The 69,263-nt window shown below is 41.1% G+C and overlaps 2 protein-coding genes and 1 long non-coding RNA gene across 4 annotated transcripts; all 3 read right to left on the reverse strand.

The window, feature by feature from the left end:
- Nucleotides 1-1,969: 1,969 nt before the first annotated feature.
- On the reverse strand, nt 1,970-4,719 carry LOC127916115 (uncharacterized). Its single transcript, XR_008093424.1, has 5 exons — nt 3,968-4,719; nt 3,245-3,862; nt 2,180-3,192; nt 2,079-2,127; nt 1,970-2,026 (listed from the first exon to the last, which is right to left on the reverse strand). It is a non-coding gene; the product is annotated as an uncharacterized LOC127916115 (long non-coding RNA).
- A 22-nt stretch (nt 4,720-4,741) lies between these two features.
- LOC118376125 (basement membrane-specific heparan sulfate proteoglycan core protein-like) lies at nt 4,742-33,087 on the reverse strand. The gene is made up of 27 exons (XM_052495684.1): nt 32,965-33,087; nt 27,251-27,295; nt 26,830-27,099; nt 26,430-26,711; nt 24,788-25,060; nt 23,321-23,578; nt 22,953-23,237; nt 21,337-21,597; nt 20,689-20,973; nt 19,523-19,801; nt 18,207-18,479; nt 17,763-18,035; nt 17,343-17,663; nt 16,969-17,247; nt 14,858-15,100; nt 12,964-13,089; nt 12,819-12,843; nt 12,657-12,730; nt 12,358-12,408; nt 12,165-12,248; nt 9,821-9,883; nt 9,622-9,696; nt 6,006-6,077; nt 5,551-5,613; nt 5,165-5,239; nt 4,938-4,994; nt 4,742-4,749 (listed from the first exon to the last, which is right to left on the reverse strand). Exons 1-27 carry the CDS (start codon nt 32,993-32,995, stop codon nt 4,742-4,744), a joined length of 4,431 nt encoding a protein of 1,476 aa, XP_052351644.1. The 5' UTR covers nt 32,996-33,087.
- A 17,920-nt stretch (nt 33,088-51,007) lies between these two features.
- Nucleotides 51,008-63,901, reverse strand: LOC118376130 (uncharacterized). 2 transcript variants are annotated; one of them, XM_052497431.1, is made up of 6 exons: nt 63,579-63,901; nt 62,364-62,524; nt 58,768-59,064; nt 58,385-58,630; nt 57,998-58,143; nt 51,010-52,401 (listed from the first exon to the last, which is right to left on the reverse strand). In XM_052497431.1, the coding sequence occupies exons 2-6, from the start codon at nt 62,428-62,430 to the stop codon at nt 52,039-52,041; spliced, it is 1,119 nt and encodes a 372-aa protein (XP_052353391.1). In that variant the 5' UTR covers nt 62,431-62,524; nt 63,579-63,901; the 3' UTR covers nt 51,010-52,038. The 2 variants fall into 2 exon arrangements, with proteins under 2 accessions (XP_052353392.1, XP_052353391.1); XM_052497432.1 differs by lacking the exon at nt 62,364-62,524 and having other exon boundaries at nt 51,008-52,401.
- Between the last annotated feature and the right edge of the window lie 5,362 nt (nt 63,902-69,263).

Below are 69,263 nucleotides of genomic sequence, written 5' to 3' on the forward strand. Positions count from 1 at the left end.
AAATCTTTCCACTAGATGTTGGAAAATTGCTGTGGGGAATTGCTTCCATTCAGCCACAAGAGCATTAGTGAGGTAGGACAATGATGTTGGGCGATTAGGTCTGGCTCGCAGTCGGCGTTCCAAATCATTCCAAAGGTGTTCAATGAGGTTGAGGTCAAGGCTCTGTGCAGGCCAGTTAAGTTCCTCCACAACAATCTCGACGAACCACTTCGGTACAGACCTCGCTTTGTGCACGGGCGCATTGTCATGCTGAAACAGGAAAGGGCCTTCCCCAAACTATTGCCACAAAGTTGAAGCACAGATTTGTATGGAGTGTCATTGTATCCTGTAGCGTTAATATTTCCTTTCACAGGAACTGAGGGGCCTAGCCCGAACCATGAAAAACAGCCCCACACCATTATTCCTTCCCCACCAAACTTTACAGTTTCACTATGATGCATTGGGACAGGTTGTGTTCTCCTGCATCCGCAAAACCCAGATTCATCCGTCTGACTCCCAGATGGTGAAGCGTGATTCATCACTCCAGAGAACACATTTCCAATGTTCCAAAGTCCAATTGTGGCAAGCTTTACACCACTGCAGCTGATGCTTGGCATTGCGCATGGTGATCTTAGGCTTGTGTGCAACTGCTCATCCATAGAAACCCATTTCATGAAGTTTCCCGACCAGCAGTTATTGTGCTGACATTGCTTTTGTGAGCTCGTGTGGCCTACCTGCTCCTAGACGTTTCCACTTCCCAATAACAGCACTTGCAGTTGACGAGGGCAGAAATTTTAAAGAACGGAGTTGTTGAAAAGGTGGCATCCAATAACGGTTCTACGGTGAAAGTGACAGTTCATCAGTACCGGCCATTCTACTGCCAATGTTTGGAGTCTTTGGAGATCGCATTACTGTGCTCGAATTTATACACCCGTCAGCAAGGGGTGTGGCTATAATAGCAGAATCCACTTATGTGTGTCCACATACTTTTGGCTGTGTAGTGTAGTATTCTATCATCTGAGTGACAGAAGTAATAAACCAAAGACAATACATGCCAATAGATTTACAACACAACAACTCAATACACAATACACTTGCTGTAGCTACAGATAATAATCGTAACACCATATCATTGTTTCAAAACCTGTTGCAGTAATACACAGTTAAACCAATATTAAATCAAATATATTTGTTGATATATATATATATAAATCCTTTGTGTGTGTGTGTGTGTATCTGTGGGTGTGCTTGTGTGTCTGTGCGCGCATGTGTGAATAATCTATATTCCCAGGTATTTCCTGCTCCTCCTCTGATGATGTGTCCCTCCATCTCCCTCAAGGACCTGTAACATATCACCACACAAAGTTATTTATCCCTCCATCAAGGACCTGTAACATATCACCACACAAAGTTATTTATCCCTCCATCTCCCTCAAGGACCTGTAACATATCACCACACAAAGTTATTTATCCCTCCATCTCCCTCAAGGACCTGTAACATATCACCACACAAAGTTATTTATCCCTCCATCAAGGACCTGTAACATATCACCACAAAGTTATTTAGCCCTCCATCTCCCTCAAGGACCTGTAACATATCACCACACAAAGTTATTTATCCCTCCATCTCCCTCAAGGACCTGTAACATATCACCACACAAAGTTATTCATCCCATCTCCCTCAAGGACCTGTAACATATCACCACACAAAGTTATTTATCCCTCCATCTCCCTCAAGGACCTGTAACATATCACCACACAAAGTTATTTATCCCTCCATCTCCCTCAAGGACCTGTAACATATCACCACACAAAGTTATTTATCCCTCCATCTCCCTCAAGGACCTGTAACATATCACCACACAAAGTTATTCATCCCATCTCCCTCAAGGACCTGTAACATATCACCACACAAAGTTATTTATCCCATCTCCCTCAAGGACCTGTAACATATCACCACACAAAGTTATTTATCCCTCCATCTCCCTCAAGGACCTGTAACATATCACCACACAAAGTTATTTATCCCTCCATCTCCCTCAAGGACCTGTAACATATCACCACACAAAGTTATTCATCCCTCCATCTCCCTCAAGGACCTGTAACATATCACCACACAAAGTTATTCATCCCATCTCCCTCAAGGACCTGTAACATATCACCACACAAAGTTATTTATCCCTCCATCTCCCTCAAGGACCTGTAACATATCACCACACAAAGTTATTCATCCCATCTCCCTCAAGGACCTGTAACATATCACCACACAAAGTTATTTATCCCTCCATCTCCCTCAAGGACCTGTAACATATCACCACACAAAGTTATTTATCCCTCCATCTCCCTCAAGGACCTGTAACATATCACCACACAAAGTTATTTATCCCTCCATCTCCCTCAATGACCTGTAACATATCACCACACAAAGTTATTTATCCCTCCATCTCCCTCAAGGACCTGTAACATATCACCACACAAAGTTATTTATCCCTCCATCTCCCTCAAGGACCTGTAACATATCACCACACAAAGTTATTTATCCCTCCATCTCCCTCAAGGACCTGTAACATATCACCACACAAAGTTATTTATCCCTCCATCTCCCTCAAGGACCTGTAACATATCACCACACAAAGTTATTTATCCCTCCATCTCCCTCAAGGACCTGTAACATATCACCACACAAAGTTATTTATCCCTCCATCTCCCTCAAGGACCTGTAACATATCACCACACAAAGTTATTTATCCCTCCATCAAGGACCTGTAACATATCACCACACAAAGTTATTTATCCCTCCATCTCCCTCAAGGACCTGTAACATATCACCACACAAAGTTATTTATCCCTCCATCAAGGACCTGTAACATATCACCACACAAAGTTATTTAGCCCTCCATCTCCCTCAAGGACCTGTAACATATCACCACACAAAGTTATTTATCCCTCCATCTCCCTCAAGGACCTGTAACATATCACCACACAAAGTTATTTATCCCTCCATCAAGGACCTGTAACATATCACCACACAAAGTTATTTATCCCTCCATCTCCCTCAAGGACCTGTAACATATCACCACACAAAGTTATTTATCCCTCCATCTCCCTCAAGGACCTGTAACATATCACCACACAAAGTTATTTATCCCTCCATCAAGGACCTGTAACATATCACCACACAAAGTTATTTATCCCTCCATCTCCCTCAAGGACCTGTAACATATCACCACACAAAGTTATTTATCCCTCCATATCCTTCATGGACCTGTAACATATCACCACACAAAGTTATTTATCCCTCCATCTCCCTCAAGGACCTGTAACATATCACCACACAAAGTTATGTATCCCTCCATCTCCCTCAAGGACCTGTAACATATCACCACACAAAGTTATTTATCCCTCCATCTCCCTCAAGGACCTGTAACATATCACCACACAAAGTTATTTATCCCTCCATCTCCCTCAAGGACCTGTAACATATCACCACACAAAGTTATTTATCCCTCCATCTCCCTCAAGGACCTGTAACATATCACCACACAAAGTTATTTATCCCTCCATCTCCCTCAAGGACCTGTAACATATCACCACACAAAGTTATTTATCCCTCCATCTCCTTCAAGGACCTGTAACATATCACCACACAAAGTTATTTATCCCTCCATCTCCCTCAAGGACCTGTAACATATCACCACACAAAGTTATTTATCCCTCCATCTCCCTCAAGGACCTGTAACATATCACCACACAAAGTTATGTATCCCTCCATCTCCCTCAAGGACCTGTAACATATCACCACACAAAGTTATTTATCCCTCCATCAAGGACCTGTAACATATCACCACACAAAGTTATTTATCCCTCCATCTCCCTCAAGGACCTGTAACATATCACCACACAAAGTTATTTATCCCTCCATCTCCCTCAAGGACCTGTAACATATCACCACACAAAGTTATGTATCCCCCCCATCTCCCTCAAGGACCTGTAACATATCACCACACAAAGTTATTTATCCCTCCATCTCCCTCAAGGACCTGTAACATATCACCACACAAAGTTATGTATCCCCCCCATCTCCTTCAAGGACCTGTAACATATCACCACACAAAGTTATTTATCCCTCCATCTCCCTCAAGGACCTGTAACATATCACCACACAAAGTTATGTATCCCCCCCATCTCCTTCAAGGACCTGTAACATATCACCACACAAAGTTATTTATCCCTCCATCTCCCTCAAGGACCTGTAACATATCACCACACAAAGTTATTTATCCCTCCATCTCCCTCAAGGACCTGTAACATATCACCACACAAAGTTATTTATCCCTCCATCTCCCTCAAGGACCTGTAACATATCACCACACAAAGTTATTTATCCCTCCATCTCCCTCAAGGACCTGTAACATATCACCACACAAAGTTATTTATCCCTCCATCTCCCTCAAGGACCTGTAACATATCACCACACAAAGTTATTTATCCCTCCATCTCCCTCAAGGACCTGTAACATATCACCACACAAAGTTATTTATCCCTCCATCTCCCTCAAGGACCTGTAACATATCACCACACAAAGTTATTTATCCCTCCATCTCCCTCAAGGACCTGTAACATATCACCACACAAAGTTATTTATCCCTCCATCTCCCTCAAGGACCTGTAACATATCACCACACAAAGTTATTTATCCCTCCATCTCCCTCAAGGACCTGTGACATATCACCACACAAAGTTATTTATCCCTCCATCTCCCTCAAGGACCTGTAACATATCACAACACAAAGTTATTTTATCCCTCCATCTCCCTAAAGGACCTGCATGATGTAAAAAAATCCCCTAAAAATAAAACTGAGATATACTTCAAATAGATTCATTAGAATATGATATCAGAACATTAGTTCCATATTTATATCATTTTAGTATCAATAACAAATGGCTATTATTCTTACCAGGGCATGACCGTGGCTTCAATTGAGAATAGACTGAATCTGCCTCGGGTGGGGTTGCTGTTTTTGTAGGAGGATAAACATCAGCATAATATAATAGTTATATCCAGAATCATGAACAAAATAATACCCAGAATAATATACAGAATAACATCAATTTATTCAATATGGGGTCAAAGAGATATGAGGTTCTGATAAGGGGAATATGAGGGCGGGATGTCCAGACTTACCTCTCTTCTTCTTGGCTTTGTTCTTCTTTTGGAGATCAACCTCAGCATAGGTCACATTAACAGGTCCTGCTGCTCCTGACAATGGACATTTACAGTCAACAATGGAATTAGGATGGAATTAACTTAATGCATATTCTGCTTCCCAATTGGCCAGCCTGTATCTTCAGACAATTTAGTTGCAAAATAATATTTGCTTTGAGAGTGCAAATCCAAACGTATGTTAACATCAACACTATAATCTAACATTCGTCACATGGATGATAAAAATGTAACATGCGATCAGAAACATTTCTCACCAGTTTGTCAGGACATACTTAGATATACTCTAATATGAGAGATATAGTGTAGTTTCATACACTATAATAGATTTGCTGATTTAGTCTTACCGGGGACTGTGTATGGCTTCACTAGAGAATAGACTGAATCTGTCTCTGGTGGGTTTGGTGTTTCTGTAGGAGGATAAACATCAGAATAGTACACAGTAATATACAGAATAATATAGAGTTATATACAGAAAATATCTAGAATAATGAACAGAATAATAAACAGTTATATACAGAATAACATCCAGAAAAATATCCAGGTGTATACAGAATAATATACAGCTATTCAACACAGGGTCAAAGAGGTGTGAGGATTTAACCTTGTATTACAGTGTAGAGAAACTTGCAAAACTTTCCGGATGGTTGTACGAGGTTAATGAGGATTATGATGGTTGGAATATGGAAGGAGAGATGTCCAGTCTTACCTATTTTCTTATATATACATTTATCCACTATGGGGTCAAATAGATGAGAGGTTCTGATAGGGGGAATATGGAGGGAGGGATGTTCAGTCTTACCTCTCTTCTTCTTGGCTTTGGCCTTTCTTTGGAGGTCAACCTCAGCATAGGTCACATCAACAGATCCAGCTCCTGCTGACAGTGGACATTTACAGTCAACAACCTAAGAAATTAGCTAATCGCATATTCTGTCTCTTTGTCCCAAACATCACAATACCATCAGATCTCAGAGAGAGGTAATGTAGGTGTAGAGCATAGTAGTGAATTTGAGAGATTCCAGTCCAGCCTTCATCTACAAATGAAATCGTATGTCACATGCGCCGAATACAAGTGTAGACCTTACCGTGAAATGCTTACTTACAAGCTCTTAATTAACCAACAATGCAGTTAAAGAAAGAGTTAAAACAATATTTACTAAATAAACTGAAGTAAAACATGTACTAAAAAGTAACGTAATGAAATAACAATAACGAGGCTATACACAGGGGGTACCGAGTCAATGTGCGGGGGTACAGGGTAGTTGAGATCATTTGTACATGTAGGTAAAGTGACTATGTATAGATAATAAACAGCGAGTAGCAGCAGTGTAAAAATAAAGGTCTGGGTGGACTTTTGATTAATTGTGCAGTAGTCTTATGGCTTGGGGTAGAAGCTGTTAAAGAGCCTTTAGGATGTAGACTTGGCTCTCCTGTACTGCTTACTGTGCGGTAGCAGAGAGAACAGTCAATGAATTTGGTGACTGGAGTCTTTGACAATTTTTTGGGCCTTCCTCTGACACCGTCTAGTAAATAGGTCCTGGATGGCAAGAAGCTCGGCCCCAGTGATGTACTGGGCTGTACGCACTACCCTCTGTAGCGCCTTACTGTCAGATGCCGAGCAGTTGCCATACCAGGCGGTGATGCAACCGGTCAGGATGCTCTCGATGGTCCAGCTGTGTAACTTTGAGGATCTGGGGACCCATGCCAAATCTTTTCAGTCTCCTGAGGGGGAAAATGTGTTGTCGTGCCCTCTTCACGACTGTCTTGGTGTGTTTGGACCACGATAGTTTGTTGGTGATGTGGACCAAGGAACTTGAACTCTCAACCTGCTCCACTCCAGCCCCGTCAATGTGAATGGGGATGTGTTCAGCCCTCCTTTTCCTGTAGTCCACGATCATCTCCTTCATCTTGCTCAAGTTGAGGGAGAGTTTGTTGTCCTGGCACCACCCTCTGCAACTGGATGTTGGACTTCCTGATGGACCACCCCCTCCTACACCATAATTAAGTTTGCTGATGACACAACAGTGATATGACTGACCACCGACAATGATGAGACAGCTTATAGGGAGTAATTCTATTCTCTCATTGAGGTCGGTGATCAGGCATACCACTTGTGTTGTCAGCAAACTTAATGATGGTGTAGGAGTTATGCTTGAGCACACACTCTTGGGTGAACAGGGAGTACAGGAGGGGACAAAGCACACAACCCTGAGGGGCCCTCGTTTTAAGGATCAGTGTGGCAGATGGGTTGTTGCCTCCCGTTACCACCCGAGGGCGGTCCATCAGGAAGTCCAGGATTCAGTTGCAGAGGGAGGTGTTTAGTCCCCGGGGTCCTTAGCATAGTGAGGAGCTTTGTTGGCACTATGGTGTTGAATGCTGAGCTGTAATCAATGAAAGCATTCTCACAAACGTGTTCCTTTTGTCCAGGTGGGAAAGGGCATCTGTGGATCTGGGAAACTTGCAGCTGGGTTTCCCATTGTAGTCCATAATAGTTTGCAAGCCCTGCCACAATCAATGAGCGTCAGAGCCGGTGTAGTAGGATTCAATCTCAGTCCTGTATTGATGCTTTGCCTGTTTGATGGTTAGTCTGAGAGCATAGCGAGATTTCTTTTAAGCGTCCGGATTTGTCTCCCACTCTTTGAAAGCGGCAGCTCTAGCTTTTAGCTCGGTGCAGATGTTGCCTGTAATCCATGGCTTCTGGATGGGATATGTACGTAGGGTGGCTGTGGAGGCGACGTCGATGCACTTATTGATGATGCCGGTGATTCAGGTGGTATACTCCTCAATGCCATTGGATGACTCCCGGAACATATTCCAGTCTGTGCTAGCAAAACAGTCCTGTAGAGTAGCATCCGCGTCATCTGACCAGTTAAGTAATTGAGCGAATCACTGGTACTTCTTGCATTAGTTTAATCTGGAGAATAGAATTATGGTCAGATTTGCCAAATGGAGGGCGAAGGAGAGCTTTGTATGTCTCTCTGTGTGTGGCGTAAAGGTGATCTAGACTTCATAGATATAGGACATCGCTCACCAGCTGTTATTCACAAAGACACACACTCCCCCACCCTTGTCTTTACAGAGGTAGCTGTTTTGTCCTGCCGATGCACGAAAACCCAGCCAACTGTAAATGATCCGTGTCGTCATTCAGCCACTACTCGGTGAAACATAAGATGATACAGTTTTTATTGTCCTGTAAGTAGGATAGTATGGAATGGAGTATGTCCTTCGCATCGGACTCATTAACGAAAAAAATCGTCATCCAGTTCAAGGTGAATAATCACTTTTCTGATATCCAGAAGTTATTTTCGGTCATAAGAGACGGTAGCAGCAACATTATGTTCACAATAAGTTACAAACAATGCGAAAAAACACAAAATAGCACAGTTGGTTAGGAGCCTGTTAAACTGCAACCATTCCCTTCATCCCCTTTTTCACTGAACTTCCGCAATAGGGATTGAATCGAGTCCTTAGTCTTACCGAGGGCTGTGCATGGCTTTACTTTAGAATAGACTGAATCTGCCTCAGGTGGCGTTGCTGTTTTTATAGGGGGTGATAATAAAATATCAGAAAACATTTACAGTTATAGAAAACATTATACCGTGGCATTGTTGAATACTCATTTCTGATTGGCTTGAAGGGCATTCTAGAGCATGCATGATTTTGATGTATAAACTGGGTGGTTCAACCCCCGAATGCTGATTGTCTGACAGCCGTAGTATATCAGACCGTATACCACGGTTATGAAAAAACATTGCTCTAATTACATTGGTAACCAGTTTATAATAGCAATAAGGCACCTCGGGGGTTTGTGATATATGGCCAATATACATCGGCTAAGGGCTGTGTCCAGGCACTCCACATTGCGCCATGCTTAAGAACAACAGCCCTTAGCCCTCGGTATATTGGCCATATACCACACCTCCTCGGACCTTATTGCTTAAATAATGCACTGCAATATTCAATGGCTATGAAGTTCATTCTTACATGTCCGATGTTTAAGCTACTGTTGAAAAGTCGAATTGATAACATCATTGGCATTGTTGAATTTGATTTTCATAAGCTAGGAGGATGGTTAATTAGCTAAGCTAGCAAGTCTCTGGTTAGCAAGGCAACTACTGTAGCTATCTAGTAACTTGCTAGCTAGCTACTTCATTGGATCTTGAATACATATCTACCGATAAATGAACACATTTTTACTGTGTTAAATTATAGCTGTGGGACAAGCGAGATAATCAACTCAGGGCTCTATGTGTTCTCTGGAAAAGAATGCAACTCTGTGGAAGGTTGGTGAATTTGTTTCCCCGCAACCTTATACAGAGATGCATTATTTATAAAGAACTACCATGCATCATCTTCGAAAGAATGCATAGCCCCTCGTTGGTTATCCCTTACAAATATAGCTATTCAACAATATTTACCTCTCTTCTTCTTGGCTTTGGCCTTGTTGTTGAGGTCCACCTCAGCATAGGTGACATCATCAGGTCCAGCTGCTGCTGACAATGGACATTTTCAGTCAACAAATGAAATTCGTTTATTGCATATTCTGCCGCTTCATCTGAAACTACAAAATTGCACATTTTGATTTGAATGACTGCCAACTTGCAGACTGGGTCTTACCTGTCGCTTTCCCTGTTTTCACCACAGAGTAGACTGGATCTTTAGCTGGATCAGCTAGTTTTTCTGAAGAGGAGGAACAACAGCAGAACGTTTGTCAATTAGTTAATTTTATATATATATATATATATATATATACACATAGTACATGTAATTTTTATACTACAGCTGGGGTGATAAACCAAATATGATCGACACCAACCACTTATCGTGGGAATTTTGCTGATATTGTTTATTACGATAAGTAGCTTATACTAGAGAAATGTGACGTTTAAAATGAAATAGCTTTGCTAATATGTGTGATTGACCTGTTATGGATCATGCGCATTTTCGCAGCTTTTTGTTAAAAATCGCGCAACATTTCAGCGCCCTAATACTCATGCCAGGAATATAGTATATGCATATGATTAGTATGTGTGGATAGAAAACACTCTGACGTTTCTAAAACTGGATAAATCACGACTGTGACTATAACAGAACGTGCGTTTCATCGAAAAGCACAGGAAAATCTGATCACTGAAAATGGGAAAATATATCCATGCGCCACTTCAACCCATTGTTAAACGTGAACCACATTAAATGGGGCCGAGGTTGCAATACCTACAGCTTCCACACGATGTCAACAGTCTTGTCATTTGTCTCGGATTTGTTTCTTGGTCAAACGGACACAAGGCAGCGCATTTTTTCCGGTCTCCGACCGGATGTTTTGGTTGAGAAATATTTGGACATGATATCAGAACGTGGAGTTATTGAATATACATCGCCCCGTGATCATTTTGATAGATTATTAACGTTTACTAATACCTAAAGTTGCATTACAAAAGTATTTTGAAGTGTTTTGTGAAAGTTTATCGTCAACTTTTTTAATTAAATAAAAATGACGTTGCGTTATCAAACTCAGTTTTTTCCTTGATTACACAGTCTTCATAGATCGATATCTAGGCTATATATGGACCGATTTAATCCAAAAAAAGACCCAATAGTGATGTTTATGGGACATCTAGGAGTGCCAAGAAAGAAGCTCGTCAAAGGTAATGAATGTTTTATATTTTATTTCTGCGTTTTGGGTAGCGCCGGCTACCGCAAAATCTGTCGTGTTAGGTGACGTTGCAGTATTTTGGGGGTGCATGATATCAGATAATAGCTTCTCATGCTTTCGCCGAAAAGCATTTTACAAATCTGAGTGTAGCTTTAATTCACTACCTTGAATGTGTGTTTTAATGAAAGTTTGAGTTTTATCAAAAACTATAGGTGGCGCTCTGAAATTCCGCTGAGTGATGTTCCTGCATGGGAACTAGATTCTGCGTCATCCTTAAGAAGGATGGACAATAGATGGCTACAACCATTCAACTAGTCATATTAGTTAACCTCTTGGGTAGGTGGCAGCATTTTGACGTCCGGATGAAAAGTGTTCCCAAAGTACACAGCCTGTTGCTCAGGCCCAGAAGCTAGGATATGCATATAATTGGTAAATTTGGATAAAAAAAAAACTCTAACGTTTCTGAAACTGTTCAAATTATGTCTATGAGTAGAACAGAACTGATATGGCATGCGAAACTCAGAGGACAAACCATCCCCCCCAAAATAATTTCAGCCTACAACTATTTTCAATGACGATCACTTTAATTATAAGGCCAAGTCCTCCCAGATTGCAGTTCCTATGGCTTCCACTAGATGTCAGTCTTTAGTTTCAGGCTGGTTTTTGGAAAAATTAACCAGGAATTGTAGTTTTTCTAGATGGCTGCCATTTTGGCTGTAGGTTTTCCAAGTGCGTGGAAGAGACCTCGTTCTTTGGTATTTTTCTCCGGTAAAGACAATACAATTTAAGAAGGAGAATCGTTATCGTTTATTTACGTATTAGGGTTCCTAAGGTTGGATATAAAAAAGACCATTATCTAAGAAAAGGACCATTTTTGATGCAACTGGTACATCAAAGGTAAGGCATTTTCTCTATCACTATTTCAGACTTTGTCACACCTGTCTGGTTGAAATATGTTTTTCATGTGTTTGTATGCCGGGCGCTGTCTTCAGATAATCACATGGTTTGCTTTCGCCGTAAAGCCTTTTTTGAAATCTGATACCGTGGCTGGTTTAACACTTGTGATTATATGAAAGTTAAATATTTATAATACTGTAGTTTGAATTTCGCGCTCTGCAATTTCACCGGATTTTGGCCAGGTGGGACGATAGCGTCCCACCTGCCCAGAAGAAGGTAAACGAACTCAGTACATTTATCATAAGACTGATTTTCTGTCCACATCGCCTGGTTCTTTTTTGTACATAATTTTAACTCTTCTTGGATACACTGCACATTTTTTTAAATAAATGTATGTCACAGTTGAGTCACCTTTCTTTTTGTTGTCCAACTTTTTCAGTTGAATCTGGGCGTAAGTCACATGACTTGGTCCAGCAGCAGAAGCACCAGTAACATCTGAGACATAATACACAAACACCTCCACTTAGTCAAACTCTACATGTCATATTAAATGAAGAGCAGCAGACTACTACACATTCATACTGAAAACATTACATTACACTACCATTATCATTGTTGTCTGAGGAATTGATCGTATCGTAGATGTTAGCGTCACCTGTTGGTCAAAGAAGAGAGAGACAGGTTAGTTAGGTTGGTTGCCTTGGGACATGTTATCAGGCTTGGGGTCAGTTCCATTTATATTCCAGTCAATTCAGGAAGAATAATGAATTTGGTTTACTTTCTGAATTCACCAGAATTTAAATTTTGACCCCAAAGCTGGATGTTATAAAAAGTACATGTTTATGAGTCAGTGTATGAGGTTACATAGAGAGGAATGGTAGAGGTTTGGGATGAGATACTGACCATGCTGCTGATGTGTATACCCAGATCCTTGGTCCTGTTGGGGGTCATGGTTGGTGCTCTGGGGCTGAGGGGGCCTACAGGGAGAGAGATACTCAGCATAAGAAGCACAAAGACGATGTTATACTTTATGTATCAATATGCTTGAGAGACAGCTGTACTCACCAGAATATTCTGTTGAAACAGGAACCTGTAATGACAAACACGTTGTGTTATGTACTGAACCTTCTTCACCTATTTCTATTTAGACATTTTTGTTCCAAACGTAATAATACATTTTCCATTAAATGAGACATAGTGAAAGTCTCACCTTTGCTGTTTTGATATCTCACGAGCAGGACCAGGAGAATGACCAGTAGGACACCAGCAACAAGCAGACCCACAACCACTCCTACTAGGACTGATGTAGAGGATCCAGGAGATACAAATGGAGAGACTGGAGAGAGAGAAGCACAACACCATCAGACTGAGGTAGAACATACATACAGGAATCAAACTACTAAATGAGACTGGCGAGACTGGAGAGAGAACAGGACAGACTCAGAGAGGTTATATGGGTTTACAGTATAGAGCATGAAAAGAAAGCAGGTTGGCCGGTCTTTTGACAATTTAGTTAAAAGATCATATTTTCTAGGTCTGTAAATCGCAAACTATATTAAAAACTTCTCATGGTTGGGATCCCGTTAACGGGATCGATATGACAACAGCCAGTGAAAGTGCAGGACGCCAAATTCAAAACAATAGAAATCTCATAATTAAAATTCCTCAGACATACAAGTATTTTACACCATTTTAAAGATACATTTGTTGTTAATCCCACATATTGTCCGATTTCAAAAATAATTTATGACGAAAGCACAACATATCATTATGTTAGGTCAGCACTTATTCACAGAAAAACAGCCATTTTTCCAGCCAAAGAGTAGTAAGAAATAATCAGAAATAGAGATAAAATGAATCACTAACCTTTGATGATCTTCATCAGATGACACTCATAGGACTTCATGTTACACAATACATGTATGTTTTGTTCGATAAAGTTCATATTTATATAAAAAAAATCTGTTTACATTGGCGCGTTGTTCAGTAATGTTTTGCTTTCAAAACATCCAGTGATTTTGCAGAGAGCCACATCAATTTACAGAAATACTTATAATAAACATTGATAAAAGATACAATTATTACACATGGAACTTTAGATAAACCTCTCCTTAATGCAACCGCTGTGTCAGATTTCAAAAAAACTTTACGGAAAAAGCACACCATGCTATAATCTGAGGACAGCGCTCAGAGCCCAAACAAGCCATGAAGATATCCACCATGTTGTGGAGTCAGATGTCAGAATAGCATTATAAATATTCACTTACCTTTGATGATCTTCATCAGAATTTACTCCCAGGAATCCCAGTTCCACAATAAATGTTTGATTTGTTCCATAAAGTTCATCATTTATGTGCAAATACCTCCTTTTTGTTCGCGCATTCAGTACACAATCCAAACTCATGACGAGCGGGCAAGTCCATGCGAAAGTTCGCACGAAAAGTCATATTACAGTTTCTAGAAACATGTCAAACGAAGTATAGAATCAATCTTTAGGATGTTTTTAACATAAATCTTCAATGATGTTCCAACCGGAGAATTTCTTTGTCTTCAGAACGGCAATGGAACGCAAGCCAACTCTCTCACGTGAACGTGCGTGGTCAGCTCATGGCACTCTGCCAGACCCATGACTCAAAGAGCCCTCATTCCCCCCTGTATCACAGTAGAAGCATCACACAAGGTTCTAAAGACTGTTGACATCTAGTGGAAGCCTTAGGAAGTGCAATATGACCAATATCCCACTGTATATTCGATAGGCTATGAGTTGAAAAACTACAAACATCCTGGTTGGATTTTTTCTCAGGTTTTTGCCTGCCATATGAGTTATGTTATACTCACAGACATCATTCAAACAGTATTAGAAACCTCAGAGTGTTTTCTATCAAAACCCACTAATAGTATGCATACATTAGCAGCTGGGCCTGAGTAGCAGGCAGTTTACTCTGGGCACCTTATTCATCCAAGCTACTTAATACTGCCCCCAGCCATAACAAGTTAGTATTGTGGAATAACTACGTAACAAGTTTTAACATCAACACTTAAATCACGTTTTTAACACAGATAATAAAAAGGTAACTTAGTTGTGATCATACACATTTTCTCACCTCTCACTGTCACCCAGCTCTCTGGTGATTCTCCTTCACCAGATTTACACTTATAGAATCCTTCATCTGACTTGGATACTGTAGGGATGGTCATCTCTCCTGTGGTCTCATTCTTGATGAGTACTCCATTTTTGTAGAAATCAGCCTTGAAGTTTGATTTGATTGTCCGGTATTTACAGCACAGAGTCACAGAGTCTCTTTCAGTCACAGGATGGACAGGGCTCTCAAGGATCACGTCACCATCTGTGTAACATAATATATCAATAATACTGTAAATCTGGAGTCATCACTCACAATACATCAACTGGTGAGTCTCTGATCCACCTCTACGCAGATGACACCATTCTGTATACTCCGGCCCTTCTTTGGACACTGTGTTAACAAGCTTCAATGCCATACAACTCTCCTTCCGTGGCCTCCAATTGCTCTTAAATACAAGTAAAACTAAATGCATGCTCTTCAACCGATCGCTACCTGCACCTACTCGCCTGTCCAACATCACTACTCTGGACGGCTCTGACTTAGAATACGTGGACAACTACAAATACTTAGGTGTCTGGTTAGACTGTAAACTCTCCTTCCAGACCCATATCAAACATCTCCAATCCAAAGTTAAATCTAGAATTGGCTTCCTATTTCACAACAAAGCATCCTTCACTCATGCTGCCAAACATACCCTTGTAAAACTGACCATCCTACCAATCCTCGACTTTGGCGATGTCCTTTACAAAATAGCCTCCAATACCCTACTCAACAAATTGGATGCAGTCTATCACAGTGCAATCCGTTTTGTCACCAAAGCCCCATATACTACCCACCATTGCGACCTGTACGCTCTCGTCGTTGGCTGGCCCTCGCTTGGCTTCCTATTTCACAACAAAGCATCCTTCACTCATGCTGCCAAACATACCCTTGTAAAACTGACCAAACCCACTGGCTCCATGTCATCTACAAGACCCTGCTCCGTTTTGTAAAAGTCCCCCCATTATCTCAGCTCCCTCGCTGGTCAAACCCACTGGCATCTCCTACACCTGCTAGCCCCCTTATCTCAGCGCTCACAGCAGGTATATCTCTCTAGTCACCCCCAATACCAATTCTTTCTTTGGCCGCCTCTCCTTACAGTTCTCTGCTGCCAATGACTGGAACGAACTACAAAAATCTCTGAAACACTTATCTCCCTCACTAGCTTTAAGCACCAACTGTCAGAGCAGCTCACAGATTACTGCACCTGTACATAGCCCACCTATAATTTAGCCCAAACAACTACCTCTTTCCCAACTGTATTTTATTTACTCCTTTGCACCCCATTATTTTTATTTCTACTTTGCACATTCTTCCATTGCAAAACTACCATTACAGTGTTTTACTTGCTATATTGTATTTACTTTGCCACCATGGCCTTTTTTGCCTTTACCTCCCTTCTCACCTCATTTGCTCACATTGTATATAGACTTGTTTATACTGTATTATTGACTGTATGTTTGTTTTACTCCATGTGTAACTCTGTGTCGTTGTATCTGTCGAACTGCTTAGCTTTATCTTGGCCAGGTCGCAATTGTAAATGAGAACTTGTTCTCAACTTGCCTACCTGGTTAAATAAAGGTGAAATAAATATATATCTTATGAGCTTGTATTTTATGATATGCAATCATTCAGTTAAAGAATGTAATGACCTGGCTAGATCATAAATTAACAAATATCCAGACAGAGGATTCAGTTGACGAATTCCCAGTTTATTAACCCAACTCAACACAGGCTACTGTTTGAATGTAGCCCACGCCAAATAAATCAAGGATCACAGTAGAAAATAACAGTGACCATCTCTTGTTAAGGCAAAACTTAAGAGAGAGAACAATGGCTAAGCATGGCCTTCCACACCCATGCCAAACCCTCCCGCCATCCCACAAACCACAAGGATGCCCGGCACTGGAACATTCCAGGCTCACCCGTGGTTGGCAGATAGCAGGTTGACTGACATGTAGGACCCCGCAAACACTGGGTACTGGTAAGTCCAACACAACAAACAAACAGCATAACTTATATCACACAGCTGTCTGTGCGGGTCGCTACAATATGTACAAATATTATTGAGTGTTGTACTATAGACATACCATTTACTGTGATGTTGACAGCATTACTGTACTCTCCTGATCCAGACTCACACCAGTACACTCCACTGGACCCTGTGTATGTGTAGCTGATGGTACATGTAGACCCTGTTATTGATCCCCAGTTAGAGACACACCCTGACTCAACTCCTCTCTCTGTGTAACTCATCAGTCTCCATCCAGTAGAGTTCCCCTTCAGCTCACAGGTCAGTGAGAGAGACGTTGATGTAAAGTGTTGAGTTGTGTTGGGATTTACTGTAAGAGACACTGAAGGCTGCAGATCTGAAACAAAGAGAGACAGAGTCAAACCTATAGTTATATAGACACATGAGGGTGACTTAAAGATGATTTAATATAGTTTAAATGCAGTTGGTTACCTCCTGACCAGAGAAAATGAGGTTCACTGTAGAGTGTGTCATAGACTGGGTCTCCTCTCCCAGCTCGACACACATATCCTCCTGTGTGAGTAGGACCAGCAGGGATCAGAGTGTAGGAGTCTTCACTAGTCACATTGTCAGATAGGGGCTGTAGAGAGTAAGACTTGTCTGATAGGGAGGGTATCCCAGCTCTGTAGGGAACAGTCCTGTACCAGGAGAACCTCCAGCCTGTTGACATCTTGTCAACTTCACAGCTCAGCATTACTGAGTCTCCAGGGTTCATCCACTGAGGAAAGATACTCAGGACAGCCTTGGGTTGATCTGTGATCAGTCAGAGGACAGGTTTCTGTTTTCTAACTTTCAGTTTTAGCAATAATTGTAGTTACCAATGTAGATGTTGACATGATTAGATATACCTACCAGACACAGTCAGTTGTACAGCATCACTGAGCTTGGAGAACTTGTTTCCCTTTACACCCTCACAGGTATATGATCCACTGTTATACCAGTAGACAGGACTGATTCTGTACTCAGGCTTTGTGTTAAAGGAGATCACTAACTGACTATTCTTATACCATCTGTAGTTCCAGTCAGAGTCTCCTCCTCCCTGTATGTCACATCTCATAGTAACAGTCTCTCCACTGAATATCTGGGTCCAGTTTGGTTGGAGGGTCAGAACAGCAACAGGCCTCTCTGCATAGACACAACACAGACAACTCAAAAAACAGTTCCACAATTTGAAATGTATTTATTTATCAATAGGTAAACTCATGAATATAGCTTCAAGTCAGACAAAATATTATACCCTAGATTACTTTCTATCCACAATAACAGCCATTTATCATAAAACTGTTTTAGACTCACCAGTAATGTTTATCTGGACTTGGTCACTGTACAGGGTGTAGTAGACTGGGTCTCCTCTCCCAGCTCTGCACCAGTACTGTCCTCCATCAGAGACACTGACCCAGCTGAGTGTGTAGGAGTATCCAGAGGTTGTGGTTACTGGTGTAGAGTCTGGTCTGTGTCTGTACCAGTAAAACTTCCACCCAGGAGACTCTACAGTACAGCTCAGTGTCACGCTGTCTCCTGTGAATACTTCCTCTTTGTCAGAACTCAGTGTGGCCGTCGGACGACTATCTGTTGGAATCAAGAAACGTGTGTGATGCATCTGGAAACCAGGAATCTGATCTGATGCATGATATGTCCTCTTGATGGATAACTGATTAAAATTCAGTGAGGCAGAATAGTCTACAGACACACAGAAAATGTCTACATGACTGACTTGGAGGCAAAAGAAACACACACCTGTTTAGATGAGGTGCTGGCTAGTGGAGTAAAACACTTGAAAAAGAGTGTCAAAGGGCACACACACAGGTGTCTGTAATTATGGCAGGGTGTGGCTTGATATCGTTGGTTAATTTAAAGATATAAATATAAAAACATAAATGAAAGCATATGATCATAGATACAATGTGACTACATGGGCCTACAAACATGTACAATGAATAGAAAAATCACAATAATCACTAGAATGGCTTCAGATCAAAGTCTACATTGAGACTGAAGGCAGCAAGCATCTTGAAATTAAAGATCCAGGCAGCCGCGCATTTGAACAATACATTGTCGCGGTCACCCCCTCTCCTATGGAGGGTGGCGTGTTCGATGCCAATATAACGTAGGGACGAAATTGAGTGGTTCGCTTACAAAACGTCGGCCGCGATTGGATACGTCAAGTTTTTGGACCATCGTATAGAACATTGTCCTCACACAAAATCAGAATTGATTTGACGTGTGGCAGGTTGCATATTAAATCTCAGGTGCTCAGAACAAAAGGTAAGAAAAGCATGGAATGCCTGGAGCTGTGATTGTGAGAGTGATAGAAGAGAGTGATTGTGATTGGCTGCAGGTACAAAATAAGTCTTACTTCTAAAAGAAGTATGTGCAGGTGAGCAGCCTACATGTTCAGTTAAAATACCGCGATTAGGGTTTCTAAAACACTTTAACATGTCTACCTTACTGTAACTCTAAATCGTTGCACTGAGTTGAAGGAACAAAATATGACCGTTAATTAAGCAAGGAGACTTGGGCAGGGTTCAATATCTTACTTGATAAATTAAACATGATTGACTCAACAACAACAACAGAGTCTATCTGTATGACAACATAACAAAGTAACTCACCTTTTACAGTAAGAGTAATAGCATTACTTGGTTGTGAAGATGTGGGTCTAGACACACTGTTCCCTTCACACCAGTACTGACCCTGGTCAGACTCAGCAGCTCTACTGATGTGAGAGACTCCAATGTAGTTGTAACCAGACTGGGATACTACATTATCATTCCTGTCTTTGTACCACTTATAGCTCCAGATACTGTCAGATCCTACTGAACATGTCAGAGTGACTGTCTCTCCAGGGAACACAGGGTTGGGTTTTACAGTCAGTGTAGGTTTGGGCAGAGCTGAGGAAACAGAGCAGAACACATCTGGATACCTGTCTGGTAATTCAGCTGATGCTGTAACATTGTGATAAAGGTATATTTTACATATGTTGACTCCATTCAGTTAGAATTTACAGTGTATATATCTGTATTTAGATTAACCCTCATTGGCTCTGAATTTACAAAGTCCATACATAAATGGCTTGTCGAGATCGGTGTGGAAGAACTTGACTGGCCTGCACAGAGCCCTGACCTCTACCCCATCGAACACCTTTGGGATTAATTGGAATGCCTGCTCCAGTTTCAACTGTTCTGCCTTATTATTATTCAACCATGCTGGTCATTTATGAACATTTGAACATCTTGGCCACGTTCTGTTATAATCTCCACCCGGCACAGCCAGAAGAGGACTGGCCACCCCACATATGCTCTCTCTAATTCTCTCTTTCTTTCTCTCTCTCGGAGGATCTGAGCCCTAGGACCGTGCCCCCGGACTACCTGACATGATGGCTCCTTGCTGTCCCCAGTCCACCTGACTGTGCTGCTGCTCCAGTTTCAACTGTTCTGCCTTATTATTATTCGACCATGCTGGTCATTTATGAACATTTGAACATCTTGGTCATGTTCTGTTATAATCTCTACCCGGCACAGCCAGAAGAGGACTGGCCACCCCACATAGCCCGGTTCCTCTCTAGGTTTCTTCCTAGGTTTTGGCCTTTCTAGGGAGTTTTTCCTAGCCACCGTGCTTTTACACCTGCATTGTTTGCTGTTTGGGGTTTTAGGCTGGGTTTCTGTACAGCACTTTGAGATATCAGCTGATGTACGAAGGGCTATATAAATAAATTTGATTTGATTCGATTTGAATGCCGACTGCCAGCCAGTTCTAATCGCCCACCAAAGTTACTCACCATTCAGGGTGATAGTGACAAGATCACTGTTGATTGATGATATGGATCTGGACTGGATCTCTCCCTGACACCAGTAGAGACCCTGGTCAGACTCAGCAACTCTGCTGATGTTGAGGGTGTCTCCTCTTATAGTGTGTCTGACAGACTGGGATAATACATAATAATTCCTGTATTTGTACCAGTGATAGCTCCAGCTACTGTCAGACCCTACTGAACACGTCAGAGTAACTGTCTCTCCAGGGAACACAGGGTTGGGTTTTACAGTCAGTGTAGCTTTGGGCAGAGCTGAGGAAACAGAGCAGAAATTATGTGGATACATGCCTGGTAATTCAGCTGTTGCTGTAACATTGTGATAAAGGTATATTTTACATATGGGTATGTTGACTCCATTCAGTTAGAATTTACAGTGTATATATTTGTATTTAGATTAACCCTCATTGGCTCTGAATTGACAAAGTCCAGATTGAAGACAAACAGTGAGCTCACCATGGGGAGAGAAAATCTGAGATAGGACTTCTGACACTCACTTATATAAACTGTCCATTCCATGAGTACAAAAGACCCACTCTTATCAGCAGAATAGGTAAGGACTGACATATCAGATTGTTTTTCATCCTTAGATAAATTTATGTAAAGATATGTACTCACCAGTGATGATGATGGGGAGAGCTGAGCTGTAATATGACATCTGGGGCCGACCTCTCCTCATCCCAACACACTGGTACTGACCAGCCTGGTCAGGGAGAGAGATGGCGATGTTTTTTCTGGTCGGACTGGGAAGCAGTTGGTTGTCTATAAACCAGTAGTACGTCCAGTCTGTGTAGTCTGATATGTCACACTGCAGAGTGACTGTATCTCCAGGGTAGAGGACAAACTGAGGAGAGATACTCACTGATGCTCTGGGTAGAGCTGTGGAAACACAGTTAAATATGAACACAAATGTAGTCAGAGCACCAATCTTTCCAATGTAGGGTCTTACTTTTGTAAGTAATATGGTAACTTATATTTTGGATTTACATACACACTGGAAATCCCCCCTAAACTGTGCGCAGGCGGGCACGGGGCACTACCATGTGCATAAGAAATATCAGCCCAAGCAAAGAAGCATGAGATTGATTTTCCATTTAGCTAACACTATCAACATGGCGATCTAGTTTGGGGATTGTGATTGAATCAACGCAATGTTAGCCACTTTCAATATGACATACCTAAACAACACGAACTATGCAAGCCATAGTTTGCAAAACTAACTGTGCAAGAGATTTTCCTGTAGGCAGAGCACACTGGTGTAGGATTGTATTACACTGACAGGCACAACTCAGACCCATACGCTACACAGAGCGGTGCGCCATAACCTATCAGGGCTGCAGTAGGCCTATTATGTAAATAGCAATTGCCACATAAAATATGGATCTGAGCCATTCAACAATGGGGGACTGGTGGCTTCCTACAAGAGCACAACGTGTGCATTTCTAGCCATCTTTGAAAAAGGAGTCAGGTAAAGAGTTATTTTTTATGTCTTAAAGGGGCAGTGTTGTATTTTGAGACGGTCTTGAATAGGCTAAGTAGCCAATAGGCAGAGCGTCTGATTTTCAGTCACCTCCTTGTCTGAAGTACATTAGAGGGAACATTTGCACACAGACCATGTCGACATACACTGAGTGTACAAAACATTAGGAACACCTGCTCTTTCCATGACAGACTGACCAGGTGAATCCAGGTGAAAATGATGATCCCTTATTGATGTCACTTGTTAAATCCACTTCAATCAGTGTAGATGAAAGGGAGGAGAAAGGTTAAAGAAGGATTTTTAAACCTTGAGACGATTGAGACATGTATTGTGTATGTTTGTCATTCAGAAGGTGACTGGGAAAGACAAAATATTTAAGTGCCTTTGAAAGGGGTCTGGTAGTAGGTTCCAGGTGCACCGGTTTGAGTGTGTCAAGAACTGCAACACTGCTGGGTTTTTCACGCTTAACAGTTTCTCGTATGAGTCAACATTGGTGCACCACCCAAAGGACATCCAGCCAACTTCACACAACTGTGGGAAGCATTGGAGTCAACATGGGCTATCATCCCTGTGGAACACTTTGGAAACCTTTAGAGTCCATGCCCCAATGAATTGAGGCTGTTCTGGGGGCAAAATGGGGTGCAAATCAATATTAGGAAGGTGTTCCTCATGTTTTGTACACTCAGTGTATGTAAAAAAATATATTAATAGTGTCCATCTCTATGACAGAAAAACACACTACAAAGTAACTCACCATTCAGGGTGATAGTGACAGGATCACTGTTGATTGATGATATGGATCTGGACTGGATCTCTCCCTGACACCAGTAGAGACCCTGGTCAGACTCAGCAGCTCTACTGATAGTGAGGGTGTCTCCTGTTATAGTGTGTCTGACAGACTGGGACACTACATTATAATTCCAGTCTTTGTACCACTGATAGCTCCAGCTACTGTCAGACCCAACTGAACACATCAGAGTGACTTTCTCTCCAGGGAATGCAGGGTTTGGCTTCACAGTCAGAGTAGTTTTGGGAAAGGCTGAGGAAACAGAGATTAGACGCATACATAGGCTATTTCATATTACACTGATATAGTGATACAAGCAACTGTAGGGAACTTACCAGTGACACTTATGGTGACATAATCACTGGGTTGTGACCTCTGGGGATGATCTCTCCTCTTCCCTTCACATCTGTACTGACCAGTCTGAGTGATGGGGAATGTGATGCTTTTACTGGTCTGACTGGGAAGCTGTTGGTTGTCTCTGAACCAGAGGTACATCCAGTCTCTGTACTCTGGTATGACACACTGCAGATTGACTGTTTCTCCAGAGTAGAGGAGACCCTGAGGAGAGACACTCACTGAGGCCTCAGGCAGAGCTGTAGAAAGACACGTGAAGTTAGTTGATTCAAACATAGAGCAGATTATATCATGATTAAATATAGTTAGTTGATTCATACATAGAATCTGTTCTATCATGATTAAATGTAGCTAGTTGATTCATACATAGAATCTGCTCTTCATGATTAAATGTAGTCAGTTGATTCATACATAGAATCTGCTCTATAATGATTAAATGTAGTCAGTTGATTCATACATAGAATCTGCTCTATAATGATTAAATTTAGTTAGAGCACCAATCTTATAGGCAGGTACAGTACAGTAGAGTACAGTAGAGTAGGGTACAGTACAGTAGAGTACAGTAGAGTAGGGTACAGTAGAGTAGGGTACAGTTCAGTAGAGTACTGTAGAGTAGGGTACAGTTCAGTAGAGTAGAGTACAGTTCAGTAGAGCAGGGTACAGTAGAGTAGAGTACAGTACAATAGAGTAGTGTACAGTTCAGTAGAGCAGGGTACAGTACAGTACAATAGAGTAGGGTACAGTACAGAAGAGTCCAGTAGAGTAGGGTACTGTACAGTAGAGTCCAGTAGAGTAGGGTACAGTACAGTAGAGTACAGTAGAGTAGGGTACAGTACAGTAGAGTACAGTAGAGTAGGGTACAGTACAGTAGAGTACAGTAGAGTAGGGTACAGTACAGTAGAGTCCAGTAGAGTAGGGTACAGTACAGTAGAGTAGTATATAGTAGTAGTAGCAGTGTTTTGGTCAAATAGATGTCAATGTTTGGGGTCTTGGAGGGTTGGAACCCCCTTGTTGTCTATTCATCTCAAAACTCTACTCTTTTTCCTGAAGTGTCCACTACCCACATGGTTGTCCTCTGTAACACAGATGGTAGATTATGGCACATGCAACATTAACATGTAGATGTGCTGCTTGTGTTGTTGTAACAGACACCATAATGGCACTGATACAAAGATGAAACCTCTATATAAATGTTTTCCTTTATGTTCAAACATGAAGTTTATGAGTCACTGTTTGGGACAGACTCCTCTCAATAGAAATAGGTGTATAAACAATGACTGTACTATACTAAATGAACATGTTTGTTATTGCTTAACAGAACAACAGAACATGTTTCACTGTCCCAATCATTTTAGAGCTCATTGTAACTAAGAATTCTGGCACACAGACCCTGATTGACTCAATATAAATAGTCAGCAACATCAATAAAGCACAACAAAGTAACTCACCTTTTACAGTGAGAGTGACAGGATCACTTGGTAGTGAAGATGTGGGTCGAGACACTCTGTTCCCTTCACACCTGTACTGACCAGCCTGACTAGTCTGGGTGATGGGGATGGTGATATCTATGACTTTACTGGTCTCATCAGGAAGGTGTTGGTTGTTTTTGTACCAGTAGTACCTCCAGTCTGTGTACTCTGGTATGACACACTGCAGACTGACTGTCTCTCCAGAGTAGAGGAGACCCTGAGGAGAGACACTCACTGAGGCCACAGGCAGAGCTGTAGAAAGACGCATTAAGTTAGTTGTGTCATACATACAATCTGATCTATCATGATTAAATGTAGTTAGTTGATTCATACATAGAATCTGATCTATCATGATTAAATGTAGTTAGTTGATTCATACATAGAATCTGATCTATCATGATTAAATGTAGTTAGTTGATTCATACATAGAATCTGCTCTATCATGATTAAATGTAGTTAGTTGATTCATACATAGAATCTGCTCTATCATGATTAAATGTAGTTAGTTGATTCATACATAGAATCTGCTCCATCATGATTAAATGTAGTTAGTTGATTCATACATAGAATCTGCTCCATCATGATTAAATGTAGTTAGTTGATTCATACATAGAATCTGCTCCATCATGATTAAATGTAGTTAGTTGATTCATACATAGAATCTGCTCCATCATGATTAAATGTAGTTAGTTGATTCATACATAGAATCTGCTCCATCATGATTAAATGTAGTTAGTTGATTCATACATAGAATCTGCTCCATCATGATTAAATGTAGTTAGTTGATTCATACATAGAATCTGATCTATCATGATTAAATATAGTTAGTTGATTCATACATAGAATCTGCTCTATCATGATTAAATGTAGTTAGTTGATTCATACATAGAATCTGCTCCATCATGATTAAATGTAGTTAGTTGATTCATACATAGAATCTGCTCCATCATGATTAAATGTAGTTAGTTGATTCATACATAGAATCTGCTCTATCATGATTAAATGTAGTTAGTTGATTCATACATAGAATCTGATCTATCATGATTAAATGTAGTTAGTTGATTCATACATAGAATCTGATCTATCATGATTAAATGTAGTTAGTTGATTCATACATAGAATCTGATCTATCATGATTAAATGTAGTTAGTTGATTCATACATAGAATTCATACATAGAATCTGCTCTATCATGATTAAATGTAGTTAGTTGATTCATACATAGAATCTGCTCCATCATGATTAAATGTAGTTAGTTGATTCATACATAGAATCTGCTCCATCATGATTAAATGTAGTTAGTTGATTCATACATAGAATCTGCTCCATCATGATTAAATGTAGTTAGTTGATTCATACATAGAATCTGTTCCATCATGATTAAATGTAGTTAGTTGTTTCATACATATAATCTGTCCTATCATGATTAAATGTAGTTAGTTGTTTCATACATAGAATCTGCTCCATCATGATTAAATGTAGTCAGAGCACCAATCTTTCCAAAGTATGATCACCACACTTCTTTAATGAAATAAGTCTTTGTTTTTCTATCATATCTATGAATACTGACACACAGATCATGCTTGACTTAATATAAATAGTGTCTGTATGACACTACTCACCATTGACAGTGATAGTGACAGGGTCACTGATGGATGAAGAAGTGGGTCTGGAGTCTCTCGCTCCCTGACACCAGTATGGACCCTCATTCACTGTTGATCCATTGATGGTGAGAGTGTCTCCTGTTATAGTGTGTCTGCCAGACTGGGATACTACATTATCATTCCTGTCTTTGTACCACTGATAGTTCCAGATACTGTCAGACTCTACTGAACACGTCAGAGTAACTGTCTCTCCAGGGAACACAGGATTTGGTTCTACAGTCAGTGTAGCTTTGGGCAGAGCTACAGAAACACAAAACATACATTTTTAAAACAACTAAACAGCATCCTTAAAATGGTGCCCAAATTCAAGTGGTTATAAAAATGGAGGCACAGATGAATGAGAGATAAGATGACGTACGTGTCACTGTCAGTCTTACTACATCACTCCGTTTAGAATCCTGCTGTTGATGTGACCCCAGACATCTGTAGTCACCACTGTCGGAAATCTTAGCAGCACTGACCTCATGTTCATTCCTCTTACTGGAGGAGTCAGAATGACCAATCTTGCGCCATGTGTATTTCCAGTCAGTGACTCCTCCCCCCTGTATGACACATCTGAGAGTGACAGACTCTCCACTGAATATCTGGGATCTGTTGGGGTGTATGGTCAGAACAGCCTTCGCCACTCCTGCACAAAATCAAACCAGCATGATACACATGTTATTTCGAGACACTAAAAACTGTAAATATGTCCAGCCAAAAACAACTTTAAAAATCACAAATAAAGAAATAGGATGAAGCATTAAGAGATGGAGTCGATGAAGTGAACAAATATCTACCATCATCATCTTCAGAGTGTCCAGAGTTGATGTGTGTATTCAGCACTACAACAAAGAAAGTCACATTGCACCAATTTTATCTCTAAATAAATTACAACATGCCATATTCATGTTACTGATCATCACATACTTTATACTTCCTGTACTTTATTTTAAAGGTGCAATCTGAAATTTACACAAAGATTTTAGCCCTTTTAAATGAATAATAGCCATTCATTCTGAAAGAGTATGACTTTTAATTGCCTCATTAGGAAAAAACATGTGATTCCACATCAAATCAAATGTTTTGGAACACTACACATATCAAATCAAATTGTATTTGTCACAGGCACCGAATACAACAGGTTTAGACCTTACAGTGAAATGCTTACTTACAAACCCTTAACCAACAATCCAGTTCAAGATAGAGTTAAAAAAATATTTACTCAATAAACTAAAGTAATAAATAATCAAATAAAAGAACAGGCACCACACTGCCAGGTCTCTGACCTCCTCCCTATACGCTTTGCCTATTTGATGGTTCGTCTGAGGGCATAGTGAGATATTAGTGAACCGCTTCATGAAAGCTGCAGCTCTAGCCTTTAGCTCAGTGTGGATGTACCCTGTAATCCATGTCTTCAGGTTGGGATATGTACGTACTGTCACTGTGGGGACGACGTCGTCGATGCACTTATTGATGAAGATGATGACTGAGGTGGTATACTCCTCAATGTCATTGGTCATCTGACCACTTCTGTATTGAGCGAGTCACTGGTACTTCCTGCTTTAGTTTTTGCAAGTAAGCAGGAGTCGGGAGGATAGAATTATTGTCAGATTTGTCAAATGGAGGGCGATGGAGTAAAGGTGGTCTAGAGTTTTTTTCCCTCTGGTTGCACATTCAACATGCTGGTAGATATTTGGTAAAACTGATTTAAGTTTGCCTGCATTAAAGTCCCCGGCCACTAGGTGCACTGCTTCTGGATGCACATTGTCTTGTTTGCTTATGTCCTTATACAGCTCGTTGAGTACGGTCTTAGTGCCAGCATTGGTTTGTGGTGGCTACGAATGATATAGATGAGAACTCTCTTGGTAGATAGTGTGGTCTACAGATTATCATGAGGTACTTTACCTCAGGTGAGCAAAACCTCAAGACTTCTTTAATATTAGAAATCGTGCACCAGCTGTAATTTACAAACGGACACACACCCCCGCCTCTCGTCCTACCAGACATAGCTTCTCTGTCCTGCCAATCCTCACATATGCATTCCTCTTCTTCAGGTGGTTGAGAGCTGTGTATGTACTACTGACCCATTGCACTCAATTCCATCATTATGAAATACTTTGAGGGGCTTGTCAAAGACTACATCACATGCTGCCTCCCCGACACACACGACCCTCTCCATTTCCCCTACTGCCCTGACAGATCCACGGACAACACAATCGCCATTTCACTGCAAGCAGCCCTCACACACCCGGACAAGAGGAATGCATATCTGAGGATGCTGTTCATTGACTACAGCTCGGCCATCAATACCATAGTGCCCTCTAAGCTCACCAGAAAACTCACAGGACTGAACTCTTCCTTATGCAACTGGGTCCTGGACTTCCTGACGGGCAGCCCTCAGGTGATGAAGATACGCAACATTACCTCATCAACACGGATTCTCAACACAGGGGCCCCACAAGGGTGCATCCTTGGTCATCTGCTGTACTCCCTGTATACCCACGACTGAATGGCCTCAACCAGTTCCTACTCCATCATCAAGTTCACTGGCGACACAACAGTAGTAGGCCTGATTACCAACAGCGGCGAGACGCCATACACGGAGGAGGTAGGCACTCTGCAGGTGTCGTGCCAGATAGACAACCACTCCCTCACCGCCAGCAAAATAAAGGAGCCGATTGCAGACCTCAGGAGGAACAAGGTTGGACACGCCCCCATCCTCATCAATGGGGTTGCCGTGGAGATGGTCAAAAACTTAAAGCTCCTTGGTGTACATATGTTAGAGGAGCTGAAATGGTCAAACCACACAGACACCGTGGTGAGAAGGGATCGACAGCAACTCTTTAACCTCATGAGGCTGATGAAATTCGGCCTTTTCCCAAGGGGCCTCACAGTATTCTACAGGAGCACCATCAAGAGCACACTGTCGGGCTGCATTACAGCCTAGTATGTTAACTGCATCACAGCCTGATACCGACAATTACCCTGCCCACACCTTAATGGACATTTGTGAACAATTCATCTGTGGGGGACTTCTGAGAATGCGACTGTACAGACTTGTTAGTGCAGCAGAAAGATCAGCGTACCCCAAATGTAGAGGTTCTGAGTTTCAAATCCCAGGTGGGGTCATATTGAAGTGATCATGTCAAATGTAGAGCATGTCACCCACCTTAAAACTCATACACCATTTAATTACATCCCTTGCAAAAAAGACTCAGGTGAAATGTGCGCTTTCACATTAAAATTGCATTTTCACATGTGAAATAGCTGTTTTCACATGTTGCACTAACATTTTCACATGTGAAAACAAGAGACGGGAGGTAAACCTTGAAACCATATGTTCACATGTATTAAATTTATATTAACACCACCTTTTCACAAAATAATAATTACGTTTCCACCTCACATGTGAATTGCAACAATTTCACGTGTGAAAAACTTTCACATGGGAAAACCTAACTCTGTAGAATTGAATTTTCACGTGAAAAAATGGTAAATTATAACATTTTAATTTGCTGTTTTAGTTGTGAAAATGTTATCACATTTAGTTTCATGGTATCACATTGAAATTCTGTAACCCCATGTCTCATTTATTTCACAAGATCATGTTTTCATGTGCTAAAATATTTGTAGTTTAATGACATGTGTAGTTTGTTATCACATGTCACTTTACATGTTGCCACCTACAGTACCAGCAGCATACCACCCTTCATCCCACTGCTGGCTTGCTTCTGAAGCTAAGCAGGGTCGGGCTTATTCTGTCTCTGGATGGGAGACTGCTGGAAGTGGTTTTGGAGGGTCAGTAGGGGCCACTCTTCCCTCTGGTTTAAGGAGATACCAGGGCAGTCTAGGTGACATTACCCTGCTTTGGGTGCTGTCTTATTGATAGGAAGTTAAATGGTTGTCCTGACTCTCTGTGGTTATTAAAAATCCCATGTCACTTATTATAAGACTAGGGATGTTAACCCTGGTGTCATGGCAACATTCCCAACCTGGCCCCCTTCCATCACATCCACCTAATCATCCCCCTCATTACTAGTTGGCATAATACAGTGTCTTCAGAAAGTATTCACACCCCTTGACTTTTCCACATGTTGTTGTGTTACAGCCTGAATTTCAAATGTATTAGATTGAGATGCTTTGTCACTGGCCTACACACAATACCCCATAGTTATTTACAAATGAAAAGCAGACATTTCAGTATTCAATAAGTATTCAACCCCTTTGTTATGGCAAGTTCAGAAGTGAATTGTGCTTAACAAGTCACATAATACGTTGCATGGACTCACTATGTGTGCAATGATAGTGTTTAACATGATTTTAAATTTCTTCCTCATCTCTGTTCCCCACACAGACTATTAGTTCTAAGGCCCCTCAGTTGAGAAGTGAATTTCACACACAGATTCAACCACAAGACCAGGTTTTCCATTATCTCTTAAAGATGGGCACCTATTGGTAGATGGGACAATTTTTTTAAAGGCAGACTTGAATATCCATTTGAACATGGTGAAGTTGGTAATTACACTTTGGATGGTGTATCAGTACACCCAGTCACTAGAAAGAAACAGGTGTCCTTCCTCACTAACTTGCCAGAGAGGAAGGAAACTACTCGGGGATTTCACCTTGAGGTCAATGGTGACTTTTTAAAATTAAAGTTAAATGGATGTGATAGGAGAAAACTGAGGATGGATCAACAACATTGTAGTTACTCCACAATACTAACCTAATTGACAGAGTGAAAAGAAGGAAGCCTGTACAGAATACAAATATTCCACAAATTGCATCCTGTTTGCAACAACATACCAAAGTAATTCTGCAAAAAAATGTGGCAAAGCAATACTGTTTTTGTGCTGAATACAGAGTGTTATGGTTGGAGCAAATACAATACATGTAAGGGATTTCCTCCTCTTCTTCTTCCGAAGAGGAGAGGCGAGAAGGATTGGAGGACCAATATGCAGCGTGGTTAAAGTTCATGGTTTTTTAATCAGAGAAACTTTACATGAACAGAATACAAAACAAGAACCGTGAAAACAGTCCCGTGTGGCACAAACACTAACGCAGGAGACAACCACCCACAAAATACCCAAAGAATATGGCTGCCTAAATATGGTTCCCAATCAGAAACAACGATAAACACCTGCCTCTGATTGAGAACCACTCTAGGCAACCATAGACTTACCTAGACAACTACACTGAACACAACCCGATAAATCTAATAAACCCCTAGACAAAACGAAACACAATAAATCACCCACAGAACTATGGCCAGGGCGTGACAATACATTAATAATGAGTACCCCTCTTCATATTTTCAAGTGGGGACTGCATCATGTTATGGGTATGCTTGCAATCGAGGACTGGGGAATTTTTCAGGATAAAAATAGAGTTAAGCACAGGCAAAATCCTAGAGAAAAACTGGTTGTCTGCTTTCCACCAGACCCAGGACATGAATTCACCTTTCAGCAGGACAGTAACCTAAAACACAAGGCCAATTCTACATTGGAGTTGCTTACCACGAGGATAGTCAATGTTCTTGAGTGGTTGAGATACAGTTTTCACTTTACTTAAATCTATGGTAAGACCTGAAAATGGTTGTCTAGCAATGATCAACAACCAATTTGACAGAGCTTGAATCATTTTAAAAGACTCATCGCCAAATATTGCACAGTCCATGTGTGGAAAGCTCTTAGACTTACCCTGAAAACCTCACAGCTGTAATCACTATCAAAGTTGATTCTATAAAGTAATGACTCAGGGGTGTGAATAATTATGTAAGATATTTCTGCATTTCATTTTCAATAGACTTGCAAACATTTCCAAAAACATGTTTTCACTTTGTCATTATGGGTTTTGTGTGTAGATGGGTGAGAAAAGTAAACTATTTACATTTTGAATTCAGGCTGTAAACACAACAAAATGTGAAATTAGTCAACAGGTATGAATACTTTCTGAAGGCACTCTCTCCTCACCTCTCCACCTAATAGTTGATGTGTGGTGAGAGTTCTGACACACAAATGGTTGTCTTGCATCATCCAGGTGGGTGCAACACATTGCTGGTGGAAGAGGTGAGTTTCCCCCTACTATGTAAAGCACTTTGAGTACCTCAGTTGGTTAAAAAGCGCTTTATAAATTCCAAATATAACACAGAATATACTGTTATTTTATGACAATGTTTGTTAACAATATCAGTGTAAACAAATATTGTACATGAATGAATTTCCCTAGCAACATTCCTCAGCTGTACACCACAACAAGTGGCAGGGTGACCATTTTGTGGTAGTTTCAATTACGGACTGCACCTTTAAAAGGCCAGAGACTTACCATGTCCAGCAATATCATTTTAGTACCATTTACTAATAAGCATTTGCACTGTTTTATCAATAAGGAATAAAACACAAAAAAGCTCAAGTATAAAATTGTCTTAATATACATGAGTAGTCTTTTTTCCATCAAAGGTGTAGTAAATCAGGTAATTAGTGTTCATACATAAACACATTCACTCAGTACTTACAGAGTAACACACAGAGCAAGGTGGGCTCCATTCTGTCCTGCTGGAACTCTGAACTACAGTTCTTCTGACAAACCCCTCTACTTCCTATATGATGACAGACGGATTAGTTCACGCCTCTTTACCGTCACACAGAGAAATAGAGAGAGAAGCTTTCTACAGAAATGTATGAAGACTGAGAGAAAAAAAGAGTAACGGTTAAAGCCGTGTTTATTTTTTGACAAACTTCTGCTTATTGTTAGCTAAGGGTGGTTAGCTCCATTGCCTCACTGGTTCCTTCCTCATTATTGGAAGAAAGGAGGATGGAACAAGAATAGAGACCTGAGATGAGTTTAGAGCTTGTGGTTTGATATAAGAATGTGGAGACGTTTGTTACATTTGCATAGATAGATAGATAGATAGATATATCTACCAGTTGCAGCCACCCCTCCCTTCACACACACACACACACACACACACAGCTGTTTAGTAGTAACATGTGTTTTAATTTGTTTGTTTATGTGATTTGTTTGTCTAGTTGATCATGAATTGTGCACGTGTGTGTGTGTATGGTTTGTGTGTGGTCTGTGTGGGTGTGTGTGTGTGGTTTGTGTGTATGTGTGTGGTTTGTGTGTATGTGTGTGGTCTGTGTGTATGTGGGTGTGTGATGTGTGTATGTGGTTTGTGTGTACTGTATGTGTGTGTGTACATCAGGAGGAGCAGTGGGGAGTTCATTACAACAGACCAGAGAGGTGTTTCAAAGCTGTGACTAGGTTTCCAGGATAAAGTGTTAAGTTTAATTTTCATTCATTTGGTATAGCCAGGTAAACATCTGGGGTTTCGTATCGCCCCCTTCAGGGACAGGCCTGTAACTACACATTCTAGTGGATCACAATATAGACACTAATATGGTCGTTGGTCACATAGCAACAGCATAAGCCCTCAGTCTACTGGGTATGCCATCTTATTCCTTCCTCTCTCTATCACATCATAATAGTGCAGACATGGAACACTTCTGTATGGGTTCATATCAGTAGAAGTCTATCTGAATGTGGTTTATAACACAACTTCTCCATTTTAAGTTCCATGGTGGAACACTCATCTGGCCCCTATAACAACTACTGAAAACATTTTACGAAAGACTTGAATGTTGAAAACTGATTCCTGCTGGAAAACTTTATTTTTGTAAAATACTTAGACAGTATTTCTAAATTAATATAAGACAAAAGTGGAGATTAAAGGTAGACTCAGCGATTTAACGTAGATGTAGAAAGTAAACTGCATAGTGGTTCAATTTCCACAACAACTAAGAACGTTGAAGCATGAGACTCAACTTCTCCTCTGTTTTGGTCAGGTGACTACCAGAGTGTGAACGTGAAGTGAACCCGTGCATATGTGCAGATACTGTGTGTGACTGAAGTCTTGCATTTCGCTAATCTCAACATCTACGGTGCTACTCGTGGTAACATCATTTCTACCTTTGATATAAAAATAAGCATTATGTAAATATACACAGTACCGTTCAAAAGTTTGGGGTCACTTAGAAATGTCCTTGTTTTTGAAAGAAAACCACATTTTTTGTCCATTAAAATAACATAAAATTGATCAGAAATACAGTGTAGACATTGTTAATGTAGTAAATTACTATTGTAGCTGGAAACGGCAGTTCTACATAGGCGTACAGAGGCTCATTATCAGCAACCATCACTCCTGTGTTCCAATGGCACAATGTGTTAGCTAATCCAAGTTTATCATTTTGACAGGCTAATTGATCATTAGAAAACCCCTTTGCAAGTATGTTAGCACAGCTGAAAACTGTTGTTCTTATTAAAGAAGCAATAAAACTGGCCTTTTTTTTTGGACTAGTTGAGTATCTGGATCATCAGCATTTGTGGTAGAGGCTCAAATGGGCCAGAAACAAAGACCTTTCTTCTGAACCTTGTCAGTCTATTCTTGTTCTGAGAAGTTAAGGCTATTCCATGTGAGAAATTGCCAAGAAACTGAAAATCTCGTACAACGCTGTGTACTACTCCCTTCACAGAACAGCGCAAACTGGCTCCAACCAGAATAGAAAGAGGAGTGAGTTCAGAGTTCCTCTGTCCAGTGTCTGTGTTATTTTGCCCATCTTTAATATTTTATTTTTACTGGCCAGTCTGAGATATGGCTTTTTCTTTGCAACTCTGCCTAGAAGGCCAACATTGCAGAGTCACATCTTCACTGTTGACATTGAGACTGGTGTTTTGCAGGTACTATTTAATGAAGCTGCCAGTTGAGGACCTGTGAGGCATACGTTTGTGTACTACTAGTGTGTGTGTGTCTGTCTGTGTGTGTATGCACACTTGCATGCACATGTGATTGCGTGAGTGTTTATGAGATTTGAATGAGTGAGTATGTGTGATGTTGAGGCCCTTCTTCCTCTTCTGGTCTCCACTCTGAAAGAGGACTTAAAGTAGTGATAATGTCTGGTGAAATTGTCAACTCCGATGTTACATTCAATCAGAATCAGAACCAAGATACTGGAGTAGAAAGTGAAGTTTCTAAAGGTGAGTCTTTGCTACTCTTTATTCTCTCTCATTCATATAGTTTAATTTGTTTTCAAACATCTCTTTACAATACAACATTTAATCATTTTGGGAGATGGGGGTGGAGATTATATTTCAAGAAGAATATGTAACAGAAGAAGGCTGAATACACTGAGTGTATAAAACACGACAACCACTTGCTCTTTCCATGACGTAGAATGACCTAATCCAGGTGAACGCTATGATCAATTATTGATGTAAATTGTTAAATCCACTTCATTCAGTGTAGATGAAGGGTAGGAGACAGGTTAAAGAAGGATTTTTACACCGTGAGACAATTGAGGCATGGATTGTGTATGTGTGCCATTCAGAGGCTGAATTGACAAGACAAAATATTTGAACTTCGGGAATGGTATTAAGTGACAGGCGCACCGGTTGTGTCAAGAACTGCAACGCTGCTGGGTTTTTCCACGCTCAAAATGTTCACGTGTGTATCAACAATGGTCCACCACCCAAAAGACATCCAGTCAACTTTTAAAACATGTGGGAAGCATTAGAGTCAACATGGGCCAGCATCCCTGTTTAACCCTTTTGACACCTTGCAAGACCCCTATATGTATAAACATATTATAATAATATCTTAAAACATTGAATTTGCTCTTTACTACTGTAGCCCATAGAAATGCAATGAATAACACTTTCATAAATGGCTAAAAAGACAGTCCAAGAACAAATCATAACGAATAAGGTTTGAAGTGTCTGTCCTACAGTTTATCTAGGACACATATTTATCCCCGTTTTTTCCACAAAACTACCTCCATACTTCCATTAGTTTTTATAGGTTACCTTCAGACGAGTCCCGTGACACTTCTGGGGGTCATAGAGCAAGACAGAGAACACCATTGTGTTCTTGATAGTCTCCCATTTCCATAGTGGGGTCACATTAGTTTGTAGGCCAAACTGTGAAGACGGTACAGACAGACGTTGGCACATTGGTGGTACAGCCGTTTTCGTGAGAAGACAGATTTCTGTGATGTCTCCTGGCCTGAGAAACAGCGCTGTCCCTCTGCCACTTTCCACCACAGATGCGGAAGGTCGACATAAGCGGATTGAGACAGATATCTCTATCTTAAACTGAGAGACTTTATAGGGATTTTTATTATGTAAATTAGAAAGACTCAAGGAATATTGTTAACTGGCTATAATGATGATTTACTTTGTGGTTGTGTCACAAATAATAACTGTGTAAACCCAGGGGCTATAGGGAAAAGACGACAGTATCTTATAACTTTCAGTCAATTTCCTTTTGAATATATTCCATAGGGCCTCAACAATGGTTCTCCACAGAGAATCCTATTTTGAAAGATATGTGCAGTATTAGTGCAATACTGTAGACAGACAGACACAGACAGACACAGACAGACAGACAGACAGACAGACAGACAGACAGACAGACAGACAGACAGACAGACAGACAGACAGACAGACAGACAGACAGACAGACAGACAGACAGACAGACAGACAGACAGACAGACAGACAGACAGACAGACAGACAGACAGACAGACAGACAGACAGACAGACAGAGCATCAACCTGTTACATTTAGTTTATGGCCAAAGTGTTTCCTAATTTCTCATGACAATATGTCAGTTTTCTTCAGATATGTTGAATTAGAATATTAGATATTGTATATTTAGGGTAGTGACCCTAACAGTTAATAGTGATTTGCATGTTGGACCCTCCAGTCAAGGGACTGTAACTTAGTAGAGCTCAAAGGAAATAATGCGGAGATAGTGGATTGTTAGAGAGGAACTAGAGTGATATCTTTCTAATAGAATGTTGAGATAATGGATTGTTAGAGAGGAACTAGAGTGATATCTTTCTAATAGAATGTTGAGATAGTGGATTGTTAGAGAGGAACTAGAATGATATCTTTCTAATAGAATGTTGAGATAGTGGATTGTTAGAGAGGAACTAGAATGATATCTTTCTAATAGAATGTTGAGATAGTGGATTGTTAGAGAGGAACTAGAATGATATCTTTCTAATAGAATGTTGAGATAGTGGATTGTTAGAGAGGAACTAGAATGATATCTTTCTAATAGAATGTTGAGATAGTGGATTGTTAGAGAGGAACTAGAATGATATCTTTCTAATAGAATGTTGAGATAGTGGATTGTTAGAGAGGAACTAGAGTGATATCTTTCTAATAGAATGTTGAGATAGTGGATTGTTAGAGAGGTACTAGACTGGTACATTTCTAATAGAATGTTGAGATAGTGGATTGTTAGAGAGGAACTAGTATGGTACATTTCGAATAGAATGTTGAGATAGTGGATTGTTAGAGAGGAACTAGAATGGTACATTTCTAATAGAATGTTGAGATAGTGGATTGTTAGAGAGGTACTAGAATGGTACATTTCTAATAGAATGTTGAGATAGTGGATTGTTAGAGAGGTACTAGAATGGTACATTTCTAATAGAATGTTGAGATAGTGGATTGTTAGAGAGGAACTAGAATGGTACATTTCTAATAGAATGTTGAGATAGTGGATTGTTAGAGAGGAACTAGAATGGTACATTTCTAATAGAGTGTTGATATAGTGGATTGTTAGAGAGGAACTAGAATGGTACATTTCTAATAGAATGTTGAGATAGTGGATTGTTAGAGAGGTACTAGAATGGTACATTTCTAATAGAATGTTGAGATAGTGGATTGTTAGAGAGGAACTAGTATGGTACATTTCAAATAGAATGTTGAGATAGTGGATTGTTAGAGAGGAACTAGTATGGTACATTTCGAATAGAATGTTGAGATAGTGGATTGTTAGAGAGGAACTAGAATGGTACATTTCTAATAGAATGTTGAGATAGTGGATTGTTAGAGAGGTACTAGAATGGTACATTTCGAATAGAATGTTGAGATAGTGGATTGTTAGAGAGGAACTAGAATGGTACATTTCTAATAGAGTGTTGATATAGTGGATTGTTAGAGAGGAACTAGAATGGTACATTTCTAATAGAATGTTGAGATAGTGGATTGTTAGAGGTACTAGAATGGTACTAGAATGAGTACATTTCTAATAGAATGTTGAGATAGTGGATTGTTAGAGAGGAACTAGTATGGTACATTTCTAATAGAATGTTGAGATAGTGGATTGTTAGAGAGGAACTAGTATGGTACATTTCGAATAGAATGTTGAGATAGTGGATTGTTAGAGAGGAAATGGTACTAGAATGGTACATTTCTAATAGAATGTTGAGATAGTGGATTGTTAGAGAGGTACTAGAATGGTACATTTCTAATAGAATGTTGAGATAGTGGATTGTTAGAGAGGTACTAGAATGGTACATTTCTAATAGAATGTTGAGATAGTGGATTGTTAGAGAGGTACTAGAATGGTACATTTCTAATAGAATGTTGAGATAGTGGATTGTTAGAGAGGAACTAGAATGGTACATTTCTAATAGAATGTTGAGATAGTGGATTGTTAGAGAGGAACTAGAGTGATATCTTTCTAATAGAATGTTGAGATAGTGGATTGTTAGAGAGGAACTAGAATGATATCTTTCTAATAGAATGTTGAGATAGTGGATTGTTAGAGAGGAACTAGAATGATATCTTTCTAATAGAATGTTGAGATAGTGGATTGTTAGAGAGGAACTAGAATGATATCTTTCTAATAGAATGTTGAGATAGTGGATTGTTAGAGAGGAACTAGAATGATATCTTTCTAATAGAATGTTGAGATAGTGGATTGTTAGAGAGGAACTAGAATGATATCTTTCTAATAGAATGTTGAGATAGTGGATTGTTAGAGAGGAACTAGAGTGATATCTTTCTAATAGAATGTTGAGATAGTGGATTGTTAGAGAGGTACTAGACTGGTACATTTCTAATAGAATGTTGAGATAGTGGATTGTTAGAGAGGAACTAGTATGGTACATTTCGAATAGAATGTTGAGATAGTGGATTGTTAGAGAGGAACTAGAATGGTACATTTCTAATAGAATGTTGAGATAGTGGATTGTTAGAGAGGTACTAGAATGGTACATTTCTAATAGAATGTTGAGATAGTGGATTGTTAGAGAGGTACTAGAATGGTACATTTCTAATAGAATGTTGAGATAGTGGATTGTTAGAGAGGTTCTAGAATGGTACATTTCTAATAGAATGTTGAGATAGTGGATTGTTAGAGAGGAACTAGAATGGTACATTTCTAATAGAGTGTTGATATAGTGGATTGTTAGAGAGGAACTAGAATGGTACATTTCTAATAGAATGTTGAGATAGTGGATTGTTAGAGAGGTACTAGAATGGTACATTTCTAATAGAATGTTGAGATAGTGGATTGTTAGAGAGGAACTAGTATGGTACATTTCGAATAGAATGTTGAGATAGTGGATTGTTAGAGAGGAGCTAGAATGGTACATTTCTAATAGAATGTTGAGATAGTGGATTGTTAGAGAGGTACTAGAATGGTACATTTCTAATAGAATGTTGAGATAGTGGATTGTTAGAGAGGTACTAGAATGGTACATTTCTAATAGAATGTTGAGATAGTGGATTGTTAGAGAGGTACTAGAATGGTACATTTCTAATAGAATGTTGAGATAGTGGATTGTTAGAGAGGAACTAGAATGGTACATTTCTAATAGAATGTTGAGATAGTGGATTGTTAGAGAGGTACTAGAATGGTACATTTCTAATAGAATGTTGAGATAGTGGATTGTTAGAGAGGAACTAGTATGGTACATTTCAAATAGAATGTTGAGATAGTGGATTGTTAGAGAGGAACTAGTATGGTACATTTCGAATAGAATGTTGAGATAGTGGATTGTTAGAGAGGAACTAGAATGGTACATTTCTAATAGAATGTTGAGATAGTGGATTGTTAGAGAGGTACTAGAATGGTACATTTCTAATAGAATGTTGAGATAGTGGATTGTTAGAGAGGAACTAGAATGGTACATTTCTAATAGAGTGTTGATATAGTGGATTGTTAGAGAGGAACTAGAATGGTACATTTCTAATAGAATGTTGAGATAGTGGATTGTTAGAGAGGTACTAGAATGGTACATTTCTAATAGAATGTTGAGATAGTGGATTGTTAGAGAGGAACTAGTATGGTACATTTCTAATAGAATGTTGAGATAGTGGATTGTTAGAGAGGAACTAGTATGGTACATTTCGAATAGAATGTTGAGATAGTGGATTGTTAGAGAGGAACTAGAATGGTACATTTCTAATAGAATGTTGAGATAGTGGATTGTTAGAGAGGTACTAGAATGGTACATTTCTAATAGAATGTTGAGATAGTGGATTGTTAGAGAGGTACTAGAATGGTACATTTCTAATAGAATGTTGAGATAGTGGATTGTTAGAGAGGTACTAGAATGGTACATTTCTAATAGAATGTTGAGATAGTGGATTGTTAGAGAGGAACTAGAATGGTACATTTCTAATAGAATGTTGAGATAGTGGATTGTTAGAGAGGTACTAGAATGGTACATTTCTAATAGAATGTTGAGATAGTGGATTGTTAGAGAGGTACTAGAATGGTACATTTCTAATAGAATGTTGAGATAGTGGATTGTTAGAGAGGTACTAGAATGGTACATTTCTAATAGAATGTTGAGATAGTGGATTGTTAGAGAGGAACTAGAATGGTACATTTCTAATAGAGTGTTGATATAGTGGATTGTTAGAGAGGAACTAGAATGGTACATTTCTAATAGAATGTTGAGATAGTGGATTGTTAGAGAGGTACTAGAATGGTACATTTCTAATAGAATGTTGAGATAGTGGATTGTTAGAGAGGAACTAGTATGGTACATTTCGAATAGAATGTTGAGATAGTGGATTGTTAGAGAGGAACTAGAATGGTACATTTCTAATAGAATGTTGAGATAGTGGATTGTTAGAGAGCTACTAGAATGGTACATTTCTAATAGAATGTTGAGATAGTGGATTGTTAGAGAGGTACTAGAATGGTACATTTCTAATAGAATGTTGAGATAGTGGATTGTTAGAGAGGTACTAGAATGGTACATTTCTAATAGAACTATACTGAACAAACATATAAATGCAACATGCAACAATTTAAAAGGTTTAAGTGAGATACAGTTCCTATGAGTAAATCAGTCGATTGAAATAAATTCATTAGGCTCTAATGTATGGATTTCACATGACTGGGAATACAGAAATGCATCTGTTGGTCACAGATACCAAAAAAAATGGGCCTCACAATGGACCTCAGGATCTCGGTACGGTATTTTTATTCATTCAAATTGCCAATCGATAAAATGCAATTGTGTTCGTTGTCCGTAGCGTATGACTGCCCAAACCATAACCAGAGAATCCGTCATATAAATCATTAAGATGCAGTTTATCAATGGGGGACTGGCTCAGATTAAAATACTGCAGTTTCACTGTAATAGACCGTATTTTATTTTAATAGGACTATGGTTAGATAATAGGTCATTCTAGATAGGACAAGGTTGACTTACTTACTTTATGGTTAGATATGTAAATAAATTAATGTTATTCCTCTATATTATTTGCGCTTTCATGAAAAGGAAACTGCATGAACTGCAAAAGCGACTACAGAGCGATCAACATAACCGATAGGTCTAGAACAGGACTCAACTGACATGGGACTGATTGGCTGCTGTTCTCCTATTCATATCAGAATATTGTTATAACATATCTGTCATTAATGAAGTGCTTTGAAAGGCTGGTCATGACACACATCAACACCATCATCCCAGCCAGCCAATTCACATAAACTACAGATCCACAGATGACACAATCTCAAATGGACTTCACACTGCCCTCTCCCACCTGGACAAGACGTGAAATAACTATGTGAGAATGCTGTACATAGACTATAGCTCAGAGTTCAACACCATCGTCCCCTCCAAGATTATCACCAAGCAAAGACCCTGGGACTGAACACCCCCCTCTGCATCGGGATCCTAGACTTCCTGACAGGCCGGCTCCAGGTGGTGATGGTAGGCAACTACACCTTCGCCGCGCTGACCCTCAACACGAAGGCCCGTCAGGGGTGTGTACTTAGTCCCCTCCTGTATTCCCTGTTCACCCTCGACTGCAGAGCCATGCATATGTTCAACATCATCATCAGGTTTGCTGATGAAACGACAGTGGTAAGTCTGATCAGAGACATGGCAGTGTGGTGCCAGGACAATAATCTCTCCCTCAACGTCAGTAAGACCATGGAGCTGATCGTAGACTATATGAGAAAGAGGGGAGACCACGCCCCCATCAACATCGAGAGGACTGTTGTAGAGTTGATCAAACAGAGGGTGGTGTGGGCAGCCCTGTCCATCACTGGGCTGCCCGCACGACTTCAGGGAAAGGCCCGAAAAAATTGCCAAAGAAGCCAGCCACCCAAGCCATAGACTGTTATCTCTGCTACCATCAGCAAACGGTACCGGAGCACCGGCTCTCGGACCAACAGGCTCCAAGACACTTCAACCCCCAAACCGTAAGACTGCTAAATAGTCACTTAATGGTACCAAAACTATCTGCACTAACTATATCTCGCACTGACCTTACACACACTCACAAGACTATAAATACAAACCATATACACACTCACTAGACTACCCCTGTCCGGGGGTATCATCGGATGGGGCCACAGTGTCTCCTGACCCCTCCTGTCTCAGCCTCCAGTATGTATGCTGCAGTAGTTTGTGTCGGGGGGCTAGGGTCAGTTTGTTATATCTGGATTATTTCTCCTATCTTATCCGGTGTCCTGTGTGAATTTAAGTATGCTCTCACTAATTATCTCTTTCTCTCTTTCTTTCTCTCTCTCAGGACAACCTGGTATGATGACTCCTTGCGGTCCCCAGTCCACCTGGCCGTGCTGCTGCTCCAGTTTCAACTGTTCTGCCTGTGATTATTATTACTTGAATCATGCTGGTCATTTATGAACATTTGAACATCTTGGCCATGTTCTGTTATGATCTCCACCCGGGACACAGCCAGAAGAGGACTGGCCACCCCACATAGCCTGGTTCCTCTCTAGGTTTCTTCCTCGGTTTTGGCCTTTCTAGGGAGTTTTTCCTAGCCACCGTGCTTCTACACCTGCATTGCTTGCTGTTTGGGGTTTTAGGCTGGGTTTCTGTACAGCACTTTGAGATATCAGCTGATGTACAAAGGGCTATATAAATAAATTTGATTTGATATACAAACCATATACACACACACAAACTCACACACACTACAATGACACTCCCACACAAAACCCCCACACATTCACATACACTACAATGGGTTCATGATTTTACTCTTGTTATTATCAATCCCTATGCCTAGTCACTTTACCCTTCCTTCATGTACATATCTACCTCAAATACCTCGTACCTCTGCACATTGATCTGGTACTCCCTATATATAGCCTCACATTGATCTGGTACTGGTACTCCCTGTATATAGCCTCGCATTGATCTGGTACTGGTACTCCCTGTATATAGCCTCACATTGATCTGGTACTGCTACTCCCTGTATAAAGCCTCACATTGATCTGGTACTGGTACTCCCTGTATATAGCCTCACATTGATCTGGTACTCCCTGTATATAGCCTCACATTGATCTGGTACTGGTACTCCCTGTATATAGCCTCACATTGATCTGGTACTGGTACCCCTGTATATAGCCTCACATTGATCTGGTACTGGTACTCCCTGTATATAGCCTCACATTGATCTGGTACTGGTACTCCCTGTATATAGCCTCACATTGATCTGGTACTGGTACTCCCTGTATATAGCCTCACATTGATCTGGTACTGGTACTCCCTGTATATAGCCTCACATTGATTTGGTACTGGTACTCCCTGTATATAGCCTCACATTGATCTGGTACTGGTTCTCCCTGTATATAGCCTCACATTGATCTGGTACTGGTACTCCCTGTATATAGCATCACATTGATCTGGTACTGGTACTCCCTGTATATAGCCTCACATTGATCTGGTACTGGTTCTCCTTTATATCGCCTCACATTGATCTGGTACTCCCTGTATATAGCCTCACATTGATCTGGTACTCCCTGTATATAGCCTCACATTGATCTGGTACTGGTACTCCCTGTATATAGCCTCACATTGATCTGGTACTGGTACTCCCTGTATATAGCCTCACATTGATCTGGTACGGGTACTCCCTGTATATAGCCTCACATTGATCTGGTACTGGTTCTCCCTGTATATAGCCTCACATTGATCTGGTACAGGTACTCCCTGTATATAGCCTCACATTGATCTGGTACTGGTTCTCCCTGTATATAGCCTCACATTGATCTGGTACTGGTTCTCCCTGTATATAGCCTGGGCTCATTTATTCACATTTTGTCTCTAAGGCTGTGTTTACACAGGCAGCCCAATTATGATCTTTTGCCCAATTATTGTCAAAAGATCTGATCTGATTGTGTAAAAGAGCAATAATTGGGCAATAGATAAGAATTGTCTAAACACAGTATGTCATTGTTTCTCATTCCAGATATCTCCTTTCTCTTTCTGGTTATCTCTCCCTTAGTCCATAACACTTGGAATCTCTTAAGGGGCACACACATATTTAACAAGAACATCAAATCAAAATCAACATCAAATCAAATATATTTGTCACATACACATGGTTTGCAGATGTTAATGCAAGTGTAGCGAAATGCTTGTGCTTCTAGTTCCGACAATGCAGTAATAACCAACGAGTAATCTAACATAACAATTCCAAAGCTACTACCTTATACACACAAGTGTAAAGGGATAAAGAATATGTACATAAAGATATATGATTGAGTGATGGTACAGAACGGCATAGGCAAAATGCAGTAGATGGTATCGAGTACAGTATATACATATGAGATGAGTAATGCAGGGTATGTAAACAAAGTGCCATAGTTTAAAGTGGCTAGTGATACATGTATTACATAAAGATGCAGTAGATGATATAGAGTACAGTATATACATATACATATACATATGAGTAATGTAGGGTATGTAAACATTATATTAAGTAGCATTGTTTGAAGTGGCTAGTGATATTTTTACATCAATTTCTATCAATTTCCATTATTAAAGTGGCTGGAGTTGAGTCAGTATGATGGCAGCAGCCACTCAATGTTAGTGGTGGCTGTTTAACAGTCTGATGGCCTTGAGATAGAAGCTGTTTTTCAGTCTCTCGGTCCCTGCTTTGATGCACCTGTACTGACCTCGCCTTCTGGATGATAGTGGGGTGAACAGGCAGTGGCTCGGGTGGTTGTTGTCCTTGATGATCTTTATGGACTTCCTGTGACATCGAGTGGTGTAGCTGTCCTGGAGGGCAGGTAGTTTGCCCCCGGTGATGCGTTGTGCAGACCTCACTACCCTCTGGAGAGCCTTACGGTTGTGGGCGGAGCAGTTGCCGTACCAGGCGGTGATACAGCCCGACAGGATGCTCTCGATTGTGCATCTGTAGAAGTTTGTGAGTGCTTTTGGTGACAAGCCAAATTTCTTCAGCCTCCTGAGGTTGAAGAGGCGCTGCTGTGCCTTCTTCACGATGCTGTCTGTGTGGGTGGACCAATTCAGTTTGTCTGTGATGTGTACGCCGAGGAACTTAAAACTTACTACCCTCTCCCCTACTGTCCCATCAATGTGGATAGGGGGGTGCTCCCTCTGCTGTTTCCTGAAGTCCACAATCATCTCCTTAGTTTTGTTGACGTTGAGTGTGAGGTTATTTTCCTGACACCACTCTTCGAGGGCCCTCACCTCCTCCCTGTAGGCCGTCTCGTCGTTGTTGGTAATCAAGCCTACCACTGTAGTGTCGTCCGCAAACTTGATGATTGAGTTGGAGGCGTGCATGGCCACGCAGTCGTGGGTGGACAGGGAGTATAGGAGAGGGCTCAGAACGCACCATAGTGGGGCCCCAGTGTTGAGGATCAGCGGGGTGGAGATGTTGTTACCTACCCTCACCACCTGGGGCCGGCCAGTCAGGAAGTCCAGTACCCAGTTGCACAGGGCGGGGTCGAGACCCAGGGTCTCGAGCTTGATGACGGGTTTGGGGGGTACTATGGTGTTAAATGTTGAGCTGTAGTCAATGAACAACATTCTCACATAGGTATTCCTCTTGTCCAGATGGGTTAGGGCAGTGTGCAGTGTGGTTGAGATTGCATCGTCTGTGGACCTATTTGGGCGGTAATCAAATTGGAGTGGGTCTAGGGTGTCAGGTAGGGTGGAGGTGATATGGTCCTTGACTAGTCTCTCAAAGCACTTCATGATGACGGAAGTGAGTGCTACGGGGCGGTAGTCATTTAGCTCAGTTACCTTGGCTTTCTTGGTAACAGGAACAATGGTGGCCCTCTTGAAGCATGTGGGAACAGCAGACTGGGATAAGGATTGATTGAATATGTCCGTAAACACACCAGCCAGCTGGTCTGCGCATGCTCTGAGGACACGGCTGGGGATGCCGTCTGGGCCTGCAGCCTTGCGAGGGTTAACACGTTTAAATGTTTTGGTTGTGGTCTGTATCAGTGGCACTGTATTGTCCTCAAAGCGGGCAAAAAAGTTACTTAGTCTGCCTGGGAGCAAGACATCCTGGTCTGTGACTGGGCTGGTTTTGTTTTTTTAATCCGTGATTGACTGTAGACCCTGCCACATACCTCTTGTGTCTGAGCCTACTTTGTCTCTATACTGAAGCTTAGCTTGTTTGATTGCCTTGCGGAGGGAATAGCTACACTGTTTGTATTCGGTCATGTTTCCGGTCCCCTTGCCCTGGTTAAAAGCAGTGGTTCGTGCTTTCAGTTTCACAGAATGCTGCCATCAATCGACGGTTTCTGGTTTGGGAATGTTTTAATTGTTGCTATGGGAATGACATCTTCATTGCACTTTCTAATGAACTCGCTCACCGAATCAGCGTATTCGTCAATGTTGTTGTTGGACACAGTGTGGAACATAACCCAGTCCACGTGATGGAAGCAGGCTTGGAGCGTGGAATCAGATTGGTCGGACCAGCGTTGAACAGACCTGAGCTCGGGGGCTTCTTGTTTTAGCTTCCGTCTGTAGGCAGGGAGCAACAAAATGGAGCTGTGGTCAGCTTTTCCGAAAGGAGGGCGGGGGAGGGCCTTATATGCGTCGCAGAAGTTAGAATAGCAATGATCCAAGGTTTTACCAGACCTGGTTGTGCAATCGATATGCTGATACCATTTAGGGAGTCTTGTTTTCAGATTAGCCTTGTTAAAATCCCCAGCTACAATGAATGCATCCTCAGGATATGTGGTTTCCAGTTTGCATAGAGTCAAATAAAGTTTGTTCAAGGCCATCGATGTGTCTGCTTGGGGGGGAATATATACGGCTGTGATTATAATCGAGGAGAATTCCCTTGGTAGATAATGCGGTCGACATTTGATTGTGAGGAATTCTAAATTAGGTGAACAGAAGGACTTGAGTTCCTGTATGTTGTTGTGACCACACCACGTCTCGTTAACCATAAGGCATACACACCCGCCCCTCCTCTTACCTGAAAGATGTTTGTTTCTGTCGGCGTGATGCGTGAAGAAACCAGCTGGCTGCACCGACTCCGCTATCGTCTCTCGAGTGAGCCATGTTTCAGTGAAGCAAAGAACGTTACAGACTCTGATGTCCCTCTGGAATGCTACCCTTGCTCGGATTTAATCAACCTTGTTGTCAAGAGACTGGAGGTGTAGTACACTATATATACAAAAGTACATGGACACCCCTTCAAGTCAGTCAATTCATCTACTTCAGCCACACCCGTTGCTGACAGGTGAATAAAATTGATTACACAGCCATGCAACCTCCATAGACAAACATTGGCAGTTGAATGGCCTTACTGAGCTCAGTGACTTTTAACATGGCACCGTCATAGGATGCCACCTTTCCAAAAAGTCAGTTCCATTTTTGCCCTGCTAAGGCTGCCCCGGTCAACTGTGACTGCTGTTATTGTGAAGTGGAAATGTCTAGGAGCAACAGCGGCTCAGCAGCGAAGTGTTGGTCACACAAGCTCACAGAACAGGACCGCAGAGTGCTGAAGCGTGTAGCAGTCCGGACAAATCTTCATTTGGTGGATGCCAGGAGAGCACTACCTACTCCAATTTTACAGTGCCAACTGTCAAATCTGGAGGATTTTCATGGTTCGGGCTAGGCCCCTTAGTTCCAGTGAAGGGAAATCTTAAAGCTACAGAATACAATGACATTCTAAACTATTTTGTGCTTCCAACTTTGTGGCTACAGTTTGGGGCTTGTTCCTGTTTCAGCATGTCAATGCCCCCATGCACAAAGTGATGTCCGTACAGAAATGGTTTCTCGAGATCGGTGTGGAAGAACTTGACGGGCCTGCTCAGAGCCCTGACCTCAACCCCATCGAACACCTTTGAGATGAATAGGAATGTCGACTGCGAGCCAGGCCTAATCGCCCAACATCAGTGCCTGACTTCAATACGGCTCTTGTGGCTTAATGGAAGTAAGTCGTCCCCATAGCAATGTTCCAACATCTAGTGGAATGCCTTTAAAGATGAGTGGAGGCTGTTATAGAGGCAAAGGTGGGACCAACTCCATATTAATGCCCATGATTTTGGAATGAGATGTTTGATGAAAAGTTGTCCACTTACTCTTAGTCATTTGGTGTAATTTATTGTTACATGACTCTCAGATATAAGTGCAGACTTCACGTTAGGATACATCCTTCTTTCAGTATCTCTGTGTTTTGCATGTCGGTCTCAATTGGTTGACTTGAGTGGAAAGCATACAGGGCTCTCACTCTTCAAGTTAAAAATATACTTCATTTAGAATAGTATAAAAAAAATTATGTTCAGCCATCAAGGCTTTATCAGGATGAGAACCTTTGTGTTGTTTTCTCCATAGGAATTTATAAAACAGAGAGTTGTAACACTGGGAATTGATCCTTATGAACACAGCCCCTGGATTGGACTGACAGATGAGAAGCAATAGGGATTGTGGGTCTGGATGGACAATACAACTCTTAATGAGAGCATCAAGTAAGGATGTTTCTAAGGCATAAATTCACACACACACATAGGCGCACACACACACACACTGCTAATCAACATTTTGCTGGAGAACAATAATAATAACTATGACGTTAAAACCTTTGTTTATATATAAATAGATTTGTATAATGATAGAAGGATAGAAGGTATACAGAGAATGTAGAAACTAGTAAATTAGACTTACATATGTCCTCCATGCCTTGTGATTTGGTCTCTGCACTGACATGATTGTTGACGATACACTGGATGAATCCATTACCACTGGAAACAGTGATGTTGACCTCAGAGACTGACAGAGAATCCTGGTACAGTGGGCACTGACCTCCATCACAGACAGAAAACATCCAGCCTGAACAATTCACTGTGATGTTACAAAGTCCTGTACTTGAGTTGTAGTATGTCACCTGCATGGCTGGAATGGGAACAGCTTCTACAACAACCAACACAGTTCAGAAAGATACATTTGACATGTATGACTGGTGAAGACACTTTAAAGGAGATTCGCTATTTTAAGCAAAGCAGAAACACATAGCAGGCTACCAAAACACAACAAATCACACAACTCACCCAACACCTTAAGTCTGTATGAAGACGTTGAATCTGTCCAATCGTTTTTCTTTGTATTTGCAATGTAAATTCCACTGTCTGTGTCTGTCAGATTCTTCATGCACAGAGTGTGGTTCACTGGGTTATAATCCACCTTCTCCTTGTATTTAGGAGAGATCTCTTTATCATCAACTATTACAGTACTATTGACCTTCCAGCTAAGTCCTTTAAGTTCCTCAGGTTGTTCTGCTACAGTCAGACACACTGAACCTCCCTTCAACCCATACTGGACTTTTGGAGGGACATCAGCCCAGGTATTTAAATAGAGGAAAAGGTTGCATCTGTTTTTTTCAGTGAGGGAAAAACACCAAAAACAAACCAGGCTAAAACGTGTTCATTTACAATTTACTTTAACAATTATTATTTTACCTTTTTCTTCTGTCCTTAATGCTTAATCCCTTTGGAAAATACAGGTGCACCATTTTGTAAATCTCTCCGTTTTCTATAATATCAGCCAGCATTTTTTTAAAGTAGTGCTCACGATCTAAAACTGGTCCCTGAATCTGTAAATGTTTCTCTATTCATAAGATTGGTTACCAATCCAATTGATGTGATACGCATCTAATTCACACAATAAGTTAGACATTTTTTGTCCTTAAGATCCCGTTCAATCTCTTAAAATAAATGTATATATGTTACTGTGAGGATGAGTAGAAACCACAAAATGTTCATTTTAGAAGTGTGAGAGATACAGTCTGTCGTTCCCTGATCCCTGTAAAGATGAGTGACACAAAAACAATTAAGGGACTGTAGTATTACTACTCATCTCTCACCTTCATCAATTGTGTTTTTCTTTTGAGTCACCCATATACAGCGCTTTGGGAAAGTGTTCAGACCCCTTTACTTTTTCCACATTTTGATGTGTTACAGCCTTATTCTAAAATGGATTCAATCTCCCCCCCCCCTGATCAATCTACACACAATACCCCATAATGGCAAATAAAAAACAGGTTTTTAGATTTTTTTGAAAAATATTAAATTTACTTAAGTATTCAGACCCTTTACTCAGTTCTTTGTTGAAACACCTTTGGCAGCGATTACAGACTCGAGTCTTCATGGGTATTACACAAGCAGGACGCACATTGCATTGGAGCAAAAACAATCTGCGTTGTATGTGATGATATAGGCTTATGGCAGTGGAGAGCTGAGCAGCAGCTCTGTAGCCAGCGAAGTAGGCAGCATCTAAATACATTTAAAAAAACGATTATCGGGTTTACAGAAAATCCAGAACTGCAGCCACTCCGATATGTGAGCTTTTATCCACAGGACAAATGCTTTTAGTCAGAATTGACTGACATATCTGTAGTTCCTCCACATAACCAGCTGGATGTGACAGATACCTTTTATAGTTATATTTGTAAATATGATTTCACATCGTATAAAATAATTAGACATACAGTATGTATGAAAAACAACAACATTATTACATAGTCGGTAGGTTGTTGCTTGGTTTATTTATTCATTGAATGATTGGTTTATGTATATATTTATTGATTGGTCGATTTGATTGATTGATTGAATGGATGGGCTTCCCATTTTCAAACCACTGCTTTGTGTATAAACACTTTTTAAAGCATGTATAGCGCTACTGTATTCATCTGCATGTTTCCATTTTCGTTTACAGAAAACAAGACTGTTTTACATACTGTCTATCGCTGAAGGGGAAATCTGCAGTCTAAATAATAACAACGCGGGTACCCTTCCACCAATTGTTTTACAAATACAGTTTTAACAAACCATGGAATTAAACAAGCATATGTTGTATTCTGCATGGATTAATAGTTATATACAATTCAATTAAAAGTACGTAGGAATTGCAGATTGCCACTTTAAATATGGATGAAATTAGACAGAAATGTTAAAAACCCATTATCATGATTCTCTCCTTCATAATTTCCCCTGTGTTTGCATTCGGTACCGGAGTCTATGGGTCAATCTTAATCAAAGCAACATCCGTGGGTCTCTGAGAAGGATGGAGGGGTAATATCCTATTGTGCAGTACACCGTGTCTGGTTTCTTTAGATTATTTCCTTTGCCCACTGGGTGGCGCTGTGCTGCAGCTGGTAGCTGTAGGGTGCTGTAGAATGTCTCTGCCTGTGGGCGGGACTGTGGTTCTATCCTCTCTTCTGGTGAAGTGTACTCCTTGTCCCCTGGATGCCCCTCTTCTCCTTCTGTTGATGCTGGTACTGCTCCTGGTCTCCCTGCAGTAATGTAGATAGATGTCACCTCAGATCCAGGGGTGTTCTGTGATTCTGGTCTTCCTGGTATAGCGCTCACTGGGTTGTCAACTTCTGGAACAACGGCCTGTTAGGAGATGAGTAATCATAACATGCAAATTATCATTGTTTAAAATTTTCTAGACTCTAAGACATTGTACGGTGGGGGAATTGCTTTAACACGGTCATACAATGCATCATTTAGATATTTGATATTACATTTGTAAATGTTTTGATAAAATATTAATGTTGGCCTTTAGTCCCAAATCCCATAGAAATGCATTGATAACACATTCATAAATGTGACAGTTAAAAATAAGGAGTACGGTTTTGAAGAGTCTGTCCTATATCTAGGAGATACAAGAAATCTCAGGAAATATTTGAGCTTTTACCCCCCCCACATATTTAACTATACCTCCATACTTCCATCATTTTTTTTAACCAGTACCGGTTACCTTCAAACAGGTCATAGAGCAAAATCCCCTTTCCACTGTGGGGTCACATTAGTTTGTAGCCCAAACTATTCAGACGCTACAGATGTTTTCCTGAGAAAACGGATTTCATGGATGTCTCGTGTTCTGACGAACATCGCTGTAGCATGGGCTGCATCTCAATCTACTGCATCCGCCTATTGCGGCCCATGCAAAAAAAACAGATACAGTAGGGAGAACAAGTATTTGAAACACTGACGATTTTGCAGGTTTTCCTACTTACAAAGCATGTAGAGGTCTGTTTTTAATCATAGGTACACTTCAACTGTGAGAGACGGAATCTAAAGCAAAAATCCAGAAAATCACATTGTATGATTTTTAAATAATTAATTTGCATTTTATTGCATGAAATAAGTATTTGATCACCTACCAACCAGTAAGAATTATGGCTCTCACAGACCTGTTAGTTTTTCTTTAAGAATCCCTCCTGTTCTCCACTCATTACCTGTATTAACTGCATCTGTTTGAACTTGTTACCTGTATAAGAGACACCTGTCCACACACTCAATCAAACAGACTCCAACCTCTCCACAATGGCCAAGACCAGAGAGCTGTGTAAGGACATCAGGGCTAAAATTGTACAAGGCTGGGATGGTGTTAATGTAGTTTCATAATTCCCATATGTTTTCATTAATTGAATTCACTTTTTTATGAGAATTTTTAAGATTCTGATTTGCATAAAATAGACAGAGACCAGTTGTCACGCCTTGGTCATTGTATTTTGTGTTTTTGGTATATGTTTGGGTAGGCCAGGGTGTGACATGGGTTTATATGTTGTGTTTCATATTGGGGTTTGTATTAATTGGGATTGTGTATGATTAGGGGTGTGTCTAGTTAGGCTTGGCTGCCTGAAGCGATTCTCAATTGGAGTCAGGTGATTCTCGTTGTCTCGGATTGGGAACCGTATTTAGGTAGCCTGAGTTTGCGTTGTATTTTGTGGGTGTTTGTTCCTGTCTCTGTGTAGTAGTCACCAGATAGGCTGTAATTAGTTTCACGTTTCGTTTGTTGTTTTCGTACTTCAGTTATTTCATGTACCGCGATACTTTCATTAAAGTCATGAGTAACCTACACGCTGCATTTTGGTCTGACTCTCTTCATTCAACAGACGAACAACGTTACAGAAACACCCACCACTCACAGACCAAGCAGCGTGTGAACTGGCAGGAGCTAAAGGACAACGTTATGGACAGCAGAAGCATGGATTATACGACGTGGGAAGAAATCGACAGGTGGGCGGCCGACCCAGAGCGAGTGCAGGAGCCCGCCTGGGATTCGCTTCAGCAGTGCGAAGAGGGCTACAGGCGAATCGAGTCAAAGAAAAAGACACGCCGGAAAAAACGGAGAGGCGCTGGTTTAAACAGGCAGCGACAGCTGGAGCAGCAAAGGGAGGATGAATTATTTGGAGAATGGACATGGGAAGACGTGTTGGATGGTAAAGGTTGTTACACTTGGGAGGAGATATTGGCCGGAAGAGATCGCCTCGCATGGGAACAGGTGGAGGCACTAAGGAGAGCAGAGGCAGCCGGAGATAGGAGCCGACTATACGAGGGAACACGGTTGGCAAGGAAACCGGAAAAGCAGCCCAAAAAAAATATTGGGGGGCTAGAAGGGAGAATAGTTATGCCAGGTAGGAGACCTGCGCATACTCCCTGTGCTCACCGTTGGGCTAGAGAGACCGGGCAGGCACCGTGTTATGCTATGGAGCACACAGTGTTTTCAGTGCGGGAGTATAGCCCGGTGCGGCACATACCAGCTCTTCCTATTGGCCGGGCTAGAGTGGGCATAGAGCCAGGTAAGCTTGGGCAGGCTCGGTGCTCAAGAGCTCCAGTGTGCCTGCACGGTCCGGTCTATCCAGAGCCACCTCTACACACCAGTCCTCCGGTAGCAGCTCCCCGCACCAGGCTTCCTGTGCGTGTCCTCGCGCCAGTACCACCAGTTCCAGCACCACGCACCAGGCCTCCAGTGCGCCTCGCCTGTTTAGCGCAGCCAGAGCTTTTCTCCTCTCCTGCGCTGCCGGAGTCTCCCGCCTGTTTAGCGCAGCCAGAGCCTTTCTCCTCTCCTGCCCTGCCGGAGTCTCCTGTCTGTCCAGCGCCGCCAGTACTCCCAGTCTGCCCAGTGCTCCCAGTCTGCCCAGCTCCGCCAGTGCACCCAGTCTGCCCAGCTCTGCCGGAGTCTCCAGTCTGCCCAGCGCCGCCAGTGCTCCCAGTCGGCCCAGCGCTGCCAGTGCTCCCAGTCGGCCCAGCGCTGCTAGTGCTCCCAGTCGGCCCAGCGCCGCCAGTCGGCCCAGCGTCGCCAGTCTGCCAGGATCCGCCAGATCGGCCAGACAACCTGAATCATCCAGTTCCACCAGCCAGCCAGGATTTACCGGAGCCTACTACCTGCCTGAGCTTCCTCTCAGTACTGGGCTTCCTCTCAGTACCGGGCTTCCCCTCAGTACCGGGCTTCCCCTCTGTACCGGGCTTCCCCTCAGTACCAGACTGCTTCTGTCCCGGGCTGCCCCTCTGTCCTGGGCTGCCCCTCTGTCCTGAGATGCCCCTCTGTCCCGAGCTGCCCCTCTGTCCCGAGCTGCCCCTCTGTCCCGAGGTGCCCCTCTGTCCCGAGGTGCCCCTCTGTCCTGAGATGCCCCTCTGTCCTGAGATGCCCCTCTGTCCTGAGATGCCCCTCTGTCCTGAGATGCCCCTCTGTCCCGAGCTGCCCCTCTGTCACGAGCTGCTCCTCAGTTATGTGGGGATCTGGGTGAGGACTATTAGGCCATGGTCGGCGGAGAAAGTGGATTATCCCAGGACGCGAAGGGGAGGAACAAGGACATTAATGGAGTGGGGTCCACGTCCCGAGCCAGAACCGCCACCATGGACAGACGCCCACCCGGACCCTCCCTATGTTCTTGAGGTGCGTCCGGGAGTCTGCACCTTAGGGGGGGGTTCTGTCACGCCTTTGTCATTGTATTTTGTGTTTTTGGTATATGTTTGGGTATGCCAGGGTGTGACATGGGTTTATGTTGTGTTTCGTATTGGGGTTTGTATTAATTGGGATTGTGTATGATTAGGGGTGTGTCTAGTTAGGCTTGGCTGCCTGAAGCGATTCTCAATTGGAGTCAGGTGATTCTCGTTGTCTCGGATTGGGAACCGTATTTAGGTAGCCTGAGTTCACGTTGTATTTTGTGGGTGTTTGTTCCTGTCTCTGTGTAGTAGTCACCAGATAGGCTGTAATTAGTTTCACGTTTCGTTTGTTGTTTTCGTACTTCAGTTATTTCATGTACCGCGATACTTTAATTAAAGTCATGAGTAACCTACACGCTGCATTTCGGTCTGACTCTCTTCATTCAACAGACAAACGACGTTACACCAGTCTTATCGAAATGAGATTTTAGTATTTATTCTCAGAGCGCACTGCCATGAAACCACGAACAACAGTTTATATACAAAATATGACGCCATAGGTTATAAAATGTCCTTCCTCCTATCGACAAGGGCAGAACAGGTTAAAATGTTTATTCCAACCCCCTCGCTCGCTCACTCCAGACACACACTTTTCAAGATTAACTTCTGAAATCTCACCTTCATCTACCACTATTCAGAAGACAGCTGCAGATAATGGAAAACCTAGGAAAACACTCACTGCCTTATCTAAACATCCCAGAGCTAAGTTGAGTCGGTTCAACCATAGGTTAACGATTCTTTCTGCTTACTTAAAACCCACAATCTAGTCCTCCCCAACCTAGCTGGAATGGTATTTATTTAATTTAATTACCCCCTGTTTCATGCTCCACAATCCCTTCCTTATGAATTAATATTATTAATCAGATATAATAAAACAGAGTACAGTTTTAATTAGTTATAGTTCTATTTAAAATGTAGATATTGTTTAGTCATTATTCATAAAATTCCTAACAGATGGGATACAGGACAATAGGCAAGCAGCTTGGTGAGAAGGCAAAAACTGTTGGCGCAATTATTAGAAAATGGAAGAAGTTCAAGATGACGGTCAATCACCCTCGGTCTGGGGCTCCATGCAAGATCTCACCTCGTGGGGCATCAATGATCATGAGGAAGGTGAGGGATCAGCCCAGAACTACACGGCAGGACCTGGTCAATGACCTAAAGAGAGCTGGGACCAAAGTCTCAAAGAAAACCATTAGTAACACACTACGCCGTCATGGACTAAAATCCTGCAGCGCACGCAAGGTCCCCCTGCTCTAACCAGCACATGTCCAGGCCCATCTGAAGTTTGCCAATGACCATCTGGATGATCCAGAGGAGGAATGGGAGAAGGTCATGTGGTCTGATGAGACAAAAATAGAGCTTTTTGGTCTAAACTCCACTCGCCGTGTTTGGAGGAAGAAGAAGGATGAGTACAACCCCAAGAACACCATCCCAACCGTAGAGCATGGAGGTGGAAACATCATTCTTTGGGGATGCTTTTCGGCAAAGGGGACAGGATGACTGCACCGTATTGAGGGGAGGATGGATGGGGCCATGTATCGCGAGATCTTGGCCAACAACCTCCTTCCCTCAGTAAGAGCATTAAAGATGGGTCGTGGCTGGGTCTTCCAGCATGACATCGACCCGAAACACACAGCCAGGGCAACTAAGGAGTGGCTCCGTAAGAAGCATCTCAAGGTCCTGGAGTGGCATCGCCAATCTCCAGACCTGAACCCAATAGAAAATCTTTGGAGGGAGCTGAAAGTCCGTATTGCCCAGCGACAGCCCCGAAACCTGAAGGATCTGGAGAAGGTCTGTATGGAAGAGTGGGCCAAAATCCCTGCTGCAGTGTATGCAAACCTGATCAAGAACTACAGGAAACGTATGATCAATTCAATGTAATTGCAAACAAAGGTTTCTGTACCAAATATTAAGTTCTGCTTTTCTGATATATCAAATACTTATGTCATGCAATAAAATGCAAATTAATTACTTAAAAATCATACAATGTTATTTTCTGGATTTTTGTTTTAGATTCCGTCTCTCACAGTTTTAAAGTGTACCTATGATAAAAATTATAGACCTCTACATGATTTGTAAGTAGGAAAACCTGCAAAATCGGCAGTGTATCAAATACTTGTTCTCCCCACTGTATCTCTAGCTTAACCTGACAGATTTGTACCTGGATGTTATTATTTTACATATATTTACTCAATGGTGCATCAATAGACTCTACAGTTGTTTACACATAGATTAATGATGTAGAGGGAACCTTCAGTGGCAGTTTTTCTTTGGGGGATCGCCATCTTCTGGTTGATATGATGCATCCTACACCAACTAAGAATAATCCACCAGTAACAATGCCCACAATGATGCCAACTAGTGATGCTGCAGCGATCCCCTTCTTCTCAGTAATACCTGAGATGACACACACACACACACACACACACACACACACACACACACACACACACACACACACACACACACACACACACACACACACACACACACACACACACACACACACACACATATACAAAAAAAAGCATTATCAACATTTTTTGCTGAAGAAGAATATAACTGCAATGATATTACAACTTTGTTGATTTTTTTTACAATGCTAGAAGAAATCACAGAAAGTGGAAGTTAGACTTACATGTGTCCTTCATTCGTTGTGATTTGGCCTCTGCACTGACATGATTGTTGACGATACACTGGATGAATCCATTACCACTGGAAACAGTGATGTTGACCTCAGAGACTGACAGAGAATCCTGGTACAGTGGGCACTGACCTCCATCACAGACAGAAAACATCCAGCCTGAACAATTCACTGTGATGTTACAAAGTCCTGTACTTGAGTTGTAGTATGTCACCTGCATGGCTGGAATGGGAACAGCTTCTACAACAACCAACACAGTTCAGAAAGATACATTTGACATGTATGACTGGTGAAGACACTTTAAAGGAGATTCGCTATTTTAAGCAAAGCAGAAACACATAGCAGGCTACCAAAACACAACAAATCACACAACTCACCCAACACCTTAAGTCTGTATGAAGACGTTGAATCTGTCCAATCTATTTTCTTTGCATTTGCAATGTAAATTCCACTGTCTGTGTCCGTCAGATTCTTAATGCACAGAGTGTGGTTCACTGGGTTATAATCTACCTTCTCCTTGTATTTAGGAGATATGTCTTTATCATCCAATATTACATCCTTTTGGAACTTCCATGTAATTCCTTTGAGTTGATCAGGGGGTTCTGCAACAGCCACACATACCGAACCTCCCTTCAAGCCATACTGGTCTATTGGAGGGACATCAGCCCAGGTCCCTAAAGAGAGAAGAAGAGGTTCACCGGGCGCAGAGTTTGTTCCTGTTTATTCAGATAGGGATCATCTTAATAAGTGTTAATCTAGAAATACATGTTTTTACTGAGTTACAGTTCATTTAAGGAAAACAGTCCATTTAAATATATTTTATTACAGGGAGAAATACTCCTCAGGACCGGATGTGGAGGTCTTGGGCTGCGGTTGTGAGGCCATTTGGTCTTACTGACAAATGATCTAAAACGATGTTGGAGGTGGTTTATGGTACAGAAATGAACATTACCGTTTCTGGCAACAACTCTGGTGAACATTCCTGCAGTCAGCATGCCAATTGCACCCTCCCTCAAAACTTAAGTCATCTGTGGTATTGTGATGTGCGACAGAACTGCACATTTTAGAGTGGCCTTGTATTGTCCCCAGCATAAGATGCACCTGTGTAATGATCATGCTGTTTAATCAGCTTCTTTATTTGCCACATCTGTCAAGTGGATAGATTATCTAGGCAAAGGAGAAATGCTCACTAACAGGGATGTAAACAAATTTGTGTACATAATTTGAGAGAAATAAACTTTTTGTTCACATGGAACATTTCTGGAATCTTTTATTTCAGGACCAACACTTTACATGTTGCGCTTTTATTTTTGTTCAGTATAAAAGCTTTCCACAACGCAATTCTCACATTGCTTTCAATATGATTGTCTTCTCATTTGTATTTTTGATGATGAAGTGTTGAGCTATGATGAGGATGATGTGTTGTATGATGTGTCTAATCAGCTTGATACATTCAATTCTGAGGTAGAGCCTATACTTTTTGAAGATAGCATCAGTGAGAACATGGATCACGATATAGATCTTCAAGATAGGTTTCTCACAGCCTTTTACAGGGCTCTAAAAGCCAGATAAGTCCAGCTACACACACGTATGGTTGCTTTACTAAGACGGCAGTACAGCCAAGATCTATTCTTCTTGAAGAAAACCATGCCACGCTTGATAAGCACCAATCTGATTCAAAAATGCATGTAACATGGATACTTCTAGAATACCACCAGAACTGATCTCTTTAATTAACCAAATGAATGAGCTCACCCCTGCTTCAACACCACACCCCACACAACAACACTCACCTCCTATTTTAAATCATGCAAATGATGACACATTATCACAGGTACCCACAGAACTTATCCCCTTAATTAACCTAATTAACAAGAGGGGCCCAACCTCGACACATACATACCCAACTGCTATAACTCCTACACATAATCACACATTATCACAGGTACCCCCAGAACTGATCTCCTTAATTAACCAAATGAACGAGCTAACCTCTCTTTCAACAACACCCGCCACACATAAACATTATGTACACTGAGCATTAAGTAGCTCGGTCACGAAAATCAGAAAAGCAATCAAATTAATTGTTTACCTTTGATGATCTTCGGATGTATTCACTCACGACACTCCCAGTTACACAACAAATGTTCCTTTTGTTCCATAAAGATTATTTTGATACCCAATTATTTTGTTTGTCGCGTTATATTCAGAAATCCACAGGAAAGAGCGGTCACGACAACGCAGACGTATATTCCAAATAATATCCATAATGTCCACAGAAACATGTCAATCCTCAGGTTGTTTTAAAAATATATATTCGATAATATATCAACCGGGTGTGTAGGTTTTTCAATAACACCGGGAGAAGCAATGGCCGCTTTACTCTGTAGCGCAAAACTCACTCTCCCCCACCTATCCACTTACGCAATGTGATCTTTCACGCTCATTTTTCAAAATAAAAGCCTGAATCTATGATTAAAAGACTGTTGACACCTTAGGGAAGCCATAGAAAAAGGAATCTGGTTGATATCCCTTTAAATGGAGGATAGGCATGCATAGGAACAGAGAGGTTTCAAAATAAGAGGCACTTCCTGATTGGATTTTCCTCAGGCTTTCTTTCGCCTGCAATATCAGTTCTGTTATACTCACAGACAATATTTATATATATATATAAGTTTTGGAAACTTCAGAGTGTTTTCTATCCGGCCGCGACAGGGAGGTCCGTGGGGCGACGCACAATTGGCCTAGCGTCGTCCGGGTTAGGGAGGGGTTGGCCGGTATACAAATCCTTGTCTCATCGCGCACCAGCGACTCCTGTGGCGGGCTGGGCGCAGTGCGCGCTAACCAAGGTTGCCAGGTGCATGGTGTTTCCCCCGACACATTGGTGCGTCTGGTTTCTGGGTTGGATGCGCACTGTGTTAAGAAGCAGTGCGGCTTGGTTGGGTTGTGTATCGGAGGACGCATGACTTTCAACCTTCGTCTCTCCCGAGCCCGTACGGGAGTTGTAGTGATGAGACAAGATAGTAGCTACTAAAACAATTGGATACCACGAAATTGGGGAGAAAACAGGGTAAAATAAAATAATAAATGTTTAAGTATAGAGTTTCACTCTACAGGCAGGGTAATCAAGCATATACCCCCATAGTTGTCCATTAGACATCAACACTTGATCTTTCAGTACAGTTACGGGAGGAATTTGGGTTCTATACACATTTTCTGGCGCTTCATATATTGCTGATTTATACTCATCCCTTTCTCTATGTTTAGCCGTGGTCCTACTTCCGATGTTAAGGTCGTCACGGTCGTGTCAGTACTTAACAAATCCATGTTTTATTTATTTCTTCTTTAGAATGTTCTGTGGTGTATCTCTCTTGAGGTGTCTTGTCGCTCGTAGTGTTCACAGCTCTTACTCAGGCATACCTACCCTTGAAATTACTTTTTCATATACACGCTCCCTAAACAGCAGATCCGTAAGTTTACTACAACATTTCCCAACTGTTTCACATTTTCTTTTTGTTCAACAAGGTAACAAGGCTGTAATGTAACAAAATGTGGAAAAGTCAAGGGGTCTGAATACCGAATGCACTGTATATACACACATGGGAAACGGTGATTGTTACATGGCAGTCTACAACCATATACTGTATTATAGGTTATCAATAATATGCAGAAGTTTTAATTGGCCTGCAGGGGGAAGTTTACAATCATATGGTACAGGGTCATAAGATATCTTGCTTCTGGAAGCATTACAAAAAGCTGCTGACCCAACTACACCAATGACACTCGCATCAAATATATGTGAATGTGTTTCATTAAAAACTAATTGTATCAATATACCTTAGGAGAAACTGCAAAAAACTAACAAGGAAGTTAGCGAAAGCTAACTGTATTATTACATTTAACATACAAGCAAGCACATTTAATAGATACAAAACATGAGAAACAGAAAGTAAAGATTCCATACAATACTAACCATAGTGGAGGATAGAGAGTAGGAGTATTCCCTGTTTGGAGAAGGAGGAGAGGGGACCACCAGACATCTCTGTTAGGAGTTATGTGCCTGTTTCCTCTGGCTGTACGTCCTCACTATCTCTCTGTGACTGACTGGTAGCTAGCTCGACCCACAAACACACACTGAGAAGAGTAGAGAAGAGAGAAAGAGACTTCCTTTGATGAGGGCTGCTGTTCTAGAAAATAAACTCTGTATGTTAGTTGGAAAGGAAGTCACACTCTATAGTCGTTCTCTGAAAATACCCCTTCACTCAGCTGGAGAGTTAGACCATCAGGAGTGGGTGTGTTTGGGGTCTGTTACTGTGCTGATCAGACTGATGGTATCAGAACAGTGTGTGTATTTTCATATAGGTGTTGCATGCCTGCAGAAGGGTTTGCATGAGTTATCTTCCATGCCCATTTCTCAGTGTGGCTGAGGTACGTGAAAAGCCCGCCCACTTGTGTGTTTTCACGAGGAAGTGGGTCCTAGCTTACTGACAATGGCCTCATTCTATGTTTCACGTAACATCTTGTGGTGATGTCTCTTCCTGTGTCTATTGATCTCTGTGGCAACCTGCTTCTGTTTCTTTGGTGAAGGGACACAATGGCCTCACTACTGTCTGTCTGTCTGACAAAACAACTATTTCAGCAGATTTCGTAAGTTTTTGTGAGACTTAACATTTTTATGCAGCTTAATTCCTAGGAAAAGACACACATTTTTGTGCATTTGGCATTTGGCGTGGCGCATTTGCATTTCCTGATGGCTAGATGGGACGCATGCGTGTCGGGTGGGCTTAAGAGGTTTTAATGGGATTGCAGCCATAAGAAGTTTTAATGAGTCATGTTCTTTCAAAATAAATAGGTATAAATAGTTCATTTAAAACCTCTTAGGGCCACCCGACACGCAGGCGTCCCATCTAGCCATCAGGAAATGCAAATGCGCCACGCCAAATGCTAATAGCACTCGTTAAAACTCAAACTTTCATTAAAACACACATGCAAGGTACTCAATTAAAGCTACACTCGTTGTGAATCTAGCCAACAAGTCAGATTTTTAAAATGCTTTTCGGCGAAAGTATGAGAAGCTATTATCTGATGGCATGCAACACCCCGAAATACCTGAAGGGGACGTAAACAAAATAATTAGCATAGCCGGCGCTACACAAAACACAGAAATAAAATATAAAACATTCATTACCTTTGACGAGCTTCTTCGTTGGCACTCCTATATGTCCCATAAACATCACTATTGGGTCCTTTTTTTCGATTCAATCGGTCCATGTATACCCAAAATGTCCATTTATGAAGATTGTGTCATCCAGGAAAAAACACAGTTTCAAAACGCAACGTCATTTTTTTAAATTAAAAAAGTTGCCTATAAACTTTGACAAAACACTTCAAACTACTTTTGTAATCCTACTTTAGGTATTAGTAAACGTTAATAATCTATCAAATTGATCACAGGGCGATGTGTATTCAATAGCTCCACGTCTTCAAATGATGGTCGAAAATGTCTCCTCAAAAACATCCTGTCGTGGACCGGATAACATGGGGTGCCTCTTCTTCATTTCACCAAGGAACAAACTCAAGGCATTTGCCAAGACTGGCGACATCGTGTGGAAGCTGTAGGACTTGTAAACTGGGAGCCATCTATTTTGCCTTGCCATAGACAATACAGGGAACTGGCGCATTGATTTTTTTTATTTTTGGTGATCAGTTTTCCTTGGGTTTTTCCACGAAACACACGTTCTGTTATAGTCACAGCCGTGATTCAACCAGTTTTATAAACTTCAGTGTTTTCTATGCACACATACTAATCATATGCATATACTATATTCCTGGCATGAGTAGCTGGACGTTGAAATGTTGCGCGATTTTTAACAGAATTTTCGAAAAAGTAGGCCTAGGCTTAAAAGGTTATTAAAATTCCCAAAAATGTATGAACCATTGCCACTTTAACTCACAGATTGGGGAAGCCAATACTAGGCTGAAAGGAGGGCTGACCGAAGTAGCTTGTATGGAAGAGTTGACTATGACATCATCCATTTAAAATATTAATAATAAACACTGATGCCATCTAATGGATGAAAAAAAAAGTTTATTCAAGAAACACAATGCAAATATATTGTAAAAGTACATAGAATACCTATAATATTTTGTGAAATTAATATACAAATATGTTACATCATGAATTACATAAATAATTAATCAAAAATAATACATTTCAAACATTTAGAATGTACTTTACATTTTTTATTGCCATGATGGCACCTATTTGGTTGTTTTTAAAGGTCTAATGCAGCTGATTTGATCTCAAAATCAAATCATTTATGGGTAACAATTAAGTACCTTACTGTGATTATTTCAATTAAAATTGTCATCAACAATCAAAAATAGCTTCTTAGCAAAAAGCGATTTCTCAAGCTAAAATGTTGCTAGGACTGACTGTGGTCTGAGTGGGGAGAGGAAAACTGAAAACTAGCTGTTATTGGCAGAGAGGTTTGGAACTATTTTTCGTATTGGCCTATTACACTAAAACCTCTTACTGGGCTTTAAAAGTTTTCGTATTGCAAATTTTCTGTCAGATTTTTGATTGCTTATTCAGAATCAGTGAATAATTGGTCATCCTGAACTAGGTTTAGGTTGAATTTGCTAACTAGTGTAACAAGCTATTCTGGAGACTGTTTGGATGTGAATGGACTAGAATGCCACAACACTGGTTTGGAGAGAAGCAGAAAAAGTGAGAGGACTGCATGAGGAGATGGCTGGGACTAGTGGATAAGCTATCCTGACTGCTAATGTTATTCTTCTAGCACCTTTATGGCAGCATAATAGCATCACCCAAGTGGGTGCTACATAAAGTTAGTGAAGAAGAGTGGCTAGCCAGCTAAGCTAACTATCACCAGCCCAGATCACGGAGGACATGAGGGGACAGCATGGTGCCCTGCTGAGGCTACAGACGCTGACTGTCTTTCTCCCCTGACCAGCTCCCTCCTCCACTCATAGTATCACAAGTCTATCAGTGGTTCCTCGGATCTCAATGACATCAGATCTGCTTCTCTGATCATCCATTATCTTTTCCAGTTCCATTACTCTCAGAATTAAAATTTTGTTCTGCTCCCATTTATGCAACCAAACTAGGGCAACATGTAGCCTAGTGGTTAGGAGTAACCAAAAGGTTGCTGGTTCAAATCCCCGAACCGACTAAGATTTAAAAAAAACTGTATGTGCTTTGAGCAAGGCACTTAACCCTAATTGCTCCTGTAAATCATTCTGGATTAGAGCGGCTGCTATATTACTAAAATGTCAAAACTAAAAAATGAATGAACCAACAAACAATACAATTCAATACACAATACAATGCAGATACAATTGATATAGCTGCAGATAGTATAAGATACATCATATTACACCATATCATTGTTCAAAAATATGTTACAAATTATATCAAAATTATTTATATAGCCCTTCTTACATCAGCTGATATCTCAAAGTGCTGTACAGAAACCCAGCCTAAAACCCCAAACAGCAAGCAATGCAGGTGTAGAAGCACGGTGGCTATGAAAAACTCCCTAGAAAGGCCAAAACCTAGGAAGAAACCTAGAGAGAAACCAGGCTATGAGGGGTGGCCAGTCCTCTTCTGGCTGTGCCGGGTGGAGATTATAACAGAACATAGCCAAGATGTTCAAATATTCATAAATTACCAGCATGGTCAAATAATAATAATCACAGTAGTTGTCGAGGGTGCAGCAAATCAGCACCTCAGGACTAAATATCAGTTGGCTTTTCATTGCCGATCATTAAGAGTATCTCTACCGCTCCTGCAGTCGCTAGAGAGTTGAAAACAGCAGGTCTGGGACAGGTAGCACATCCAGTAAACAGGTCAGGGTTCCATAGCCACAGGCAGAACAGTTGAAACTGGAGCAACAGCTCGGCCAGGTGGATTGGGGACAGCAAGGAGTCATCATGCCAGGTAGTCCTGAGGCATGGTCCGAGGACTCAGGTCCTCCGAGAGAGAGAAAGAAAGAGAGACAGAGAGAATTAGAGAGAGCATACTTAAATTCACACAGGACACCAGATAAGACAGGAGAAGTACTCCAGATATAACAAACTGACCCAAGCTCCCCGACACAAACTACTGCAGCATAAATACTGGAGGCTGAGACAGGAGGGGTCAGGAGACACTGTGGCCCCATCCGATGATACCCCCGGACAGGGCCAAACAGGAAGGATATAATCCCACCCACTTTGCCAAAGTGCAGCCCCCACACCACTAAAGGGATATCTTCAACCACCAACTTACCATCCTGAGACAAGGCCGAGTATAGCCCTACAGTTATACACAATTAAACCATGTTTCAATAAAAAAAATATATTTTTATAAAAAATACTACATAAAAATCCTTCATGTACAATGTGTGTGTGTGTGTGTGTGTGTGTGTGTGTGTGTGTGTGTGTGTGTGTGTGTGTGTGTGTGTGTGTGTGTGTGTGTGTGTGTGTGTGTGTGTGTGTGTGTGTGTGTGTGTGTCTGCATATGTGTGTGTGCATGTAATTGTGTGTGTGTGTGGGAGCCTGCATAATCCATGTTCTCAGGTTTCTCCTTCTCCTCCTCTGATGTTGTGTCCCTCCATATCCCTCAAGGACCTGTAACCTATCACCACACAAAGTTATTTATCCCTCCATCTCCCTCAAGGACCTGTAACATATCACCACACAAAGTTATTTATCCCTCCATCTCCCTCAAGGACCTGTAACATATCACCACACAAAGTTATGTATCCCTCCATCTCCCTCAAGGACCTGTAACACCTAATAGAATGTTGAGATAGTGGATTGTTAGAGAGGAACTAGAATGATATCTTTCTAATAGAATATTGAGATAGTGGATTGTTAGAGAGGAACTAGAATGATATCTTTCTAATAGAATGTTGAGATAGTGGATTGTTAGAGAGGAACTAGAGTGATATCTTTCTAATAGGATGTTGAGATAGTGGATTGTTAGAGAGGTACTAGAATGGTACATTTCTAATAGAATGTTAGAAATGTACCATTCTAGTACCTCTCTAACAATCCACTATCTCAACATGCTATTAGAAATGTACCATTCTAGTACCTCTCTAACAATCCACTATCTCAACATTCTACACCTGCATTCCTGCAGTATTTTTGAGCATGCCAAATTCGTGATGGTAAATGCACATTGAAACATATTGCAAATGCACAGTGCACTATCACTGCCCGGCCATCCCGAGTTCATCAGGCCAGTCAATTTTCCACTTTCAAATCTTTCATATTGCATTTGGACATTTCTTATGGCTTGTGGCAAAAAAATAAGTTACTTTTGACTTCGACTTTTGATTTCCTATGAAATCATATTGCAAATGGACAAGTAAAATAAATAAAAATTATAATAAAATATGACTAAAGTATACTGATACACTTTTATACATGTGTAATTGACACAAAAATCTAAAGAATTTCGAAAATCGGTCCAGAAAGCACTTTTCTAAGGGGGTGATAAGTTTTTGAATTTGTTTTCACATTTTCGACTTTTGACTTCCTATGAAATCATATTGCAAATGGACAAAACATATGCCTCATGGACAAATAAAAAAAAATATGATAATAATAAAATATGACTAAAGTATGTTGAGGAGGTAAACATCGTAGCCGTCAAACCAGTTCTTATACATGTGTAATTGACACAAAAATCGAAAGAATTTTGAAAAACTGTCCAGAAAGCACATTTTTAATAAGGGGGTGAAACATTTTTTTTTTTAATTTTCAAATTTTCAAAATGTTACTCTTAGGTCTTGACTTGTGTTACATTTGCAATATGAAAAATGACAGTGGACCGCACTCGCCATCTATTGGATTTTTGCAGTGTTACACTTGGCATTTGCCACTTGGAATTTGCAATCAACTTTGAATGAAACGACGCCGAATTGAGTGGTAATGGACACCGTGTATATATATATTGTTGTTACAGTGCCAATATGTTCCCATTAATTTTTGTCCATTTCAGGGGGGACTTCCCTTACTAAAATGAAGATGCGTTGCAACTGATCTTTTGTGTGCTACGTGGAAAATAGAAGATATCACTGACTGTCTTGTTTAATGTCTGTCATAGAGTCCCTTACATGCTTATCATCCAGGTTCAACAAGTCACTTTTCTTTAGAATCTACTTTCCACTGGGTACAGACACCAATCATCTGAACTACTAGATTTGATTTACAAATCTAGAGTTGTCAAATAATGTGAATTCAATGTGAAATCAACCCCCACAAATCAGCATGTCCTTGGATTTAGGTTAAAAGTTAGCTAAAACAAGACGAAATGCCCTTACATTGCTGATTTGTTTGCAAATCCAATCACTTTTCCACGTTGATTCAATCTCCTCACACATACTGTTTTGGAAACAATGTTAATTCAACCAGTGTTTGACAAGTGGGTATGTACATCACATGTCTGTACCAAGGTGTGTTGGTATTTTGGGGCGTTTTTACAGGTGTTGAAGCATCAACCAGGTGGGTCCTACACTTTCGGAAGTTGAAAAAACAACCCAGCCTACCTATAAAGAGGAGCTGAACATCGTAGCCGTCAAACCAAATCTCCAGCCTACCTATAGAGAGGAGCTGAACATCGTAGCCGTCAAACCAAATCTCCAGCCTACCTATAGAGAGGAGCTGAACATCGTAGCCGTCAAACCAAATCTCCAGCCTACCTATAGAGAGGAGCTGAACATCGTAGCCGTCAAACCAAATCTCCAGCCTACCTATAGAGAGGAGCTGAACATCGTAGCCGTCAAACCAAATCTCCAGCCTACCTATAGAGAGGAGGTAAACATCGTAGCCGTCAAACCAAATCTCCAGCCTACCTATA

The sequence above is a fragment of the Oncorhynchus keta genome, chromosome 35 (assembly GCF_023373465.1).
Source record: "Oncorhynchus keta strain PuntledgeMale-10-30-2019 chromosome 35, Oket_V2, whole genome shotgun sequence".
Classification (NCBI taxonomy): Eukaryota; Metazoa; Chordata; class Actinopteri; order Salmoniformes; family Salmonidae; genus Oncorhynchus; species Oncorhynchus keta.

What these genes read in the sequence shown, in the direction of transcription:
- LOC118376125 (XM_052495684.1), bottom strand. Translation starts at nt 32,995, where the DNA reads ATGGAGCCCACCTTGCTCTGTGTGTTACTCT. An exon ending in TCTCCCCATCATCATCACTG is followed by an intron (nt 20,974 to 21,336) that starts GTGAGTACATAT and finishes CTGTTTCCTCAG; the next exon opens with CTCTGCCCAAAGCTACACTG. An exon ending in TGTACAACTGACTGTGTCTG is followed by an intron (nt 17,664 to 17,762) that starts GTAGGTATATCT and finishes GACTGATCACAG; the next exon opens with ATCAACCCAAGGCTGTCCTG.
- LOC118376130 (XM_052497431.1), bottom strand. Translation starts at nt 62,430, where the DNA reads ATGTCTGGTGGTCCCCTCTCCTCCTTCTCCAAACAGGGAATACTCCTA. An exon ending in ACTCTCTATCCTCCACTATG is followed by an intron (nt 59,065 to 62,363) that starts GTTAGTATTGTA and finishes TTCTCTCTTTAG; the next exon opens with GGACCTGGGCTGATGTCCCT. An exon ending in AAGAAAAACTGCCACTGAAG is followed by an intron (nt 52,402 to 57,997) that starts GTTCCCTCTACA and finishes ATCTCCTAACAG; the next exon opens with GCCGTTGTTCCAGAAGTTGA.